Source organism: Periophthalmus magnuspinnatus, chromosome 19 (assembly GCF_009829125.3).
Source record: "Periophthalmus magnuspinnatus isolate fPerMag1 chromosome 19, fPerMag1.2.pri, whole genome shotgun sequence".
Classification (NCBI taxonomy): domain Eukaryota; kingdom Metazoa; phylum Chordata; class Actinopteri; order Gobiiformes; family Gobiidae; genus Periophthalmus; species Periophthalmus magnuspinnatus.
The window spans coordinates 2,648,027-2,718,972 of NC_047144.1; the positions used below are offsets into that span (position 1 = coordinate 2,648,027).

A 70,946-nucleotide genomic window follows, 5' to 3' on the forward strand; every position below is an offset into this window, starting at 1 on the left:
TGTCTGGTCCTGGCTCCTCTTATACCCGGCAGGTGGTCTAGATTGTGCTGATGAGCTGCAGGTGCGCACGGGTGGAGCCAGGGGCTCAGCCCAGCTCCGGCAGGTGAGGGAGGGAAGGAGCAGGATGTAAGGTAAAACATGGAGAGGAAAGTGTGGATCGTGACAACCGGTGCTGATTTTTATGATTAAATGAGATATTTATGACTCAGTTTGTTGAGTAAATGAATTGTTATGAGGCCACTGACTCAAGTTGACATGTCCTTTATCTCGTCATAGAGCTTGGAACGTCAAAAAATGTCTGTTACAAAAAACTGCTGCTTAGCTAGCTGGTTAGCTAACTGTGTGGAGAGATTAAGAACATTTCCACTTGCCCCACGATTATTTGTTTCGTGAATACACAAACTCAGAAAAGTCTTATTCAAGGAGAGAAAGGAAATCAGACCAACTGAGTCTGATCCCAAAGTCTGTATCTGAGATAAATGTTAGCGTAGCCTACACTGTGTTGTTTAGCTAACTGTTAACTGTTCTTCTGTGAGTGTATGTCCCCACAGCTCTCTGCTCCCACGGCTCTATTTCCCACAGCTTTATACTAGAACGGCTCTATATTCCCACGGCTAACACAGCTCGAGTGGGAACATAGAGCCGTGGGAACACAGAGCTGTGAGAATACAGAGCCGTGGGAACATAGAGCCGTACGAACGTAAAGACCCCGTTGGAGATGGACAATAGAGAAACTCCTTTCAATTCAAGTCAATTCGAACAAAACAATAGGTCAATGTAAAAAATAAATAAAAAATATGCCAAAAAAGCAAAGAAGGAAAACATGTGTTTGCTTCTCCACAAACCTGACTCTCATCTGGAGCTGCCTCCTTCTGCTTGTGTCCATGGATCTGACTGACTATTGTTTCTTTGGCTGTAATCTTCCACAGTATGGCATTAATTCTGACTCAGGTCTGGAGAAAGATCCAGTGAGTTACTCCAGACCAGGTTCCAGGCTCAGACCTGGTTCTCTGCTCCTGACAGGTTTAATCCAGAGACACATTTTGAGATGTTTTTGTGCTCCACTGTCTCCCTCTGCTGGAAACTTCTATTTACTGCATGTTTTCCCACAGATCAAATCATTCATCCTTGTGTTGATCAAAGTTTTTTTTTTTTTTTTTATTTATTGCTAAATTAAACCAATTAAAATCTCAAACAGTTTCCCAGTGTCAGACTGAGTCTTGGAGAGGTTAATATCTTCACACAGACACGACTAATCGATCATAGAATCAATGTTATTAATGAGACACGTCATTGGAATCAAAATGAACGTGTTCGATGGACATAGTAAAGCTACCAAGATACCAGGCCAAGATACAGGTCAGATCTGTGGAGAGGCGACCCTGCTTACAGTAAAAATGCATGTTTTTAAATGTATTGTCATAATAAATAAACTCCTCTGTCGTCTAATTGACTTTTTTAATCTATAACTGCCAAAAATTATTATCTAGCTGCAATATTAGTTTTGTGAGTGTTTGATTTTCGATACTTTTGTCGTATTCTTTTCCGCTGTTGTGCTTATAAATCTTTATAATCTAAATAATGGCAGCTTTAAAGTCCAAACACCTTCAGCAAATGTAAAATTGTGTAGTTTTATTTACTGCATTTATATCAGAGTTTATTAATATACAGTAAACTTATAGACAGTGCTATGTCCAGTTGACTTCAAATGTTTTATCGACGCGGCGCTAAAGTCGAGAAAACAATGTGTGACGTCTGATCCAATTTCATCTACCAGTTTTGGTGACATTTAGTCGGATCTGCCAACTTCACGTCTGGCTGAAGGGTCACTGTGCTCCAGGAAGTCCTTTTGTGGAGAATATTTGTGGAATCTGGAAGAGGAATAATCTATTTACCCACAATCGTATTCATTTAAATAAGAAAAAACAACAATATGAAACTAACGCTGGAGTCTGCACCTGACAGGCCGACTGAACGACTCCTTACACACAGGATAAAGAGCGTCTCATGTGACTCTTGGACAAAACCAGCGCCCCCTGGCTTAGATTCTGCATTAAAACAAATAATCAGAGGTCGTGTAACTCGGTTCACATCAATATTACGAACAAACCTCATCTCCAGGCGTCAATCGATCTCGGTCAAACTCAAATAAGCCTCAAGAGTCACATCTACTGTGACTGTTTACATTCCATGGGCCTGCGCCCCCTGGTGGACACGTGTCATTTACCTTCGCTTTATGATACTGTTTCCTCTGTCTCTGTTATTACGTTAACAAGGTTTATTTTGTTAAAGTTATGAAGTAGCTACAATTGAGAAAAAAAATCACCTTGAGCGTAATATATTTGTCTATTGATATTTAAAAGGAAAGACTAAAATATGAACTTTACAATGAGTTTATTTTGATCTCTGTAGGAGTAGATTTAGTTTTGCTCAGAGCAGATCCAGAGTCACTGGGCCCTGACCCTGCAGCAGGTTATTGTCCTGTGGCCTGGATCAGCACCAGCAGAGGTGGAATGTGACCAAGTATAAGAAGTAAAGTATTGTACGCACTTTAAGTTACGTGTACTTTACTTACTTTTAATAGCAGTATCTGTACATTAACGTAAGTAACAAAATCTTTCACCCCTGACCCGTCCCATTGGCACATGTGTAACCTTTCACCAGCCCGTACACAAATAACACAACATGGAGCTGCTCTGCTTTATTCTCTCTGTGACAGACAATAGACACATGTTAATATGTCCTCACATTCTCCAGTCTCTGCAGTCTCCAACATGAGACTCACTTGAACAGAATTATTTTGAATTTAAATGGGTGGTAGTGGGATAAATATCGTTAGAAACAAATGCACCAGTTACTATATTACGTATATTTACTAAAATCAACCCTACCTTTGACATATAATACACACTTGTTAATGTCCTCACTCTGGCTCCTGTAACAAAGAGAAAACACCGGGACATGCGCCTCATTTTCGCGGTAAAAGTATCACGTATCAACACAAGCTAACGGCAAAATTATACTATCCGAATTAAAGTGAAAACATTTAGAATTAGCATTACAAAATACATTAATTACATGTGAAAATATAGTCTAATTAACATGTGTTCTTGTATTGTTGCTAACGGTAAATTCTTTTCATAAAATATATTATTTTCGACTGAAACAGAACTTACCTCTGCTCCAACAGGCGACTGACAGGAAGTGAACCTGCCAAAATAAAACACAAGGAGTAATGCGCACTTCCGTTTTTTCAACATAAAACGTCAACATGATAAAAATTTACATATAAAATCAAAAGAAACATAATACACAAACAGAAAATAATAAAAAGTGCATTTTTAACTCAGTTACACATGTCCAGTTTAATGTGCCCGGTCCTGTCTGTTCTCCTCAGGCCTGGGGTCAGCTCTGGATTCACTCTGACCAAACCACAGGCTCAAAGACGACAACATGTCATGAACTTTATGTAAAACAAAACTGGGATTCATGAGTATTTTTCGTGACTTAAGATCAGAATGAAACTGATCCAGATTCTAAGAAAAAGAAACAGGACCAAGACCAGAGTCCAGACTTCAGCCTGTGCAGAGAAGGACAACCACCACCAGGGGGCAGTAAGTGTCGTACCTGAAACCATCACGGGCCTGTTGTCTGATATAAAACGCATTAGAGACTCCAGGAAGGATTAACATTTGAGAGAAGACTGAAATCTGAACTGATACGATATATTTGTAGACGTCTAAACTACAGTTTTAGCAGCGCAGAATAAAAACAGTGTAGCCTAATTTAACTGGAATATCTGCTGGATATTTTAATATAATTTGTGACCAATATGAATACAAAAAAGTGTATAATTTTATTTCTTGGCTGGCAAATGTAACTGTAACCAAGGACAAAAACATGTCAAAATTACACAACAGTTATGATCAGACAATTAAAGATAAAATAAACACCTTTATTTAGTTAAATGAAGGATTAAACTGAAAGAAAAATGCTTTCCTTTTTCTTAAATTCTGCTTTTTAGATGAGTTTTCAGTGCTGGTGACAGAGGTAGAGGGATTCTGAGCTACTTCCTGTATTTTTCTACTTTTTATCTCGACTTTTTTTCCCCACAAACTGCAATTTAACTGACGTAAAACTATGGTAAATATTCTGTAGCATTTTTATTTTTTTTTTCAGATTTGTGTTGCCAGTTTTAAAGTTGGTTTAAACCTAAAACACCTCTCTCTGATCTGATTGGTCACTGCCTAAACCCCAGCACCTGCAGAACAATCAGCAATCAGTGCAGCTCCAGTGAAGGTCTGTCCATAAACTGAGAAAAACTTGGATGTTTCTCGATCTGCAGGTTTATTTGGGATTTTAACAGCTTTTTTTTTATAACTGCAAGAGCACAGACCACGTCCCAATTCAACAAATGCACTGTTTAAAGTACCGTAAAGTATCCGCCTGACGAAGTGTACTCCTCCGTGTGTAGCCGCCTTCGTGTCAAAATGGAACATGGAGTGTACTTCACCAGCTCTGTGTGCGCTTGTGGAGAATTTGGCCCTGGTGAATAAGTGCCCACTCTCAGGCGTCTGCTCGTCGCTCCCTAAAGACAAAAGAATATTCTTAAATAAGGACGAATATTAAACATTACGACAGCTACTCTAATGTACAAGTGTCAGGGATAATTTCGCTCAACGTTTGGTCAGTTACACAGAGATTAAACACAAATGACCAGGACTTCACTAAGGTCGAGTCGCATCATTCAGATCTTTACTCACATTTTAAAGGTTTCTTGTCGCACTGTTGTAGGTGACGTAAAACAGTACTTACATTTGAACGTGTATTGCGTAGTGTAGTCCATTTCCGTCTCCTTTTTGCGTAGGAACGGTGCAGCAGAAATGGGACAGCGGAAATTGCGTTACTGCCCTTAAATGCACCGTTCGAATGGCGCATTTAAGGGCACTTCGGTGAATTGGGACACGGCTAGAGTTCCTCAAAATGTTCTTGTAACTATACTTTCTTTTTTCTTTTTAGAGCGCAAATCTGAAACCTAGAACCATGGACCAGGACCCAAGACCTGGTCCAGTCCTCAGACCAGCCAGGATCCAAGAGAAACCGCTCAAATCCAGAACTAAACCAGGACTAAGACGGACCAAACTCACCTGGAGGCAACTTTTCAAAATCAGATCACGACAGAAGAACAAAGCATCAATACGGGATTTTTTCTCTACAAAACGCTTCAAATTGGGACAAAAAACTAAAATTCAGCCAAAGAATGGTGGAATTTTTGGAACGTTAAAGGCAAAAGTGAAACCAAAACCTAAACCAGGTCAACTTTTTATAAAGAAAACTGAAGTTACAGTCCAGAAAGTGCCAGAGGAGCCTGCGACAACACAGACTTTTGAACAAAAATCAGTGAAGGAGAATTTTGTGAAACTAAAACCTAAACCCAAGTCTAAATCCAGACTGGACAGTGCAGTCAGATCTGTGATGTGTTTCATAATAATCACAGTCGTGTCTGAGGTGTTATGTTTCTGTTTGATGCAGCTGTACTGGGCCTGTGTTACATAACGAGACACACGAGCCCTTTATCCACAAACATGAGGCTGTCGGTTTGATCCCTGATACTGTGGACTATTGTTGTGTCTTTGAGCAAGAAATCTGAACGTGAAAAGCAACTTGGAGTTTCACATTTTCATGAAACCAACAGTTGTTTGAAAACTAGAAGACCAGACCCCAGACCAGAAACGAGACCAGAGGCAGCACAAGAGACCGGAGATGAGACCAGAGACCAGAATGGATTTGAGTCAATGGACTTTAAAAACACGGAGGAGGTCTGCATCATCTCGTCACATGATTCAGACCAGTGATTTCTTTTATAAAATACATAAAAGCAAAATATTTGGTTTACAATTTATTTATTTTTTAGTAAAATGTTTTGTTCATCCACAAGATTTTTTTTGTCAAAACAGAAAATAAAGGTTTTTGATTGTCCTCGTGTCTGGTCGTGTCCTTTCTCCATTGGCTTGTGTCTAGTGATGGGACGTTCGGCTCCTTTGTGGGATCCGAATCTTTTGGATCCGTTCATGTCAAAGAGCCGTTCAAAAGACCGGCCCTTTCACTATTTATTTCTGCGACTGGTTCGTAGATAAAATGACTTCTCACGTCGGCTTCTGTCACATAGAGAAACAATCGTTCAGAAGAGCCGACTCGTTCATGAACGTCACATCAGTTCTTGTGTCTTTGGGTTCAGCCAACAGAACTTTAATGTCTGTTTTTGTCCAACTTAAACATAAATAAAATAGTTCACACTGTGGACACTGAAAACACATGCTCTGGTTCCACCTGAGGAGGCGCTGAGGTTCAGGAGGTTCAGGTGTGACAACACTTCACCGTGACCTCCTCCACTGTGACCTCCTTCACTGTGACCTCCTTTAGCATGACCTTCAATATGACCTCCTTCTCCATGACCTCCTCCCCGTGACCTTTTCCCCATGACCTCCTTCACCCCAACCTCCTTCATCGTGACCTCCTTCACTATGACCTCCTTCCCCATGACCTCCTTCACTAATATGACCTCCTTCACTATGACCTCCTTCCCCATGACCTCCTTCACTATGACCTCCTTCACTGTGACCTCCTCCACCGTGACCTCCTCCACTGTGACCTCCTCTACTGTGACCTCCTTCACTAATATGACCTCCTTCACTGTGACCTCCTCCACCGTGACCTCCTCCACTGTGACCTCCTCTACTGTGACCTCCTTCACTAATATGACCTCCTTCACTATGACCTCCTTCACTGTGACCACCTTCAATATGACCTCCTTCCCTATGACCTCCTCCCCGTGACCTTTTCCTCCATGACTTCCTTCACCGCAACCTCCTTCCCCATGACCTCCTTCACTACTATGACCTCCTTCACTGTGACCTCCTTCCCTGTGACCTCCTTCATTAATATGACCTCCTTCACCGTGACCTCCTTCATTATGACCTCCTTCACTATGACCTCCTTTCCCGTGACCTCCTTCACTAGGACCTCCTTCCCCGTGACCTCCTTCACTAATATGACCTCCTTCATTATGACCTCCTTCATTATGACCTCCTTCCCCATGACCTCCTTCACTACTATGACCTCCTTCACTGTGACCTCCTTCCCTGTGACCTCCTTTACTAATATGACCTCCTTCACCGTGACCTCCTTCATTAATATGACCTCCTTCACCGTGACCTCCTTCATTATGACCTCCTTCACTATGACCTCCTTTCCCGTGACCTCCTTCACTAGGACCTCCTTCCCCGTGACCTCCTGCACTAATATGACCTCCTTCACTAATATGACCTCCTTCATTATGACCTCCTTCATTATGACCTCCTTCACTATGACCTCCTTCACTATGACCTCTCCCCTGTGACCTCCTCCCCCATGACCTCCTCTCCCGTGGCCTCCTTCCCTCTAATCTCCTCCTTGTGACCCCCTCCCCCGTCACCTCCTTCAGGGGTTGAGTTTGAGGGAGGTGGGGTGCACGTTGCAGATGTCAAACCACTGCTCGTGGATCTGTCTCTGGGGCAGGAGCGAGTTCTTCGGGAGGTGCGGGCGTCTCCTCCGCTCCCTGACGCTCGCCACCTGCCAGAAGGAGGTGTCTTTGAACAGGAACAGTGCATTATGGGAGTAGGAGAAGTACGCCGCGTCCAGGTGAGACTCGGGGTGGTCCCGAGGGTCGAGAGGAGGAAACACGGAGCGCAGGGGTCTGGGGTAACCACGGGCAACGCGACGGGAGTCCACACTGAACGGATACACCTGAGAGACGGAGGGAGGGAGGAGAAAGAGAGGAGAGAGGAGAGAGAGATAGAAGACACAGGGAGAGAGAGGGAGAGAGAGAGAGGGGAAAGGGGGTGAGAACAGAGCGAAGAGAGAGAAAGGGAGCAGAGAGAGGGGGGAGGGAGAGACAGATAAGAGGGATGACGGAGAGGGAGATGTGAAAGGGAAGGGGAAAGAGGGATGGAGGAGAGAGAAGAGAGGAGGGAGAGAGGGATAGAAGACACAGGGAGAGAGAGAGAGAGAGAAAGGGGGATAAAAACAGGAGGGGGAGGGAGAGACAGATGGGGATGACAGAGAGGGAGAGAGCGATGTGAAAACGAAGGAGATAGAGGGAGGAGGGGTAGAGAATAGAGAGAGGAGAGTGGGTGAAAGACCGAAATGAAGGGGGAATGAGAGATGATGAAAGAGAGAGGGAGGAGAAAGAAAGAGAGGAGGGGGAAGAGATAGAAGACACAGGGACAAGAGAGGAGAGAGGAGGGGGAGGGAGAGACAGAGGGGGGATGAGAGAGGGATGATGTGAGGGAGAGGTGAAAGGGGAGGGAGGACAAAGAAAGAGAGGAGGGGGCAGAGGGATAGAAGACACAGGGAGAGAAAGAGGGAGAGGGGAAAGGGGTGAGAAGAAAGAGAAGAGATATAGAGAAATGGAGATAGAAAGAGAGGAGAGGAAGGGAGAGAGAGACGGGGATGACGGAGAAAGGGAAGGGGAGAGAGAAAGAGGAAGGGGTAGAGAACAGAAAGAGGAGAGGGATGACAGAGAGAAAAATGGAGAAGGGATAAGAGATGATGAAGAAGGAGGGAGATGGAGAAGAGGAGAGAAAAGAACACGAACATGAGAGAGTGAGAGGGAGAAAGGGAGAGAAAGAGAGATGAAAGGAAGAGGGGAAGAAAGAGAGAGTGACAGTAGTTAGTTAATAATCCACAAACTGAACTGAACCAACAGTTACAGTCTGAGAAAACATGGAGGAGCAGTCCTGTTGCTCACCAGCGCCCCCTTGAAGAAGTAAATGTTCCCGTCCCTGCGGTCGAACACGGCCGTGTCGATGGGGGACGGGACCCCGGGGAACCCCTCTGAGATGAGCCTGGGGTACGTCACTCCCTCTGGGTCTCTCCTGAAGACCTGGTCCTGGTCTGAGTCGTACCTCCAGAACTGAGAACCTGGAAGAAGTGAGTAAAAGTACAAATACTACAGCAAAGAAATGGTAGTAGTAAAGTAGTAGACACGTTCATACCGTACCTTTAAAGAAGTACACGTGGTCGCTGGTGCGGCTCCACACGTGCACGAAGGCGTCGACCCCGCCCAGAGGCAGCCCCCTCCAGCCGCTCTGCAGAGACACCGGGTCCCCGTACCTCGTTCTGTTGTTGCGGTTCTCGTAGAGCCAGTACCAGCCCTGCCTCATGAAGTACGTGTTGAACCTGATGACCACCTCCCCGAAGGACGTCCTCTCTCGGCGGATCCAGTCAAACACCGTGTTGAAGCGCCCCCTACAGCCACCTGCGGGACGACGGCGCGGGGGGGGGGCATTATTTTAAAGTGAAACTCAACACTGTGTTTATATTTTTAAGGTTTTTACTATTAGAAATTCCACGACAACTGCTAAACTGCGTGTATGGAGGGCGCGAAACTAGGTACATTTTCAGCTTTTCTGGTCCTATATCTGAGTGCGCGCTTCCTCCAATGGCCTCTGCAGTTTCAAGTACTACGTGACATCACACAGGGCTGCCCCGGTTACATCCAGGTGTTTCTGATCACAGACACCTGGCTGCAGGGGCGGAGTTTGAAGCGTGGAGACCTGTTAGACCAGTCACACTGTTCCTTATACCTCCAGACCCCGCCCCTCCCCCCCCCCCCTCACTCTCACCTTTACTCCTCCAGGTACTGTCCAGTTTATCAGCAGTTGAGTCCTATTTTTAAAGTTTAAAATATGTATAATGTTTTTTTAAATGAAATGAAAGACAAAACATAACAGGTTAGACTAAAACATAATTAACGTCATTATATTGATAATTTAACAAAACATCTTTTCTAGTTTTTCCAGTTTTTTCTATAGATATTTTGATCAAGTTCATAATTTTACTTCCTGGTTGGACATGGAGCAACAGTTGGGACATACATAGAGGTAATTTCAACGGTTACCTAGCAACCAGAATATTAACAACAAGGGCCATAACGTGTCTAAATTACACAATAATTATGAGTAGACTTATACAAATATAGACAATGGCTGAGTTGCTGGAGGGACTATGTCTCTCTGGCCTGGGAACGTCTTGGTATCCCACTGGAGGAGCTGGAGGACGTGTCTGGGGTGAGGGAAGTTTGGGAGTCCCTGCTTAGACTGCTGCCCCCGCGACCCGGCCCCGGATAAGTGGAAGAAAATGGATGGATGGCTTAGTTGTGTTAAATGAAGGTGTAAACTGTCAGAAAAATGTCTTCCTTGTGCATAAATTGTATGACGCATTTTGGAGTTTTCCGTGTTGATATTTTTTTAGAACTTACTGCTACTTCTGTTCATTTTCGTACTTTTCCTCACAACTTTTTTTCCACAAACAGGCACTTAACTGGAGGCTGTATTCTAAACCCGTTCTTCTTACCGTACAGGTCCTGGATGGCTTTACGGTCCATCCAGTCGACCTCGAAGCTGGACTCGTGAGGCAGGTAACTGGGCTGCATGATGGAGCCGGGTCTGTGGATGTGAGGGAGCCCGAGAACATGGCCGATCTCGTGCACCGCCACCTGCAGGTCAGACAGATGTGGTTTTATTCACTACAGAAACAGCTAAACTTTGGCCTGAACCTTGTCCAAGTGCTGTCACCTTGAGCAGACTGATGCCTTTTCCCGCGTTGGGTCCAGTGAAATGTTCGTCGTCGTCAAAATGGATGTCTCCTAAAAACCAGGCGTGAGCGAACTCTCTGCCCGAGCCGTCGAAACGCTGCTTACAGCCCAAGTGTCGTCCTGTACGGTAACAATAGCACACTGTAAATATAACTGCATAGAAACACTCTTAAACAATATTACAGACACTTAAATATGCACCGTGTAACTTTTCTTGTGAACAGTCTGACATCTGGTTGTCTCCAAAGGGATGTTTTGTTAAATCAGACCAATTCTGCAATTCTTTTAACCATATTGGAGTGCTTCGCCTGGCTCCACCCCTCATCTGGCCCCTCCCTCCTCTCGTCACCTGGCTCCTTCCTCCTATCCCTCACCTGGCCCCTCCCCTCGTCCTCTCACCTGGTCCCTCCCTCGTCCTCTCACCTGGTCCCTCCCTCCTCCTCTCACCTGGTCCCTCCCTCGTCCTCCCACCTGGCCCCTCCCTCGTCCTCTCACTTGGCCCCTCCTTCGTCCTCTCACCTGGCTCCTCCCCTAGTCCTCTCACCTGGACCCTCCCTCCTCCCCCACACCTGGTCCCTCCCTCGTCGTCTCACCTGGCCCCTCCCTCGTCCTCTCACCTGGCCCCTCCCTCGTCCTCTCACCTGGTCCCTCCCTCGTCCTCTCACCTGGTCCCTCCCTCCTCCTCTCACCTGGTCCCTCCCTCGTCCTCCCACCTGGCCCCTCCCTCGTCCTCTCACTTGGCCCCTCCCTCGTCCTCTCACCTGGCTCCTCCCCTAGTCCTCTCACCTGGACCCTCCCTCCTCCCCCACACCTGGTCCCTCCCTCGTCGTCTCACCTGGCCCCTCCCTCGTCCTCTCACCTGGCCCCTCCCTCGTCCTCTCACCTGGCCCCTCCCTCCTCCCCCTCACCTGGCCCCTCCCCTCGTCCTCTCACCTGGTCCCTCCCTCGTCCTCTCACCTGGTCCCTCCCTCGTCCTCTCACCTGGTCCCTCCCTCGTCCTCTCACCTGGCCCCTCCCTCGTCCTCTCACCTTGCCCCTCCCCTCGTCCTCTCACCTGGCCCCTCCCTCCTCCTCCTCACCTGGTCCCTCCCTCATCCTCTTACGTGGCCCCTCCTTCCTCCCCTCTCACCTGGCCCCCTCCCTCCTCCCGTCACCTGGCCCCTTCCTCCTCCCCCTCACCTGGCCCCTCCCTCGTCCTCTCACCTGGCCCCTCCCTCCTCCTCCTCACCTGGTCCCTCCCTCATCCTCTTACGTGGCCCCTCCTTCCTCCCCTCTCACCTGGCCCCCTCCCTCCTCCCGTCACCTGGCCCCTTCCTCCTCCCCCTCACCTGGCCTCTCCCTCCATCTCTCACCTGCCCACTCCTTCCTCCCCCTCACCTGGCCCCTCCCTTCTCCCCTCACCTGGCCAAACTAAGTACGAATGGTAGCTTTAATGCCAATGCAATAACATCTCCATGGAGACAAGCAGGTGACGAGCATTTAAGGATTAATTAACAATAAATTAGGGCATTAATAAACTATTTGCTCATTATGAATCAAGTCTTTGTTCATGCTTCATTAAGTCTAATTAAAGCGTCGTTGCCCTCACCCGTCCCGAACCCGAGCCGGATGTCGACCTCCTCCAGCGGCGATGCAGTGTCCTCGATGAACTCCAGGGGGCAGACTTCGCTCCACATCCTGAAGGCGAGTCTGAACACGTACCTCTGCTCCTCCACCGAGAGCTGACTGCTGTAGCCCTCGCCGATCAGCCGCCATCTTAGGACTGTCTTCGAAAACGCCATGTAACCCACGCCCACGTCTCTCCCGCTGCGACGCCGTTTGGACACCGCAGTCGCAAGATGGCGCTTCCTCCGACGAACTGCAGGGTTTCGACCAGTTTCTGTCACTTCAGAACTGGTTTGGTCCATGTTTTTGTCCGTCGTGTTGTTGGGACTTGGGTCAAAATCGATGGTAGAATTTTGGTTTGTTTTATTTAGAAAGTTTTCAAAATCTAAATCGTTTACAGTCACATTTTTCTTTGACATTTTATCACTACTTTGCTGCAGATTTTCTATAGAAGTGTCATGGTCAACGGGGTCAAAATTGTTGCCAAAATTTGAAACGTTTCCAAAACTCAAACTGTCCATAGTAGAATTTGTAGTTTTAATCGCTATTTCAGTATTTTTTTGGAGCATGTTTTCTGCATTAGCGTCATCGAAAACCGAGCCAAAACTTGTGGTAAAATCTGTAATATTTTGTTGCATAATTTCTGTAGTGGCGTCATTGTCAATTTTGTCCGAATTTGTAGTGGAATTAAAATCGGTTTCGCTGAAAAAGTACATTTTAATAGCGTCTTCTTTCTCTGCACCGTTTAGACGAAGGCGTTCTTTCGTAGAGTTGTCGGCAAATCGGTCAAAATTAGAGGTAGAATTTTGATTTGTTTCATTTAAAGAGTCTTGAAAATTTAAATTGCCAAAAGTAGAATTTATAGTTTCGAGGGCGATTGTGTTGGTTCTATTTTGGCGAATGGCGACTGGTTTTGTGTCATTGGCAACTGGGTCAAAAAATGTTGAAGAATCGTGGAGGTTTGTTCCATTTCCACTTTTCATTTCAACTATAGGATTTTTCTGAGCTTTATTTGAACTATTTTGGTGCATAATTTCAGTCATTTTGCCTGTGGTAGAATTAAAATTGGTTTCATTGAACAAGTTTGAAAAATTTAAATAGTTTAGAGCAGATTTTTTCTTTGTTCCGTTGCCAGTTTGACCAGTTTCAATAGACGTGTTGTGTGTATTTTGTTGCTGGGTGTCATTGTTATTTGAGTCAAAATTGGCTGTAGAATTTTGGTTTGTTTCATTCACAAAGTTTGGAACATTTAAATGGTCAAAAGTAGAATTTTTAGTTTTGAGGGCGCTTTTGTCAGGCGTATTTTCTATTGCAGTATAATTTGGGTTAAGATTGTTGGCAAAATTTGAATCATTTCTAAAATTTAAACTGTCCATACTGAAATTTTTAGCTTTTCTATCTGTACTATTTTGTAGCACATTTTCTACAACACTGTCATAAGAAATTGGGTCAAAACTGGAGGCAGAATTTGTTTCATTAGAAAACTTTGTCAAATTTAAACTGCCAATACCAAAATTTTGCTTAAGCTCAAAGACTTTTTTATCTGGACTATTTTGGCGAATCATTTCACTCGTTGTGTCATTAGAAACTGGATCAAATTTGGTGGTAGAATTTAAAATATTTTCATTTAAAAAGTTGATTTCTGGATGTAGATATTCTGTTTTGTTTTGTTGTGTGTTTTTAGCAGGAGTGTCGGTCATGAATGGGTTAAATTTATTGGAAGAATTTGAGTTTGTCTCATTGAAAATCAAGATCTGATTTGAAAAGTTATTAAATTTTAAATCCGCATTGGTAGTATAATTTTCTGTAGACTGCGTGAACTTTGTATTATTCAAATTTAGGTTAAAATTTCTGGTGGATTTCAAATTGCTGTGGTGTGTGTTGTTAAAATTTAGCAAAAAATCTACAGAAGAATTATGAGTTGGATCAAAACTTTTGTTGAGATTTCCAATTTTAGAATTTTGTATTAGCGAAATTTCAACGTGTTTGACAATTTCCGTTTCCATGACCGTCTTGTCAGTCCTATTATCTTGCGAAAAGTTTGAAATTGGGTTGAAATTGCTGGTAAAATTCAAGTTTGTTTCATTAAAATTTTCCATATGTCCAAAAGTTATGTTTAAATGTTCATAGTCTGACATTTTGCTGTGATTCTTTGGAGTTTTTTCCTTGATTTCAGCGTCCGTCACATTCCCAACACGGTCAAAACTGGTCAAATTCAATATAGTTTCATTTTCAAAATCGTAAAAATCGCTACCACCAAAATAATATGTGGTTTCATTCTCAAAAGTTGTGTTAAAATTGTCAATATTTGTAGTTTCAGTCACTATTCTGCCAGTTCTGTTTTCCAGGGAAGAACAGTTTGTGATTGGGTCAAAATGGTTGGACATTTTTGAATTTGTTTCATTTAAAAAGTTATCAAAAGTGTTATTTATGTTGTTAAAAATTGGGGAAGAGTTTCTCAAATTTGTAATATCTGAAGTTTCAATCATAATTTTACCAGTGTGATTATCAAAATGAGTCTGGTTTGCGACAGGGTCAAAGTTGTCGGTAAATTTTGAGCGTCTTTGCAAATCATCTCCTGAAGAAAAACTTGAACTGGTCTCAAAAACGTTGCCCAAATTTTCGACTCCAAAACTTTCCATTTCAGAATTTGTAACTTCAGAGGAGTTACTTGCACTGTTTTCAAAATTCTTGTCCAAATGTTCAACTTTTTCAAGATTCTGAATAGGCCTATCTGAATTTTCAGTCTCGTAATTTTCTGTATCTTCTTCAGGATATGTTGCGATCTCAGCTTCTATGTCCGGTACTCCACATCTGGGCTGGTTCATCGCCTTTTTCGTTGCTTCATCAAAAACTCCGGTCACGGGAAGTCCGGACAGCCTCTGGAAGTCTCTGAGCGCAGTGATGAATTGTGGGTCGTGTAGTTTTTGGTCGTTTTGGAGGTTAGCGTCTCGTGAGCGCGGCGTAGCGAAGCCCTCCTCGATGTTTAACTCGCTAAACTCTAAAAATGAAAAGTCTGGTTCATCTGGTTCTTCGTGGAGGAACTCCTCCCAGTTCACCGGCTTCAGGAACCCATATTTGGACAGGAACAGCTAAGGAACAAAATATGATGACAATTTAATTTATTTTTGTAAAGAAATCAAACCAAACCACAAAAGCAGTCGATTCTCATGGTTTAAGTTACCAAATCAAACAGTAGCACCAAATAATATCAGTGTGTGGCAATTTTTCTAATAAAATCATTTGTTTTAATAATTTTATTTTTAAGCCCTAGATGGAGTTACATCAGAAACAACAGAAATGGACTGCGGTGTCCCACAGGGTACAATACTCGGGCCGTTACTGTTTTTTTTTTTTTTTTTATTCTTATAACTGTTCTACCTTTACATATAAGCCAAGGCACTACTCTGCTTATTCCCTGACTGTCTAGTTTATTGGTGGTTTCCAGATTGTAGAATGAGATCATCCCATACGTCCAGATGGGGGCGCAAGAGCCAGTTTTCCCAATAGATTACACTGTACTTTGCCATGAAATATCCAAAAGGTAAATTCACAGATGTTGAACCTGATCATTTCAATTAGTGACTAGACCAGGGGTGAGCAAACTTTTTGACCCACGGACCACAATGGGTTCTAAAATTTGACAAAGGGGCCGGGCCAGGATATATATGTATATACAGTATTACATTACAGATTTTGCTGTGTCTTCGTCAATCGCACAATCTCTTTTGTCACAGTTCTACGTGACAAACAGATTTTTTTCAAACTTGCCCTGACTCTCCAGACACAAAACACCTGCAGTCTCCACCGTGCATTCTTTTAAAAAATCGCCTTCGGAAAAAGGCTTGCTAGCTTTTGCTAATTTGAATGCCGGCAAAAACTTGCCTTGGTACTTGACTCTTGAATCCCTTTTTGCCGGTGAAAAAAATGTTGTCGAGTTTGTAAATTGGCTGCCAACCTCTGAGCCGTAGCTGCTTCTTGTCACTCACCTCTGCAGTATGGGGGTCTGTGATTGGTTCTTGTCACTCACCTCTGCAGTATGGGGGTCTGTGATTGGTTCTTGTCACTCACCTCTGCAGTGTGGGGGTCTGTGATTGGCTGGGCTTGGTGCTGGTTTAAACTCTGCAGATCCGAGTGATCCCTCTGATGGAAAAGTCTCTCAGCATCTGAACTAATGCTCGTCCACAAAATCAGAAACGTCAAAAACACAAAATAACATGATCTCCGCTGGATAAAAGTCAGCATCGTGGCTTCGGTTTAACTCTTTGTCTTTAAGAAATGCAGTTTGTGAGGTCCCATAAGAGTTATATAGAAAAGCACAAGCCCCTCCCACTTCCAGGTGTGACCCCGCCCACTTCCAGGTGTGATTTTGAATGTCATTCTAAACACCTGGGTGTGAAGAGACGAGCTTTGTATGTTTTTACTGTCGGCAGGTGGCACTACATTGTGTTAAACGTGATGCTCGGGTCATTGGTTTTGAATGGATGGTTGAAGTTCTCTGCAAAGACAGATACCACGTTTAAAAAGTCAACAAATGGCACTATAATGCTGTGGTGGAGGCCCTACGGTTGTCCAAAAATATATTCCAAGACACCAATCGATACTGAAACTAGCATAGAGATACTGCTAGATACTCAAGAGGTTTGCACTGACATCAACACATTGTCAAATCCCAAAGTTTAAAGGATTTTGAGGTGGAACTCGCTGTGTAACTATTTTTTTTCACAGCTTCAGAAAGTGGTGACATTATTCAACCCCAAAGACATGGCTGTTGTCATATTAATCTTGTGTCTTAAAGTCCTTTTTACAAGTTTGTGGAGCCGATCTCAAACTAATAATGAGAAAGTTCAACGTTTGTGGGTCAGAAGTTTGGAGATTTCTTTCAAAAAACGTTAATCTCCCATTGACTAAGATAAATACTCAATACTAAAATGGGATTTAACAGTAAGAGTAGTTTGTATTAATGCCACTTGTTGTTTTATTCATGATATAACAACATTCCAGAACATTTTACATTCAAGTCCACAATAGTTCTTTCATCGCTTATTTCACACAGTTGAACGACTTTACACCAGATACAATATTTATATGGAACTCATTCTTTACAAACAAAAACACAACACGCACGTTCAGAGCAATAACTTACCATATATAAAATAAATCACATTTATATCTCAGACTTGTACATTTAACATATTCAACAGGACGAGAGTTTAAAGTATAGACCCTTCCAGGACGGACGTGTTTAGAATATCTGAACACAGCCTGGTACTGATAGTGACGTTCTATCCCATTCAATTTAATAAAAGAACAGCAAAATACAAACATGAATTTTAACGTTTGTAGACAACTCTGATAAAAGGTTGTTGTTTATATTAAATAAAGTTCACTGATGTCTGCAGGATGTCTGTGTGGAGCTTCATGGAATATAAAAAAATGTAATTGTCAAAAGTCAAAGCTGTGGCCTGCTGGATTTTGGTGCGGTTGTAACATTCATTTTAAGCTAAATTAATTACGTGATAGTTAGCCGTTATGCTAATTTTGGCGCTAATGGCTACATCAATACATTTTGGTTTTGTAGCGCGTCTTTGGTGTTACTCAGAGCGGTCGAGTGGTCGTTAGTCGCCAAACAGCCCTGGTTTTTCATAGATTGTGATGTTTGGAGGCTAATGCTAACTCTCCCATTGAAAATGCACTGGAGCTAATGGACAGAAGGATACGAGCTTTTAAAATACATGTGTTCAGTTTATAAACACTGAAAGGGTCGGTAGGTCACTGTAGTAAAGAGTAGGTCACTGTAGTAAAGAGTAGGTCACTGCAGTAAAGCGTACATAACTGTAGTAAAGAGTAGGTCACTGCAGTAAAGAGTAGGTCACTGTAGTAAAGAGTAGGTCACTGCAGTAAAGAGTAGGTCACTGTAGTAAAGCGTAGGTCACTGCAGTAAAGAGTAGGTCACTGTAGTAAAGAGTAGGTCACTGTAGTAAAGCGTAGGTCACTGCAGTAAAGAGTAGGTCACTGTAGTAAAGCGTAGGTAACTGCTGTAAAACGTACATAACTGTAGTAAAGAGTAGGTCACTGCAGTAAAGTGTAGGTCACTGCAGTAAAGAGTAGGTCACTGCAGTAAAGAGTAGGTCACTGTAGTAAAGCGTAGGTAACTGCTGTAAAACGTACATAACTGTAGTAAAGAGTAGGTCACTGTAGTAAAGTGTAGGTCACTGTAGTAAAGAGTAGGTCACTGCAGTAAAGAGTAGGTCACTGTAGTAAAGCGTAGGTAACTGCTGTAAAACGTACATAACTGTAGTAAAGAGTAGGTCACTGCAGTAAAGTGTAGGTCACTGCAGTAAAGAGTAGGTCACTGTAGTAAAGTGTAGGTCACTGTAGTAAAGAGTAGGTAACTGCAGTAAAGAGTAGGTCACTGCAGTAAAGAGTAGGTCACTGTAGTAAAGTGTAGGTCACTGTAGTAAAGAGTAGGTCACTGCAGTAAAGAGTAGGTCACTGTAGTAAAGAGTAGGTCACTGTAGTAAAGTGTAGGTCGCTGCAGTAAAGAGTAGGTCGCTGCAGTAAAGAGTAGGTCGCTGCAGTAAAGAGTAGGTCACTGCAGTAAAGCGTAGGTCACTGCAGTAAAGAGTAGGTCACTGCAGTAAAGCATAGGTAACTGCAGTAAAGCGTAGGTCACTGCAGTAAAGAGTAGGTCACTGCAGTAAAGAGTAGGTCACTTTAGTAAAGCGTAGGTCACTTTAGTAAAGCGTAGGTAACTGCAGTAAAACGTACATAACTGTAGTAAAGCGTAAATCACTGCAGTAAACTATTTGTCACTGCAGTAAACTATTTGTCACTGCAGTAGAGTATTAGTTACTGCAGTAGAGTATTAGTTACTGCAGTACTCTGTGGATGGCGGCGCTCAGATGCTCCGCTGTAGGTTTCACAGCCACAGCGTTCACAGTGAGACCCTCCGCTCTCATCGCCTCCTCTGTGGTCGGACCGATCGCGGCGAACTGAAACGAACAAAAACTGTTGGAAACGTATACAGAGCATGGACGGAAAGACTAAACCTGGCCCTGCACGGCTCTGAGCTCGGGCTAAGAGCGTGAATGAGTCGCACTTTGATGTGGGCGAGCTGGTCTCCTGATAACCTCCGCACCACCTCCAGACAGAACTTCACTCCAGAGGGACTGAAGAACGCCACACTCGCAGGAACGCCCTGGAAACACATTCAAATACGACTTTAACAATCAATACTTCAGGGAAATGAGTTTATTTTTTACAAAGCATCTGGAATGGATCATTATTTTATATTTTGGACATTTTAAATCACAGAAATATACACTACAGAATGTTTTTATCTTTATATTGAAATATAATAATAATAATAATAGAGATAAATAAAAGCTTGATAGATTTACTAAACTTTAAACTTTACCTGCTCAGTGAAATAATTCCTGAGGTTTTTCTCCAGATCTGGATGTTCAGCTGTTTGATAAACTGTTAGAGTCTCCAGAGGGACTCCTGCAAACACAAGACAAACACACTTATTCATTCATCCATCTACTCATTTATAGAGATTATTTTTGTTTATTTGACAAATGTATCTTACCGTTTTCTTTCAAAGCTGTGGGCAGGACCTCTCTCTTGATCGAACCACATGGAAAAAACAAAGGAGGGATGTTTTTGTCTTCCCCTAAAATGAAATTTCAGTTGGTAAATCTTAAGGTTTGGATGAAAAATCAAAAATATTAAAACATCTCACTTTCAATGATGAGTTTTGAGAGGACGTCTGCTGTTCCGGTGTCTTCTCCCAGAGGATTCAAGCCCAGATTTTCAACTGCGAGAAGAAGAAATGCTTTTTATAAAGATTTTCTGGTGAATATACACTGCCTGGCCAAAAAAAAAGTCGCTACCTGGATTTAACTAAGCAAATATGTTGGGGTTACTGCAGTTGGTCCGGTCTAGGTTCAGCATCAGTCTGTGCTCAAAGAATGAGGTCAGCTGACACCTGAATATACTGAATGACCAGGTTATTCCATCAATGGATTTTTGGGCATATTCCAAGATGACAATGCCAGGATTAATCGGGCTCAAATAGTGACAGAGTGGATCAGGAGCATGAGACGTCATTTTCACACATGGATCGTCCACCACAGAGTCCAGACCTTAACCCCATTGAGAATCTTTGGGATGAGCTGGAGAAGCTTTGAGCAGCGTCAGACTCGACCATCATCAATGCAAGAGGTGAAAAAGTAATGCAACACTGGATGGAAATAAATCTTGTGACGTTGCAGAAGCGAAATCGAAACAATGCCACAATGAAGCTAAAGGCGGAACAACCAAATATTAGAGTGTGTGACCTTTTTTTTTTTTTTGGCCAGGCACCTTTCAAAACACCCAAAGAACTTTACAGGGCATTATTCATTCACTCCACAATCGGTGATGGTAAATTCAAATTGTAGTCACAGCTGCTCTGGGGCAGACTCATGGAAGTGAGGCTGCCAATCTGCCGCTCTGGCCGCCCTCACCGCACACCACTTTCTTAATAGAGGTGTGGGTGAAGTTCCTTGCGGTCTCATCCAAGTTCTAACCAGACCAAGTCCTGCTTTGCTTCTGAGACTTGAGGAGATCGGACTGTGACAAGCAGCAGGGCCACATGAAGCCAGTTTATCCTGAGGACTCAAATGTTCAGCTTTAAAATATAAAGTTTATTGTTTTATAATAAGGAAATATGTGTATGAAGACTTGCTCACATTTCTGATACATTTTACAGTCCATTCACTTTTGGTTGACTTGAATTAACAAAGACTTTTCTGATGAATAGCAAAAATATAATCCACCATTTTCTCAACATCTCCCACTCCTCCTTCAAATGTTCAACAGTTTATAGTCGATCCGTGTTGTTTTTTTACGGAGGCGACACAGGTAGAACTTTGTAACTGCAGCGACACCAAACTGTGACTCGTGTCGAGCTCATTTCCTAAAAAACTGAACGAGTAAAAACAGAGAAGACGTTTGACGAGTCACTGAGAGCTGCAGGTGCCGTCGACACACTTACATCAATAAAACAATAAACGCTTTGAAGGAGTTTCGTCACGTTCTGAAACACTGACGATCAAACTCGATCCAAAAGGAAACGCCTCAGTGCTCAATAGTAAACATTTGATGAAACAGGAGAACAAAATGACTCTTACCTAAAGCAGCTGTTGCTTTTCCAACGACATAAACAGACTTGGAGTTCCACTTTTCCTTCACAGAGGCCTCCCATTCTGTAGACACAGCAAGAATATTGACCCTTGTTGTCGTTAAACTGTAAGATTTTGATTTTAAATTCCATACACGTGAACCATTTGTGTCCCCAGACAGAAGGCAAACATGTTCAGATAGACCTTTTACTTAGAACAATTATAACGCTGATTTATTCTTAATTATGGAAGACATTGGACATTGTGGCTGTGACGTATTTTCTAGCAGTGCAGCGCTACATCAAACTGGTATCTTGATTTACTAACGCTAAGGTAAATAACACGTGCCACCAAAGAAGGGCAAATGTATGGACCGGCAGCGTGGGCGGATTACAAGGACGCCACGCGGATTAGAAGAGGATCCTCCTTACAGACACACATATACACATCGGAAGACACTATAAAAACTGTCACATGCACATCTCAAGACTTTTTCTTATCCTTTCCTGAGAGTCTGTTGTTTCATTGTTCACTTTACCTGTGTGGAACTCCTTAAAACCCTTCTGATTTTATATTTCAGACTCTTGGTCCTCTTTGACGCTTACACCAGAATGGTCCATTTATTTACGCTATAATTTGGTGTTTTGGTTCAAGACGATTATCCAATCAGAAAGCAGAATGAGCCTCACATGACTCTCTCAGTTGGGTTTAAATCTAAAATGCGTCTCTCTGAACTGATTGGTCACTGCTTAAACCCCAGCACCTGCAGAACAATCATGAGTCAGTGCTAGTGCAGCCTCTGCAGCTCAGGGAGTGAGTTCTGGAGGTTCTGAACATGAGGCCTGTCCATGAACTGAGATAAGACACTTGGATGTGTCTGGATCTGCAGGTCAAGGCTCTGGACACAGGGTCAGATGTGATTGTAATACATTTTTAAAACAGTCAGAGTGCAGGATACATACAGTTCCTTTAAGGTCTTAGAATTTCAGCTTGCACAGACACAACTGCATAACTAAAACACTCATTATATATTCACAGTCGAGATGTTGTCACCTTGTTTCCTCTCGTCCACGCACATCCTCACGGCCTCCACTGCTCTGGGGCTGGTGAAGATCAGACCGCCATGTTTTTCAGGCTGGAAAATCTACCGCAAAAATCAGAAACTTTTAATATTTAACATTTTATTCTATGTACTCAAAAGTCAAACTCTCACCTTATCTGAAAGTGTGTTTAGTGAGACAAATTTAAAGGAGAGCACTGGGATGAGCGTAGCTTTGAGTCCATGTGCCGCCAGCTCCTGTAAAAACAACAGGATAAATGAACGTAAATGTATGTTATAGTAATGACAAACAATTCCACCAGTCCATGAGTTTTAAAGTGATGTTAATTGCTATGACAACAGTGTTAACTATCTATGTGGTCAAAAGTACTCAAAATGGTGCCTAAGCTAAAACTCCTCAACCTCACTCACTCTTCAACTCATTCTTACTTTTAAACAAATGCTTTTTGCTATAATGTTTTATATTAATTTCAAGATGTAGCATTTATTTAGCAACAGCAATAACATCCCGTATCTTGAGCGTCTCTTGTCCCTGGGTTTAAAGAAGACCTACTCTCGAATCCTACGCTTATCACTGATTAAGAAAGTAAAATTGGAGAATGAAGTAAGTACATCACAGTGGACGTGTACTCGGTGAAAATGGAGATTGTTCTGCAAAATGGCGTTTTGAAAATGAGCGATTAAAGATTGCTCAAACATGAATCACTTCAAATACAACTTCAGGTGAGTAAATGGTGAAGGAAACGACTATAACATGGTTAAAAGCTCTGTAAATTTGACTTTGCATAATAGGTTTGCTTTAAAAATAATGAAAAGTTAAAACTGTCACCATAGCAATTAACAATTCAAAACAAAATATTACATCTTTTGAATGGTCAACAGCCCTCAAAATGGCACCATGTAACAGGAAGCTGAACCTGAAACCCTGAATAACCCTGTGTGTCAGATGCCCCCCCATCCTCCCTATATCCTTGTATCGTTAGACTGAGACGGGGGCAGAATGTGAAATGTCTCTAGTTAAACAGTGGATGTTGTGGTGCGGTTGGAGAAACACAGCAGCAGAATGAAGCTTGTCACTGATAGAAATGAATCAATGTAAACAAAAAACAAAAAAAATCTTACCTTTATGTAGGGATCTGGCCCTGATTCTCCATCCCTTGGCTCTTTGAGAAGCAGGACATTCATCTCCACGAAGCCTTCAATGAACTACCTTTATAATAAACAAAAAAACAAGAGAATATCAGCTGTGTGACCAAAACTGTGAGAGCTGGATTTGCTAATGGGTGTGAATTTCTGCAAAAACTACACCCTTTTACACTATCACATGTTAGGTGCTGATAACAGAGCTGTTGTGTCACTGCCTTAAAGCAAAATGCATTAATTTAATCATAAAATAACTCGTATAAACACTGCAAAAGCGGTTGTAACGTTTAATAAACAAAGTGGTGCTGTTTTTGTTGACATTAGCTGCGATACAAATGTGAACTGACAGGCTAGCTTAGTTTTAGCATGAATTAAGCCATAAATGTGCATGTGAAATTAAGTTAGCAATGATATACCCGTTATTTATCAAACGCTGTTGGTGTAAAGTGTTAAAAATAATCAGAAAATATAACAAAATGCAAAGTTAAGTACCTCAAACGCATCCTACAGCTGACTTCATGGATGGGTTTAGCTAACTAAGAGGAAAAGGGGAGACCCAAGTGCTAACAATGTCAAATCCATCTTTTTAAGGTTCAAACAACTAAAAATTACTATTTACACGTTTATTTTAGTCTTATATAACGTTTAAACTCTGATATAGTGGGAATATATATTTAATTTTAAAGTTATTTGTATCTACAAGTTCAAATTCACCTATTTTTACAGAATGGTATGGTCTGGTTAGCTAACTCCCACTGGCCGACATTCTGGCTCTGAGGTTGTCATGGAAAAGTGTCTCTTCCTTTATACGGATCCAAAATGGCGGCCACAGTAGCGCAGTTTCCCCATTCGCTCAACACGACGTCTTTTCTCCGCCCACTCCTTTCCACGCGTGTTTGGAGCAGGAGCAGACAGCATGGCCTCTTCAGCCAAGAGGAGAGCGGTGGGTTTGGGTGAAAATCCCGAGGAAAGGGACCACAGCTCGGATGAAGAGTCCGAGGAGGATGGGGACTCTGAAGAGGAGGATAGTGAGGATTCAGAAGAGGAGATAAACGAGGTAAAAGAGCTAAGGACTGGGCTATGCTAAACTAGCTGCGGCTAAATCAGCTGTCTGCTAATAACAACTCATGTACTACTGCTACTGCTACTACTAGTACTACTACTACTACTACTATTACTACTACTACTGCTACTACTATTATTACTACTACTACTACTACCACTGCTACTACTGCTGCTTTTAATCTTTAATTATTATGAGTGTTGATTTTAAATGTTTGTATATTTGTATCTCTTTTTTAAATTGTTCTTCTATGTAAAGTGCCTTTGAGTATATTGAAAAGCGCTATATAAATAAAATGTATTATTATTATTATTATTATTATTATTACTATTATTACTACTACTACTACTGCAGCAGCTGCTACTACTACTATTACTACTACTACATCGAATCTGTGTTTGTCATATGAAATGTGCTATACAAGTCATTACTACTATTATTACTACTAGTGATACTACTACCACTACAACTACTAAATGTATTTGTCATACATGTATTTATTATTGCAGTAGCACACACCTGTTGTATTAAATGTGCTATATGAATCATTAGTGCTACTGATACTACTACTTAAACTATATCCACTACTATAACCGCTACTGTACCAGTTACTACTACAACTTGTATTACTACTTTTAATAGATTTGCATAGACATTTTAAAGGTTGTTTATGGTCTCTTCCACCTTGTGATGTCATCAAGTGGAAGTTTTCAAGTTCACTTTTACCTTTAGTTCAGTAGAGATTGAAAATTCCAGGGCTGAACTCCTCCAAATGATTCTAGTGAAGGTGTGTGGAGTTTAAAATCACAGTGGAGCACTTCCTGTATTACCACATGATGACATCACAAGGTGGAACAGAGTGTTTTCCGTCTGAGAATATAACTCACAGCTCCAGGTCTGTTTGTGATGAGGAAACAACATTATAACAGATCAGAAAACACCATAACTTGAGCCCTTTAATGGTAACTTTTCTGGAGGAGGCTGATGTCTATATGGGGTTGTTATCGCTTTACCCAAAATGTTCCACAATATCGCATTAAACTTATCTGTGTTGCAGTTATTTAACGCAGTTGTTTTTTGGTTATCAAGAAATCCCTATAAACATGTATTCTGACTGTCTGAGGGGAGGTGCCTGTCCACAGATCTGGCTTGTAACTTGCTCGTAGATAAGTTTAATGACTTACTAATATCTCAGGCAAAGAAATCCACCTCTCCATGGCGACGGACAAACCGACTTTACACCAGAAAAGTTGCATAGTGCACTTTTAAATCAACTTATTATGACAAGATGCTGATAAAACATAGATTTGGGGTTAACTAACTGACTAATTCAAAGTTTGTATCGGCAAATGCATTTTATGAATTTAAAATACGCATTCATTCCTCTCTTTTTGTTTTTCCAGGAGGTCGTAGTGGACTTTGAAGCTCACAGTATCACACACAATGATTTCAACGGGATAAAGAAGCTGCTACAACAGGTGGAACACAGGATGACACAAACTTTACGATTTCACTTTTCTTAGTCTTCAATTCTTTTTCACAGACCAGTGTGTCGTCCGTGTAATCCCCCGGTCGTCCAGGTCTGATCCATAGCGAAACAACGCAGCTTCTGGTCAGATCACTGCTGGACACTGCCTTATATCTGTCTGGAGGGAGGAGCTAACTACACTGAAACTGTAAACAGCCATTGTCTCCAGTTTCAGCCTTAAAGACCCTATTCAACCTTTAATGGCCCTCCTATTGTTCTCTTTTGTTTTTTTGTTTGCTTTGGGTCTGAGGATGGAATAATACCCTAACAAAAAGAAACAAAAGAGAACAATAGGAGAACCATTAAAGGTTGAATGGAGTCGTTAAGGCTGAAACTGGAGACAATAGTTGTTTAGTTTCAGTGTTTCCTCCCTTCAGACAGATATAAGGCAAACTACTCTGAAACTGTAAACCGCTATTGTCTCCAGTTTCAGCCTTAACGACTCTATTCAACCTTTAATGGTCCTCCTATTGTTCTCTTTTGTTTCTTTTTGATAGGCTATGATTCCATCCTCAGACCCAAAGCAAACAAAAAGAACAATAGGAGGGCCATTAAAGGTTGAATAGGGTCGTTAAGGTTGAAACTCTAGGTGGCTTGGACGAGCAGCCAAACGTCTTCACTCCTACAACTTTTTGTCCAGTTGACAGATTTAAACTTTAGTCCAGCGTGTCATTTAGACCTTCACATGTTTCCGGTCGTGTGATGTTACAGCGACGTGTCTTGTTGCTGATTTACACAGATTTTGACACAGTTTTCCTCCCTGGGAATAGCGCCCTCTGCTGTCCGACTTCTCCAGGACAGCAGCCCAGGTACGTGACAGTTGATAGGCCCCCTCGTCCCTGTTCACTGTCCTGTGGCTCGTTTCCAGATCCCAATGTCCTCAGGCAGGAGAACTGACCCAAAATCTGTGCAAATCGGCCGTAGAACACGTCACTGGAACGTCACATGACCCTTCTGATCCAAATGATGTCGAGGTGCAAACAGCGCACCGGTCTGTTAAAAAGAAGCGTCATTTCGAAATAGCACTGGGCGACCAAACTGAACGTCTCTGTAGTTTCCTTAATTTCATGTGCGTCTGTTTCCTGACAGCTGTTTTTAAAAGCTCGTGTAAACACATCAGACCTGACTGACATCATCATTCAACAGAACCACATCGGAAGTGTCATCAGGGTAAGTCGCAAGTGCAAGGGGCATTTGACTGTTTTTCTTTGGAACAGGTTATGTTAAAGTTCTGCTTTTTTTTTTCTTGGTAATGTCAACACTTTCTGAAATTGTTGTGAAGTGATTTGACTTTTATTTATTTAAACTGACAGATGAAGATGTAGGACTTTGCTCCAGTGTTTGTTTCATGTGGATTGGCCCATTAATCACAGAGATATTAACCGTAAACCGGGTCCACACATCTCCATCTTACAGTTACACAGAGAACTCTCCATCTCATGTTAAACTATATTTTATTGATTAAAGAGGGGAATCACTCGGTGGTGTTTAAAAAAATACACCAAAAAAAAAAAGGTTTTCATATGTGCACATTCAAAAACAGAAATATTTTTGTGTGTTTTGCAGCAAGCCGAGGTGCCGGAGGACAGCGACGACGAGGATCCTGATGAAGTGTTTGGGTTTATCTCCATGATAAACCTCACAGAGAGAAAGGTACAGACGCCACAGAGTTTAGACTCAGAGTTTAGGCTCAGAGTTTAGGCTCAGAGTTTAGGCTCAGAGTTTAGGCTCAGAGTTTAGGCTCAGAGTTTAGGCTCAGAGTTTAGGCTCAGAGTTTAGGCTCAGAGTTTAGGCTCAGAGTTTAGGCTCAGAGTTTAGGCTCAGAGTTTAGGCTCAGAGTTTAGGCTCAGAGTTTAGGCTCAGAGTTTAGGCTCAGAGTTTAGGCTCAGAGTTTAGACTCAGAGCAGAGGAGTTAAAAAGTTTATATTAACTTTATATCTTCACTATTTGAATGACTAAGATCTTGGACTTTAATTTAAAATATTCAGTTTGTATCACTGTTTGCAAAAGAGTCTAGTCCTGAAACGAGGGATTATTTAGAGGGATTATTATATTAGTTTAGAACCAGGTCCGAAACAGGTCTAAACCAGGTCTGAACCAGGTCTAAACCAGGTCTGAACCAGGTCTGAACCAGGTCTAAACCAGGTCTAAACCAGGTCTAAACCAGGTCTAAACCAGGTCTAAACCAGGTCTAAACCAGGTCTGAACCAGGTCTAAACCAGACCCAAACCAGGTCTGTTGAGCGTCTTGTTGTTTTGTGGTTCAGGGCGTGCAGTGCGTGGAGGAGCTGAAGGAGCTGGTGTTGGGGCAGTGTCAGACGAGCAGCAGTGAGGCCGACTGTGAGCGGCTGGAGAAGGTGCTCTCTGACCCGGGGAAATCTGTGGGGCTCCTGCTGAGCGAGAGATTCATCAACGTCCCTCCACAGATCGCACTGCCTCTACACAAACAGCTGCAGTGAGTACATTTGAACGCACCCACACACACACAAACACACACACACACACTGCCGCTTCCTCGTATATTTAAAGAGGACGTATTACGCAAAGCCAGTATTGTTTTTCCTTTATATTATAATTTTTTTTGCTCATCATATATTAAAAATAAAACTGAAAACACTTTAGATGTCATCCATGCATGTTTGAGTAATTTAGCGATCTCTCCTGGGCCGTAAGAGTCTGTACAAGGCTCCGCCCACTATCCTACATCACCCAAACCTCCCGCACGACAATTCTCCATAAATATACAAAGACATGATTTAAAAAATATACTATAACTTCACAAACCTGGTGTGATGTGCAGTAGTTTCATTAGCAGGATGTATGTGGATAAAGATGTGATGGTGCTCTGAAGGGGGAGTGACTTAGCACGGGGAGCAAAGGGATGAGAGACTCAGATCATCAAAAACGAAATGTTAATACGTTGTTTTGGGGCGAATTTAGCATTTTCAAAACAATAAAAGGAAACATGGTGATCTAAAGATGGTGCGTTAGCCGTTAAGTACCCGTTTTTAACCCGATTTTGCTGCTTTGTTGGGTTTTTTTCCAGAGAGGAGATCGCAGAGGCCGAGCGCACAAACAAACCCAGTGGCCGCTGTCACTACTGCCTCATGATCAGTAAAACCTGTAAAGAAACGTCTAAAAACATCTCCAGATCTGGACCTAGAGCGCCCCCTAAAGACGAGATCATGTTTGTGAACGCGGAGGAGGAGTTCTTCTACGAGGTCAGTGCTTTACGTCCGCTGCGTTTACGCCGCTACGTCACACGCCCCGGATACTCTGCCGCTGATGTCGTTCCCCGGGGGTGTGATGCTAACTGTTGGCACTGCTCTGTCTGACGCTCTGTTACACAAGTTAGACTTTAATCTGATCTGAATTTTAGCACAATCTGACCATAAAGAACTGAGTTAGCTGGAACTACAACCAAGTCCCTCTCGCATAACATTACAGCCACAAGCTAGCTAGCGTTAGCAAACAGTTTTTCAGTTAGCCACCGTTTTTATTAAACTCCTAAACAGGTCGTAATGATCACAGACGCCTGAAAATGTGTTGCTTAAATCCATTTTCTATATCTTTTTGAGTTTTCAGACGATCTTGAAACTTTTTTGTCCGTGCAAATGTGTTAATTCTGTCTCCATGGTAACCGCTGAGCTTTGCACCATAGACATACACGTAAAACGGGTGTTCTACGTGCATTTCTCCCAGCGTGAGGTCACTGCAAAGCATCAGTTGTCTGTCAGATTTAATTTCATTCAAAAATTTGGTTTAAAAAAAATGCAGTCTCTCATTCGTCCAGCAGGGGTCTCACTCATAAATATAATATTCACATTAACAATTCACTTTTTTCCATTTAACTTCCACCTTCTTTTGCTCTTTCAACGTACTTTAAGACTGTTTTTTTTTTTTTTTTTTAATCAAGATGTGTTTATTGTTTTCAAATGATTAAATACAATCGAAAACTAATAGAACAAGAACTAATAAAAGAAAAAGAACAAAGTGTAAAACAAAGCCCTCAAAATTTCACCGCCCGGTCAAATATTTACTCCAGGTTCTGTATTTATGCTGCAGCCTGTTCTTTTTAAAGAGCCGGGTACAAATTCTCAAACGCACTGATATTTTGTTAATTTATTTTGTGAATGAAAATCTATTTATTTCTAGCTTTAGACAGGACGTGACGTTCTGTAACAGCTGTGAGTGTGAAGGAGGTTAGCGTTCTTCCACCTGAATAAAATAACTCTGCGTGACATAAGTAATGAAAAAGCTAAAGAATTTTTTGGGGGGGGCACTAAAATGTAAATAATCCTTTAAAAACACCCAAAAAAAAACAAAAAAAGGGGCAATACAGAGTTTGGTTCCACCCTAAAATTCAATATCTGGGACAGAGTGTTAAAAATGTTCCCAGACTATTTTAAACATCTGAAAAGTTCATCATTCTGTTTGGTAATATATAAGAAAATACGATTCAATGTTGAAAGTCGCATTCTGTTGTCTAAAGAGAGTTTTAAAAAATTATTATTGTGGTATTTGAATCTGTATCGAGTATCGTCCTGGTTTATTTCTGGTCTAGATCAGGTTTAGTTCCAGTTTTGATGCGGTGTGTCCAAACCTCAGTCGATTATTTCGTCGTTTTGCGTTTTAAAGTTCCTATATTACGCTAAATTGACTCGTGTGAGCTTTAAACCGTGCGGTAATGTTTCTCCAACAAAAACAGACCTGGAGTTGTGTTTGTTTCATTCACACGTTTGACTAATCCTGCGTTATTCCTCTGTCTACGTCTCCAAAGATCAAAACGCTCTGTTCCACCTTGTGATGTCATCAAGTGGTGGTTTTCGGCGACGTTTAGTTCAGTAAAAGACGGGAAATTCCAGGTCTGAAATGATCCAAATGATTCTAGTGAAGGTGTGTGGAGTTTACAAACACAGTGGAGCACTTCCTGTATCGCCACACGATGACATCACAAGGTGGAACAGAGCGTTTTCTCTCTGGGGGTTTGTGTGTTAAACAAAACTCCAGGTCTGTTTTTGAAGAGGAAACATTAGAACAGTGTAATATGATCCTTTCACATAATAAATCAGAATAATAAACCCGTCTCTCGCGTGTTCGCAGCACGCCGTCCTGAAGTTCCACTACTCCGTGGAGGAGGAGGCCGACTCGTGTCTGAGCGGCCGCTGGTCCTTCGACGACGTTCCCATGAAACCGTTCAGGACGGTGATGCTGCTGCCGAGCGACAAGTTCCCGGCGATCATGGACAAGCTGAAGGAGTACCTCACCGTGTGACGCAGTAAAGGACTGAACGAACACCAGGGCCGCAACGAACATCACTTTGTTTATCCTTAAGTTTGATTCTTTCGATTAATTGATTTGTTTAGATTGTGAAACGCCTATAAATATGAGATTTTTAATAAATTTGACCCATATGAAGCTTGTATTCCATTACTAAAATAGGTTGATGATTATCTCAGTTATTGATTAGTGGCTGTTAATTGATCGACTTGTTTCAGCTTTAACAAAAACACACATTTACTGTATTTTGGACGTCAGAGGAACGTTTATTTTATTTGTATTTATGCACAGGTTTCAGCTTGTGATTCTAGGCACCATTTTGAGGACTTTTACCTATTCAAAAGATATATTTTGTTTTGAATTGTTAACTGCTATAGCAATACATTTTTCAACATGGACCAGATTAATCCTTCTGAACCCACTGAGACTCCCCAAAAGGTTAAAGGTTAAAATAAAAGTCATAAAATTAAATCTGTCTGGATGAAGAGAAGATAAACCTGTGTTTGTGCCACGATGGGGAAGTTACAATGTGACTGTTTCCTGAATGCAGCTCTAAGCAAAAACCTCCACTTATTAAAAGCACATTATTTTCACAATGTGGTCCACAGTTTGATGCAGTTCTGACAGTGGACAGCAGGGGGCAGCGTGCGTCAGTGCAGTGACGTGAACATGAGGCGTAATATTAGGCCTAATCTCACACAGAACTGAACATTTTAGGCTCTACAAAAGGCTGTCCCGCTCCTGTGTCCACGCGGATGTCTCTGAGCTCGTGCTCCAGATGTGTCCCTGCAGCAAACAAACTGCGCCCCCTGTCGGTGCCGCGCGGAGCTGTGGGAGGAGCCGTGTCTTATAAAAAGCGCTTTTTGTCCCAAACGAAAACAGTCTCAGCTCAGAGCGACCAGAGAGAGCACTGCCGCAGAGACGCCGCTGACGCACGGGACAAACGCACGGGACAAACGGACAGTGACGTCGTGTCGTAACAAGGACGTAACGGAGAGACGTGACTCTGCAGAGACCTCCACCAAAACAACAGCGCACCTCTGGACCAGGCTGAACCGGGGCTTCGAGCAAAATGCCGTTTTCCGTTAACGGCATCCTCTGCGCGCTCGTGCCGCTGCTGCTGTGGCGCGCGGAGCAGCGCGTGGAGGCGTGCAGCTGCGCGCCCGTGCACCCGCAACAGGCTTTCTGCAACGCAGACGTAGGTGAGTCCTGTTTACAGCCCGTTCACCGAGCTCCAGACCAGCGGCGCCACGGCGGGGCCCCTGTCCGCCTCTGGGCTCCTGTCCCTGGGCTCCTGTCCCCGGGTCCCTGTCCTCGGGCCCTTGTCCCCGGGCTCAGGAGGCACAGAGCTGTGCTGATGCTCAGGCCCTGCTCTTGTGTCATGTCTGCTCCATTTGGCTGCGTTTATTTGTTTACAGAGGCTCAGTGTCGCGTCACAGAGACACTAAGATCAGAACAAGGACATGGGCCTCAGGCTGGAGCCGGATCATCTGATCAGCTCCAGAGCAGACCCAGATCAGACCCAGAACAGACCCAGATCAGACCCAGATCAGACCCAGATCAGACCCAGAGCAGACCCCACTGTGGCATCAGACCAGCATGAGGCACGGCCCTGGTCTGAGCTTTTAACTGAAGCTGAAGCAGAAGTGTCCAGGTGTTTACATAACCTCACATGTCCTCAGCTTCACACATCTCACCCCAGACATCTCACCCCAGACATCTCACCCCAGACATCTCACCCCAGACATCTCACCCCAGACATCTCACCCCAGACATCTCACCCCAGACATCTCACACTTGTGCAAAGTTTGTCTCGGTCATTCTGTCATCACTGTTCAGTTTGTCGCTGTTGTGTCATTGGACACTTCACTCACCTTCTCTCTGTCTACACTGTGGCGTATGAGGCTGGAGGAGCAGATTGGGCAGCCACGCCTCCCTCGGTGGCCCCGGGGCAGCTGTGGCTGCAGTTCAGACCAGAGAGTGGTGTTTGGAGGTCACATTTTTGGCGTGGCGCAGAGAGGAGGAAAGTATGTCAGAGAAGGAGCAGCCGATCCAAAAATGTGAAGTATTTGTCTCCTGGTCCTCAGCTGTGTGTGAACCGGAGTCGCAGGAATGTGGGGTTTTCCTGGACTAGACTGTAGACTCTCTGCATTTATGGAACGTTACAACGAAATAATCAAAACATAGGAATTCGATATGTAAAAAATGAAAGCACTGACACCAGGGTAGGTAGAGTTTATTGCCTCGGTTGGAAATGGGTCCTCTGCATCTGCATTTGACCCACGTCTGCAGTTGAGGAGCCAGGATCTTGGTCGGTGTCTCTCTGGAGGATTATCGTGCGTGTTTTAAGTTAAATGGTGGAGTGACTAGACACAGGGAGAACGTTCAAACTAAAGACTCCTCCTCCTGACTTGGCAATCAAACCCGAGACCTGCTCGTCGTAGCTTTAAACAGCCCATTTAAGGCTATTTTCTGTTTTAACGTGGTTTCCTCATCAAAAACAGACCTGGAGTTGTGTTTTTTCGTGTGTAGTTAGGCTTCTCTCAAACTGAAAACGCTCTGTTCCACCTCGTGATGTCATCGAATGGTGATACAGGAAGTGCTCCGCTGTGTTTTTAAGCTCCGTACACCTTCTCTAGAATCATTTGGATCATTTCAGACCTGGAATTGTTCGATCTCTACTGAACTAAAGGCCAGGGGTGGTGGTAAACTTGAAAACTACCACTTCGTGACATCACAAGGTGGAACAGAGCAACTCCAGGTGTGTTTTGGAGGAGGTAACAGCATTAGAACATGGCTAAAAGATCAAGAAAGTCAATTTTGTGTAATGTAGGACCTTTTAAACTGTGCATTTTGAGAGACGTGGTGAGAATAGTTGACTCAGAGCCCAGTATGTGACTGTGGGCAGCTCTTTGTCCCCTGTGTAGAAGGTCAAAGGTCTCGTTTGATTCTGGTGTCGGGCTGGTTGCCACGTGACCTGTGACCTGTGACCTGGGCAATGCCAAAGGACAGTCTGAGCAAACCTGTTCGAGCGCCGACAACTGGACCGGTGACACACGCCCGTCTCATTGTTCTGGTTTGGTTTGGTCCTATTTTGAGTCCTATTGTAGTTTGGGGCTTGGTCACTTTCTAGTCCTGGTCTAGTCTTGGTTTAGCTCCAGGTTTAGTCCCAGTTTAGTCACAATTTTGATGTGATGATTGTGTAACTTTGACGTTTCATAATATTAAACTTGTATTTTCTGTTTTTTGAGCTGTTCTGTTGTTACTAAACACATATTTTTGACCTTACGCTGTTTGTGTTTAAAGGATTATATTTTCAGTTTCTGCTTGATATCGGGTATCGGCAGATGCTTAAAGCCAAAGTATCGTCATCGGTATCGGGACGGAAAAACCTAGATCGATGCATCCCTACGTAAAACGCCATATTGTGCCATTTACTGCTTAAAATAATGTGGAAAAGAGTCAGATTTGTGATGAGGAGATGCCATAGCCTGTGTATATATAAATGGACATGGCTAACCTGCTAGCGGCTACGTTCACGACTTGCCATTTTGGTCTTAAATGTTCGTATTTAACCCGCTCTACGTGATCCTGAGGTTTTTATGTCGCTATTTTGTCCGTATTTCAAGATATGAACATCAATAACGGACGAATCAGGCGCCTTATTTCCTCGAGTTCACTCCCGTTAGCGTTAGCAACAGGTTTGACAGATTGACAGCGTTGCTAAGCGCTTACTCCGTGCTAAACCAGTGGTGTGGTTGTGAAGGGACGTTTCCTTCAAAAGCCTCGCTCCGGATTGGCTCTTTGGTCGCTATGATACTCGCGGTTGTAAATCCAAATATGTAACTCGGCTTTAAATTAGCCGCTATAAGTGCTAGCCGTGACGTCACACTCACTCAGTCCACTTGTTTACGACGTCTATGGTGGAGGCCGATGGAGATTGAGGCTAATTGCTACCGTTAAGTTCTAGAGTAGACTTAAACTGTCTTGTTTTGGGGCGTTTTTTAGAAGTTTTCGGTCTAGACTGGCACGTTTTATCTTTTACGCTGTGATAAATGAAACTGTCCTACGTATTTTTGCTTTTTAGGACTGAACGATTTGAGAAAACCTTTTGAACAAGTATTACAATTTTAGATTTGCAGTTTGTTTTAATAATGGGATTCGGTTCAAAGTTCACAGTTTAAACACAACAACCAGAAGAACTGACAAACTAACGCAAGAGTCACATTTCAGAACATGTTTGTACAGATCTAAACTACAGGGTTAGACGTTTTATTACAGAATAAACCCCCCCAGGAGACGCGGGGAGGGCATCTGACGCACGGGGAGATGTTGTTATTGTTGTTGTTTGTGGAGGAAAGTCTTTGCTAACTGCGTCCTTTTCAGATTGCGTGTTCGGTTGCGTTGCGATGGACCTTGCAGCCGTCGCGGTGCAATGGGCCGGGCTGTAGGTGTCCCGTCCCGTTCAAACCACAGTCCAGTCCGGAGTCACTGACCGCGCTCGCAAAACATCCCCTGTGGGTTTAAAAATAAAAACTCTTTGATGAATATGACAAGAGGGACTTCCCCAAAGCTCTGCCCCAACGCCCGAAGCCACCGCCGCTGCAATAACGACTGCGACGCAACCTGAAAGTCCCGGGTTACACAATGTTCACGCTGTTCTTGTTCCTATGGATGACCACCTGATGATGTCACAAGGTGCTGAGAGTGTGTTAAGCTCTGGAGGCTAAACCAGGACTGAACGTGGACTAAACCAGGGCTATGCCAAGTCTAACCCAGGATTAACTAGATCCAAGGCTAAACCAGGATGAATAAAAAAAGAAAAATAGCAAGGACTAAACCAGAAATGAACTAGTACTGAACCAGGACTAAGTAAAAACTAGGTCTATTTCAAGACTAAACAGCCAAAAAAAAAGTCCTCACACTTTTAACTACTATTGGACTTGGACTACAGGGCTAAACCAGGACTATACCAGGACTATACCAGGACTAAACCGGGACTAAACCAGAACTAAACATGGACTAAACTGGGGTTAAACAGGGCTAACCAGGACTAAACCAGGACTAAAAAACGGCTAAACCAGGGCTAAACTGGAGTTAAACCAGGGCTAACCAGGACTAAAGCAGAACTAAACTTGGTCTAAACCAGGAAATAACAAGGACTGAATCAGGACTAAACCAGAGAGACTTAACCAGGTCTAAACCAGGACTATACCAGGACTTAAACTGGGGTTAACCAGGGCTAACCAGGACTAAACCAAGACTAAACTAGGACCAAAAAAGGGCTAAACCGGGACTAAACCAAGACTAAACCAGGACTAAAAAAGGGCTAAACCAGGGCTAAACTGGAGTTAAACCAGGGCTAACCAGGACTAAACCAAGACTAAACCAGGACTAAAGCAGAACTAAACTTGGTCTAAACCAGGAAATAACAAGGTCTGAATCAGGACTAAACCAGAGAGACTTAACCAGGTCTAAACCAGAACTGATTAAACCAGCACCACAGGACCAGACTAACCCAGGACTAAATCAAGACTAAACCAGAACCCGGACTAAACCAGGACTAAGCTGGTTGTAACACAATAAAGTGACCTGGGTGAATTGTACCAGTAAAGATTCACATTCTGTTACAAAACTGCACATTAGATTCAATTTAAGTTTATGTAAAATAACTTGAGCCGACCAAAGTGCTTCACATGAAAGTCAACAAAAAACGAAAACACAGAGGAAAAGAACAATAAAACCCCAATATATCCTGCCTAACTAGTATTAAATGCCAGGGAGAAGAGGTGCGTTTTCAGTCTAGTCTTAAACTGTGTTAAAGTCTGAGAGGATCTGACAGGCAGAGGGCGCTGTTCTGTAGTCTGGGCCATAGCCTGTTTATATAAATGGACATAGCTAACCTGCTAGCCACTGCGGTTCAAACAGCTGGCTCCAATTCACTTTCTATTGAAAAACTATGGCTGCTCTCTCTGAAACCGCTGCTGTCGGACTCGTCGCTTTCGTCTTAAAATGTTCGTATTAACCCGCTCTACGTGATCCTTTATTTCACTATTTTGTCTGTTATTAATGTTCATATCTTGATTTACAGACACATCAGTCCCCTTTTCTCTCCGAGTTCGCAAAAAGATAGTGTTAGCAACAGCCTCGCTCCTGATTGGCTCTTTGGTTGCTATGATACTCGCAGTCGGATTTCCAAATATGGGCTCTGGGTGGAGTACCGGACCCACAGAGCGCACACGTTGAAACAAACTCCTAACGTTTCTTCAGAGATGTTTGTTCTTGTGACAGTTGTTCGTCATAACTCTTAAAACTGTTGTGAAACTTTGCACCTTCCAGAAGCGTCAAACTGGGACCTGAACCAAACCAGATCCACTTAAATCTGAAAGCCGGACTGTGATTTTGGTTTAGTCCTGGTTTAGTCCTGGTTTAGTCCTGGTTTCACACCGAGGTCCGCTCCTGTCATTTTGGTCTCACTCAAACCGGAGCTGGAGCGAGATGAAAGATTCACAAAACACAACAACACATTAAATCCAAACCACGTAAACAGGAGCTTTGAGTCCAAACGATAAAACCGTTAAAACACAAGATTTCACCAAGTACTTTTCTGCGTCCAGGACTAGACCAGGACTAGTCCCGCTTTAGTCCTGGTCTACTCCTGATTCAATCCTGTTTGGGCCTAGTTTAGTCCAGGTTCAGTCCTGTTTGGTCCTGGTTCAGTCCTGCTTCAGTCCTGGTTCGGTCCTGGTTTGGTCCCGGTTTGGTCCTGGTTCAGTCCTGGTTCAGTCCTGCTTCAGTCCTGCTTCAGTCCTGCTTCAGTCCTGCTTCGGTCCCGGTTTGGTCCTGGTTCAGTCCCGGTTTGGTCCTGGTTCAGTCCCAGTTTAGTCCCGGTTCAGTCCCGGTTTGGTCCTGGTTCAGTCCCAGTTTAGTCCCGGTTCAGTCCTGGTTTGGTCCTGCTTCAGTCCTGCTTCGGTCCTGCTTCGGTCCCGGTTTGGTCCTGGTTCAGTCCCGGTTTAGTCCCGGTTTAGTCCTGTTCGGTCCTGGTTCGGTCCTGGTTCAGTCCTGGTTTAGTCCTGGTTTAGTCCTGGTTCAGTCCTGGTTCAGTCCTGGTTCAGTCCTGGTTCAGTCCTGGTTCAGTCCTGGTTCAGTCCTGGTTTAGTCCTGGTTCAGTCCTGGTTCAGTCCTGGTTCAGTCCTGGTTTAGTCCTGGTTCAGTCCCGGTTCAGTCCCGGTTCAGTCCCGGTTCAGTCCTGGTTTCGTCTGCTTTTCGAGTTCAGAGTCTCAGTTTTGATGTGGTCTTCATAATCGTGTTCATACTCGTTCTGTTTAGTCTTGATCTGGTTTAATCGTTTGATCCTGGTTCAGTCTTGATTTAGTTTGTGATTCAGTCTGGATTCACCTCCGTGTCGTTTAATCATGATTTTGTTGCGGTTTGACCTGGAGCCTGTGTCATACTGGTTTGTTCTGGTCTAGTCTTGGCTTAATCCTGGATCAGTCCCGGCTTAGTCTCGGTTTAGTTCTGACTTAGTCCTGGTTCAGTCATGGCTTAATTCTGGTCTAGTCCTGGTCTAGTTCTGGTCCAGTCCTGGCCCAGTCATGGCCTAGTCCTGGTCTAGTCTTAGTTTAGTCCTGGTCTAGTCTCAGTTTAGTCCTGACCTAGTCTTGGTCTAGTCCTGGTTTAGTCCTGGCTTAGACCTGGTTTAGTCCTGCCCTAGTCCTGCCCTAGTCCTGCCCTAGTCCTGCCCTAGTCCTGGCCTAGTCCTGGTTTAGTCCTGGTCCAGTCCTGGTCCAGTCCTGGTCCAGTCCTGGTCTAGTTCTGGTTTAGTCCTGGTTTATTCCTGGTCCAGTCACACGGGGCCGCACACCTGTCCATCACACACACCCGAAAAACACCTGCCCGTTTCCATGGAGACGTCGTTGCTTCGCCAGTAATGTCCCACCGTTTTGCATTAAACTTGTCCATCTCCATGCAGCGAGCCGGACACAGACGAGCTTCAGGTCAAATTGGCCAAGCTACGGGTCAAATCTACGGGGAGGCGAATCATCTGCACGGGGGACGAGCGCTCGAAAAGTTCCGTAGTGCGGCTTTTTCTTCAGTAAACAGATATTGACGGATGTGTAGCTGTAAATGCGTGTGTGATTACAGGGGGCAGCGTGGTGGAAAAGCTGACATCATGAGTCTGAGTCATTTTTCTGTCAAAGTCATTACCCCCAGAAGTCTGCCCCAAGTCTGCGGGACGGGGGGGGGGGGATGTGGGTCACCCTTTGGTTACGGGGGTGGGTGCGTGGGCGGTGTACGATGACGCAATGCTGGATTTATTTACCGTCTCCGCAGGGACATGTGTCTTCTCCGTTTGTCAGTGTCTCCGGTTTAAACCGCGAGGAGCCGTGGACCGGGTCTGAGGCAGGGCCGCGGTCAGGAGTACCTCGCTGGAGGATTAACGCGGATGTTTTTTACGCTGAAAACCACAGTAAACTCACCCAAGACGCGGGGAGAACGCGCAAACTCGACTAAAACCAACGTGAATTGTACATTTTAAAGCCACAGTACGTCCAGTTTTAGCCAAAAAAAGACACAAATAAAAGCTTTTTTCTTTGTCATTTTGGTTCTGTGTGTATTGAAAAACACACATGTGGGCTTGCATCTCCACAAACCCGACTCTTACTTGCCCTGGTGGAGGTTTGTGTGGTTTTAACGTGCTGTCTCCATGGAGTCAGGCCACGTCCAGAAAAAAAAAAAGTTGTATTTTATACCTTTTTAATTTAAACTATGTAACATTTTCTAGTTTTCGGAGGTATTACTTTGTCTGGAATGTCCCACAGTGCGCGTATCTCCATGGAGACGAGCAGATCAGCCCAAATTACATGTCAGGTTTGCTTTTCTCTGTAACAATGCAGTTTTCTTCATTCATAGTTGCAAGTTTGAAGTTGTTTGATTGAAGTAAAACCTGCCGTGCGTTTAGTCGGATGCGTCCAGAGGAGGTTTTGGACGTGTGCAGACGAGAGCTGAAGTACTTCCTGTTGTTCTCTTGTGTAGTCTGCCTCCTCCACACCTCGTCGAGTCTAAACTACAGCATCATTACGGCGCGGAGACGTAAACAAACTCTGCCTCCGGTGTGAAGTTTGCATGTTCTGCCTGTGCGTGGATGGATTTCCTCTGGTTTCTCTCATAAAACTTCAAAACGGGCACAATAATCCTCTAACTAGGTACAGAGCAGGTCACGCTAATGCTAATGCTAATGCTAACCAGGGCTGTCAAAAGTATAGAAAATCAGATATGGATCGAGACTAAAACTAGTATCGAAACTACCGGTAGATCCTCGTTTTTCACAGGTATCGATACTAAAAAAAGTCAAATTCTCAGGACAGAAATGAACCGTTCCTGAATATGTTTATGATTTTGAGCTGTAACTTTCACAAGTTTAAGACACATAGACTTGGACCACATGGACTTAGCCCATGGACCACAGGGATTACACAGATGACGTGCTAACCTAACGCTAACCTGTGTGTAACTCTGCGTCTCTGGGTAAAGAGGAAGCAGAGATTTGTCCAAACGGTGAAGAGGATCTTATGAAATACCTGATTTTTTTTCCACTGTAAACACCGCAAGGAGGAAGGAAACGTTGATATTTTGCACGTACCGTATTTTCCAGGGCTATAAATCGCTCTTTTTTCATAGTTTGTCCAGGGTGCGACTTAGAATAATTTCACATATAAGTCGCGTCTGAGTATAAGTATATAATTTTACATCTTTGTTATTGTCGTAGTTGTTCAGAAGCGACACCGAGGATGAAGAATTAAATGGATTTAGTGATTTGGAGTGAGATTAACTGTTAATATCTTGCGTTAACAAACCAGACACGTGTTCAGTTCTGTCTGTGCTTCATGTCGCTGGATAAATATAAATGTGTTAGCGTTAGCGTGATGCACTGATATTCAGCCTGTTGTTCTACATTTTATTGTTTTTATTATAACTTGCCTTTTAAAGATAAAATGTCTGTTCTTGGTTTTGGGTTTTGTTAAATACATTTGCGACTTATATATGTTTTTTCTTCATTATTACGCGTTTTTTTGCTGGTACGACTTATACTCCAGAGCGATTTATAGTCCGGAAAATACGGTAGTCATTTAATTTTCCTACATCTTGCAGATTTAGTTTGTCTCATTTTTGAAAACACCCAATTATTATTATTTTTTTGCATTATTTTCCTTCACATTCACTTCAAATTATAAATCAGATGTTACGTTACTTTTTACTTTAGTAGTTTCCGCTCTTGGACCACTACGTTGCACTTCTACTTGAGTAATACTGTTTTGAAGTAGCAGTACTTTTACTTTCAGTTCACTTTTGGCTGTTTTACCACCTCGTATGTCAAGCTAACGCCAAATAGTGAGCTTAGCATTCACCTACGAACCAGAAGGTCACCGGTTCAGACCCCTCTTCACACATTATTGTTGAAAACGTAACCAAAACACCACCTTTTTTTTTTCCTCCAGTCACATTAATATGACTAATTGTGACAGGAAGGGCATCTGACTTAACATCTGCCATCACCGTGCGACACCTTCTCCATCTGGGCCACTCGTGAACAGTCAAATTCTTTCTGTGTGAGTGAATGCGTTAAGTGACTACATCATGCCGCTGCTATGTTCAGGGACCTATGCAGCGTGGAAAATCTGAGCGTTACGTAAAATCATAATAAAATGAGTCGTAAACAGGAGCGGCGGACTCCCCCGGGCCCCGGTTTACAGTCCTCATTCCAACTGCTCCAGAGTTACTCCCCACGGCTCCACAAATGTAGGGCAAGAGAAGAAGAAGAGGCGTTTTTCTGCTGAATAAAGACACGGAGGATTCAAGTATGTGAGGCTCGTTTTGAGAAGAAAGAGTGTTGTCGCGATTGTTACGACCCAGAAAAAAAACTAAATGAGAAGGAAAAATGGTAAAATAAAGACGTATTGTATTTTCTGGAGTATAAGTCGCACTGGAGTATAAAATGGAGCCAAAAAATGCATAATAATGAAGAAAAATGTACATATTTTACATATAAATCGCATCTGAGGATAAGTCGCACCAGCCATAAAATGCATAATAATGAAGAAAAATACACATATTTTACATATAAATCGCATCTGAGTATAAGTCACATGAGCCAAAAAATGAATAATATTGAAGAAAAATAAACAAATTCAACATATAAATTGCACCAGAGTATAAGTCGCACTGGAGTATAAGTCGCACCAGCCAAAAACTGCATAATAATGAAGAAAAATAAATACATTTAACATATACTCCAGTGCGACTTATACTCTGGTGCAATTTATAAGTTGCACCAGCCAAAAAATGAATAATAATGAAGAAAAAAAAACTTATTTCACATATAAATCGCATCTGAGTATAAGTCACATCCAACAACTATGAAAAAATTGCGACTTATATTCCAGAAAATACTGTAATTTAATGAACAGGGTTGTAAAAGGGCAAAGTAAGAAAAGTGGACTAGAACATTTACGTAAATAAAAAAAAACTAAATAACCTAAACTAAGAAACCAAAAATGGCACGACTAACAAATAACAATAAGTTTTGTGTCTTAAAAAAACTGGTCATGTGGCCTATTAAAACAGAGTGACAAAAAAACAAAGGGACACATAACACGAAAACAAACCACAAAACAAAACACGAGTCACAGCCGACAAACAGAATTGAGTGACGAAATAAAAAGACACAAAACTTACAGAATGGCATGAAGTTGTCCCTCACTATATCACGGTTCACCTTTCATGGTCTCGTGCTTTTTTTTTCTTTTTTTTTTTTTTTTTTTTTACAGCGTACGATCGTGCATTGTTTTCTGCGTCCGTCCACTTCGAGAGAGTTTAAACGAGAGAGAAATGTGAGAAAATGTTAACGCCTGTGTGAGAAAAGTGTATAAAGTGTGTGGTGAGGGGGTTTTACAGCCAGAAACTTGGAGAATAATTGCAAAAAAATGAAGCTGATACTTGGCGGATTTCGACTATTGCGGGTTATTTTTAGAAAGTAGGAGGACAGGAGAGGAGAAAGAGGGAGGACGAGGTAAAAGAATGGGGAGGGGAAGAGAGGAAAGAGAAAAGAGAGAGTGGTCCATGGGCGAATACTAGTCTGTGTGTCTTATACTTGTGAAAGATACAGCTCAACATCATTATAAACCTTCAGGAAAGGCTCATTTTTGTCCTGTGAATGTGACTTTTTTCGTATCGACACTTGCGAATAATGAGGATCTAGTTTCGATACCAGTTTTCGTATATGCGTTACATTTTATTTTTGATACTACACTACGTTAAATGCATCTAGGAGCATAAACATTTGAGCGAAAAGGAAAAATAGCCCTTGGTTTGGTCCTGATAATAGATTCCTTTGTCATTATCACACGTAATAATTAAAGCCGTTTTCTCACTTGCGCTAATAAAATTAAATGACAGTGAAAATGTGACAAGTTTGAGGAAAAAATTGCAGGTTTATTCAAATAATTGGCCAGTTATCAAGGTGTTTTATACTCGGAAAGGTTCGTTTCTGTCCTGTGAATGCGACTTTTTAGTATCGATACCTGCGAACAACGCGTTTCTAGTTTCAGTATCGCTTCAGTATCTGATTTTCGATACTTTTGCAGTAGCGACGGTTGCGTCTGGGTCGAGAGAAGGGTCAGGAGACGGGAGTTTTCGCCGTCTCCAGTCTCCTGCTGTCCGTGTAATAGTAACAAATAAACCCAAACTTCCAAACTTAGCTGTGCAACGCTCTATAATGAGATAATGGGGCTCTTCCGTGCTAAACTGGGCCTAATTGGGCTATTACGGCGTCTGACTTATTATGTTTATTTGTCTGTAAAATAAAACATCGCTTTATTTATGTTTTTGTACTTTACACTGTGTTCTTTCCCTCTTTTTTTACGATCTGAGCTGGACCGTAAACAAAAGTACATCTTAGTCATGAAGCAGCACGTGTAGCGCATGTCGTCTTTAAAGCGGAGGGTCTGCCACCTGCTCGTTTCCATGGCGATGTTGTTGTTTTTGTTTTTTTTACGTAAAATGTTTCGCGTCAAAGCCCCCATATTCCGCAAAATAGACTCACGTGAGCGTTAAGCCGTGTTTATAATGTTGTTGCCGCCTCAAAAACAGACCCGGAGTTGTGTTTTGTTTGATTCACGTGTGTTTTATTGTCAGTCTGTCGACATCGCCAAAGCTCAAAATGCTCCGTTCCACCTTGTGATGTCACGAAGTGGTAGTTAACAGCTACTTTTAATGTTTTGTTCAGTGGTGATTGACGATTTCAGGGTTGAAATCATCCAAGTGATTCTAGTGAAGGTGCATGGAGTTTACAAACACAATGGAGCACTTCCTGTATTCCTTCCTGTACCACATGATGACATCACAAGGTGGAACAGAGTGTTTTCGGTTTGAGAGAAGAAGAACTCAGCCTAAATCTGCAGGGTTTGTGTGATAAACATGTAAAAAAAAAAAAAAACACACAACTCCAGGTCTGTTTGTGATGACGAAACAACATTAGAACATCGATCAGAAAATTGCGCAATACGGGCCCCTTAAACTCCATGGAGACGAGCGAGTTACACATCAGATCTGAGGAAAGGCAAGCCCACTCACTGTACCAATGCACTGTACCAACCAGAAAAGTTACATAATGCACGTTTAAGTATTTGTAAATGATGTCGTCTGAATCAGCTTTTGGGTTCATTGTTGTTCATATATTTTTGTTTATTTTCCAGTGATCCGTGCGAAGGTGGTGGGAGAGAAAGAGGTGGATTCTGGGAACGACATTTACGGAAATCCCATCAAGAGGATCCGCTATGAAGTCAAACAGATCAAGGTGGGGATTCGATATTAACATGTTTACGTAATAAGGCTGTATTCAGGTCATAGAAGACGATGATGTCATTGTTTCAGACGGGGGGGCGGGGCTATGGGAAATTCACTGTTTTGGAAAGAAATATACGAACTTATGATCCGCAAATGTTTGGGTTGAATAATGGCACCACTTTCTGAAGTTATTTTGAAGAAAGAAAAAAAAATCTATCCATCCATTTTCTTCTATTTATCCGGAGGTGAGTCGTAGGTATGTAGATTGTTCGGTAAATCGAGAGCCTTTTGGGAAAAAAAACATTTTTAAAAATCACTGTTTATTTATTTTACTCTGACAGAGAAGATGTTGAACTTTACATCAGTTTTTGTTTCACTTATACTCGAGTGCGACTTATACTCCGGTGCGACTTATACTCCAGTGTGACTTATACTCCAGTGTGACTTATACTCGAGTGTGACTTATACTCCGGTGTGACTTATACTCCAGTGTGACTTATACTCCAGTGTGACTTATACTCGAGTGTGACTTATACTCCAGTGTGACTTATACTCCAGTGTGACTTATACTCGAGTGTGACTTATACTCCAGTGTGACTTATACTCCAGTGTGACTTATACTCGAGTGTGACTTATACTCCAGTGTGACTTATACTCCAGTGTGACTTATACTCCAATGTGATTTATACTCCAGTGCGACTTATACTCCAGTGCGACTTATACTCCAGTGTGACTTATACTCCGGTACGACTTATACTCCTGTGCGACTTATACTCCAATGTGACTTATACTCGAGTGTGACTTATACTCCAGTGCGACTTATACTCCAGTGCGATTTATACTCCGGAAAGTATGGTACATAAATATTAATCATAAACCAGGTCAACACATCTGCGACTTCAAACTAAAGGGATTATATAATATTGAGGTCACATGATCACGTTGTTTTTTACCGTTGTGTTTCGCAGATGTTCAAAGGTCCGTCTCAGGACATCGAGGCGGTGTTCACGGCTCCGGTCTCCGCCGTTTGTGGGGTCACTCTGGACGCCAGCGGGAAGAAGGAGTACCTCATATCGGGTAAGGAACACCCAACTCAACAAAGTGCTAACTAAATGCTAACTGGAGGCACTGCTCGGTCTGAAAATCTGTGACTCAAATTAGACGTTAGTGTGAGCTTTGTTTTAACACCATCTGACCAGAAAGAACTGACGTAGCTGATTTGTGCTGTTAAACAAATCCCTCTCAAATAACTTTACAGTCACACGCTAGCTAGCATTAGCATTAGCCAACGTGTTTTTAGTTAGCCGCTCTCACCTTTTATGTTGAAAATCACACTCCTAAACACTCAGATTGATCACCGGCTCCTGAAAATGTGCTTTTTTAAAAAATCTATTTTGTGTTTTTTCTTGAGTTTTCAGGTGCTTGTTTTTTTTTTGGCTAATGTGTGCACTGCGTCACCATGGCAACCGCTGAACATTCCTCCATAGACTTAAATGCAGTATCAATGGACCCTTTAAAAACTGTGTAAACAAAAAACGTTCCAAATTCCGTAATGGAGGCAGCCGAAGGGCAAAAGTGAAGTGAGACGTGATGTGATTTCAATGTGAAAAGTGAGATTAGCCTCAGAATATCACGGAATATGACAAATCCAGGAGGAGTTTGAGAAATTAAAACCGCTCAGACACATGTGAGCGACGTCCGAGCCCGACACACCTGCAGTTTTATGTTAGTTTAGTTTAGCTTATGTAACAGACGATAAAGACTAACACTTACCATTGTTGACAAAGGAAAGATCCTGATTTTTAGGTTTTATTGGGCAGAAATGTTAATCCCACAGTAGTTTTTCACCTCATCTACAGATCTTTGTCACATTTCACCATAAAGAATACAGTTTGTGAAGCTCAAATACAACTTTGAGGCTTTAAAACTGCCTTTTTTTTTTACACTTTTTATTAACAGAAGCAAATTTAACTGACATTTGTACACTGTAGATCAAACTTTGTTGTTTATTTTTTGTTGTACAGAACTTTAACTAACAACAGATCAAAATGCTAATGGTTTAATCATTGAAAATATATTACGTCTTCTTCATTTCGTCTCCACTTCTGCCTCCAGTCTGCAACGTTCTGATGACGTTAGATTTTAAATTCTGACATCACAACGTTCTATAGGACCATAATATTTCATACAGACGGGGGTTACGTAAAACGAATATTGTTCAAATGCAGATTTTTGTTGTAATGCGTCAAGTTCAAGGGTCCAGTCGTTAATAAAAATGATCAGGTTCAACATTTGTACGTTTACCTTTTGAATATTTAATGCTAAAGTGCTGCGTTTCATCAAAGTCTGGCATCACCACATTATAGACTCTGAAAACCGCCGGTCGATACTTGGCTGTGACATCACACCGGTGGTCTGCATGCATGTCTACGGTGGAATGTTCAGCGGTGATGTTCACGGTGACATCACATACGCATTCGCAAACACTGCTTAGGCGTGTGGTGCGTGTATAAAAGTCAGACAGGGCGGAGCCTACAGTTAGCGTCACACTCCCAGGGATGACATCAGCCGCAGAGTATCAATAGATTTTTAAACGGTGAGATCAGACTGAATCACGCGCGGAAAAATGCTAATTTCAGCCCTCGTTTGGGGTGTCACCGCGCCAAGGATAACGGATAATGTCTAAAGATAATTTTGTTGTGATGCCATTTCTTTGGCGCTCGTGACAATGACAATAAAGACAGATTTTTAGCTAGTTTCTCTCACCTTTTTCTTGCAAATCAAACTCATAAACAGTCATTAATCACAGTCTCATGAAAATGTAAAGTTTAAATCTATTTTGTGTTTTTTTTTCATGAGTTTTTAGACTTTTTTTTTTTTTTTTAGCTCTGTGCACTGAGTCACCATGGTAACTGCTGAAAATCCTTCCGTAGACATACATGCACTATCAGCAGAACCTTTTTTAAAGCATCACAAATACCATAATGGAGGGAGCTGAAGGCGAAAGTGACATGGGACAAGCGATGAATAGTGATTTCAGTGTGAATTTCAATGGGATTAACCTAAAAAAATATCACAAAATTTGACAAATCCAGGAAGTTTGGCAAATGAAAAGCGCTCAGACGCATGCGAGCGACGTCCGAGCCTGGTTTAGACACATTTACTATTGTGTTTTACGGTATTAGTTTATTTAACAGGAGGTAACGGCGAACACTTAATGATTTTTTGACAAAGGAAAGATCCTGATTTTTAGGTTTACCCTTAGATTTTATATATAAATGGAGCTAGAGCTAACCTGCTAGCCGCCATGCTCGAAATCGGACGTGAGCATGGGCGCGCGTCCGGCTCCATCGACATCGCCGATCTCTCTGCCGTGTTTGGGCGTCACCGGGGCCAAGGCTAATGGATCATGGCCAAGGGTAATTTTGTTGTGATGTAAATTTTGTTGGTACAGTAAATCCTTAAATCTAACTTAGCGTTGCCCAAACACACACACACACACACACACACACACAGCTAATCAGACGGCTCCATGGTATTGATGTTTTGTAGTGACGTCGTGCTGGCAGGGTTCTACGTGCATGTCTGTGACTCAATTTCAGCAGTTACCATGGCGACGCGATGCACACATATAACATCTCATCAAAAAAAAAAAAAAACACAAAATGGATTTAAACAGTAACGTTACAAACCAGGATTTTCTCTTTTGTTCATTCGATAAAACCACGACACGATCAGGAAGATTAGCTCCCGTAAAGTATCAAAATCCTGGACTTTTTTAGAAGAACACCATTTGTCAAATAAAGTTAATTTCTCCAGAGTAAACTCAATATATGTACGGCTTGGGGCTTTTCTGTGTTTTCTACATTTTCGCCTCTGGTTCTAACTCGTAGACGCGTAAAATGGCACTTTGGACTGCGCCATAACTCAGTAGTTATTTCTGCGCTTCCTCTCACTGAAAATCTGAGGTTTGCTGTACATTTTAATTTGCAACAGGAGGCGCCAAACATCACGAATTACCCAAATTAAAGCCGTCGCAGTTCGTTCAAAAGCTGCGAAATACGAACCGACTTCACTCTCTGGGAATGTAGGAACAGGAGGAATGTATTCATGAATGTTTGTAATGAGGCTCCTGAAAATACATGGTCCTGTTTAGGTGTTTGATTTTCAACAAAAAGGTCAGCGACAATAACTAAAAAACAGCACAGGTCAAGCTGAGACCGGTGCAGCTTTTGTCCGACGGCGGCGAGTATTTCGTATGATTAAAAGCTACGCCAGGAGCTCGGACCGCACGCCATGCAGTCCGGTGTTGCCTGCGGAGGTGCGGTTATTTTTGTAGGGCCTCACAGGCGTCACAGCTCGTGCGAGGCGTAAGTTAAAACAAAGCCTCGATTTAAGTATTGGCTTCAGACAGAGCAGTGCCTCCAGTTAGCGCCACACCCCCTGGAAACGCTGATACGACCTCCACATGATGACAAAGAAAAAAGATTATCATTTAAAGAGGCGGTATTAGGAAAAATCTGACTTTTTGGAGCTTTGTCCCATGTTTTAATGCTGTTTTTTTCATCTAAAAGGATTCTAAAAGGATCCACGCATGTTTGAGTCACCCAGGCGCTGTTCGAACCCTCCTTATGGTTAGCAGTATCGGCGTGTACAAGGCTCCGCCCACAAGTCTACATCACTCATGCTCCGATGTGAAAATCCTCCATAAATATACAAAAAACATGATTAAAAAAAAAAAACTGCGCACTACGACTTCACAAACCTGATGTGAAGTAGTTTCATTATCGGGATGCAGCTGATTGTGTTGTGATGGCGCTCTGAAGGGGGAGTGACTCAGCGCGGAGAGTGTTGTGTTTATGTTCCTCTGAGCTGATGACAAAGTGTGAGTAACGCTGCGGACTCAGTGTCATCCGTCTGTGTGTAAATCCCCCTCGGTTAAACTCTGCTCTATGGGATCGACTCACGACAGCAACTGCTCTGGTTTTCATGTTGTTTAAGGATTTTTTTTTTTTTTGTGAATTGTAAAAATATTGATTTAAAAAACGACTTAAAGAAACGGCTCCTTTTGATTTTCTGTTCGGAGCTGCAGAACTGACAGATCCGACTCTTCACAGCTGCATTTCACTGGAACAAGCAGCAGATTTTTAGTTTAGTTACTTGTTTTATTGTCGAAAGATGACCCAGACTCTGATGAATAAATGCAAGAAAATACAGAGCTGTGGGTGGAGATGGGGGGTAGGTGAAAATGGAAATTTTCAGCGAACGCGTATGAATGAAAAACTGACTCTTGTGAGGTTTAAGTCATGGTCTAATGCTCAAAAACAGATCTGGACACGTGTTTTCATTCACACACGTTTGAGTCACACTTTATTATTAGTCTGTCTACGTCTCCAAAGCTCAAAATGCTCTGTCCCACCTTGTGATGTCATGAAGTGGTAGTTTTCAAAATAACAGCTCCTTTTACCTTCAGTTCGGGAGAGATTCCACAGCTGGAATTACCCAAAAGATTCTAGTGAAGGTGTGTGGAGTTTAAAAACACAGTGGAGCACTTCCTGTATCGCCACACGATGACATCACAAGGTGGAACAGAGTGTTTTCAGTTTGAGAGAAGAACTCAGGTTTGTGAGTTAAACATGTGTGAATGAAACAAAACACAACTCCAGGTCTGTTTGTGATGAGGAAATATTATAACAGATCAGAAGACAGTGTAACATGGGCTCTTTAAATGACCTTTGAATGACCTTTGAATGACCTTTGAATGACCTGTCCGTGTCTGCTCCTCCCTCAGGTAAAGCAGAGTCCGCGGGCAGCATGCACATCACCCTCTGTGACTACATCCAACCCTGGGACTCCCTCAGCACCACCCAGAAGAAGAGCCTCAGCCAACGCTACCAGATGGGCTGTGACTGCAAGGTAAGAGAGGATGCATAAGACAGGAAGAGCAGAGGAAGATGCAGAGGAGGAGGAGGAGGAGAAGAGGGGGGAGAACAGGAGCAGAGGAAGAATGGGGGGGGGGCATTAGAGGAGGAGGAGGATGCAGAGAAGGAGAGGAGGACTGGAGGGGATTGGGATAAGAGGAGGAGGAGAGTGGGAGTAGAGGAAGAAAGGAGGGGGAGAAGAGGAGAGTATCAGATGGAGAAGAGGATGCACAGACGATGCAGAGGATGATCGGGTGATGCAGAAGATGATCAGGTGATGCAGAGGATGTTCAGACAATGCAGAGGATGGTCAGATGATCATGTGATGCAGAGGATGGTCAGGTGATGCAGAGGATGGTCAGGTGATGCAGAGGATGGTCAGGTGATGCAGAGGATGGTCAGACGATGCAGAGGATGTTCAGACGATGCAGAGGATGTTCAGACGATGCAGAGGATGTTCAGATGATGCAGAGGATGTTCAGACGATGCAGAGGATGTTCAGACGATCATGTGATTCAGAGGATGTAGAGGATGTTCAGACGATCATGTGATTCAGAGGATGCAGAGGATGTTCAGACGATCATGTGATGCAGAGGATGTTCAGATGATCAGGTGATGCAGAGGATGTTCAGGTGATGCAGAGGTTGTTCAGATGATGCAGAGGTTGTTCAGATGATGCAGAGGTTGTTCAGATGATGCAGAGGATGGTCAGATGATCAGATGATGCAGAGGATGGTCAGATGATCAGACGATGCAGAGGATGGTCAGACGATGCAGAGGATGATCAGACGATGCAGAGGATGTTCAGACGATGCAGAGGATGTTCAGGTGATGCAGAGGATGTTCAGGTGATGCAGAGGATGTTCAGATGATGCAGAGGTTGTTCAGATGATGCAGAGGATGGTCAGATGATCAGACGATGCAGAGGATGGTCAGATGATCAGACGATGCAGAGGATGATCAGATGATGCAGAGGTTGTTCAGATGATGCAGAGGATGTCTCTCTTTCAGATCGTGCGCTGTCCCTCTCTTCCCTGTGAGATCTCGGCTCCTGAGGAATGCCTCTGGACAGACTTGATGATTGAGAAGCAGGTTTACGGTCGCCAGGCCAACCACTACGCCTGCGTCAAACGCGTCGACGGATCCTGTTCCTGGTACAGAGGAGTGGCCCCGCCCAAGAAGGACTTCCTGGACGCCGAGGACCCCTAGAGGCCACAGCACCGCACTGCAAGCCCGCACACATCCACACAGATACTCATAAAGCAAAGTCCCACATACAAAATGGAGGTTTCTGAGCGTTTAACCCAATAAATAAATAAATAAATATTGTTTTGTAGGTTGTTTTCACGTGACTCTGTAAATACTGGGCCTGTCCACACGAAACAAAAATTATAAAGTGGGTGGAATTTTATCTGAAAAGACTTTAAACCATGACGAGTTTGTGGATCCAATCCCAAACAAATAAGAATGAGAAGGTTCAACATTTGTGGATCAGAAGTTTGGATATTTATTTCAAAAACCGCGAATCTCCCGTAGCGTTATATATATAAGCCCCTCCCCCAAATCTGAAACTTATGACATCATCAAATTCTCCAAACGTGAACACAACCTATCCCCCCTCCCTCGTTTTGAAGCGAAAAGTATTGGAGTTTTTTCTCAGACAGATCAAAGTGACCTCATGAGACGCAGACGGGTCGCGTGATGTCACTTCCTCCTGAGGCTGGCGTCAGGTGGACTTTTATTTTGAAAAGAACAAAGCACTTCCTGCCCCTGAAAGCTCTTAGCTCCGAACTCCATATTAACCCTAACTATCATTAACCGTTCACTATTTAATCGAAACTGTGGCGATTACTTTACTTAGCTAGGCCTAATGCTAATGCTAACGGTACAGCTAACAGCAAAAACAGCAGCTGCAGCAAACGTCGTTAACCCGATTTGACGTACACGGATAAAACCCATTTTGTTTTATTTTTCTGTTCAATTAACGGGTGAAGTTGTGTTTATAATTTTTTTTTTTTACTTTTTATTAACAATTAGAATTATTTTACCTAAAGGTGCACTGCGTAACTTTTCATGCTGGCGCGCCTCCTGCTCGTCTCCGTGGAGCTGTTATTACATTGCCTGTAATATTCCGCACTATGGCATTACACACAAAATATACTCAAAAATACACGGACAAAAACGGGGGGGAAAAAAGTTTATTCTTTCTGCGCGTGGACTCGCCTCTCCACAGATCCGACCTGTATCTTGACCTGGCATCACCTGCTTGTCTCTGTGGAGATACAGTTAATGCCATACTGGGGTATATCCCAGTCGAACCAATCATCAATCTCCGTAGAAACAAGCAGGCGGCACACTGTACGACAGAAAAAGTTCCGCAGTGCAGCTTTAAGTTCTCTGTCCATTGCCGTAGCTGTACAGAAATCTGCATATACTTCAGTTGTTTTTGTTATTTTCAGCTTTAGAAAAACTAGATTTGCACTTTCGAAGGACACACCCAGACTCTGAGTGATAACGCTTCATAATTAGCCTATAGCGAAACTAGCTAATTTCCGCTTTTTAAACTGAAATGAAAGAAACTGCTTTGTGTCGATACTGATGATTGTAAATGATATATTCTTGTTATTCTCGCAGACTTAAATATTGAGAAATCGCTTCAGTGTTTCTACGTTTGAAATTACTCACCGCTAAACCGCCGTCCTTTGTGCTGTTTTTACGCTTTTTCCGGTAGAGGTTATGCGCTGACATCATTTTACACCGAAAAACGCCCCAAAACATTCGGACTAACTGACAAAAAAGAGACAAAAATGTGTTTCTTTGCTTTTTTTTTTAGCTAATTTTTCTCCATGGAGCTATTTTTTTGTTTGTTTTTTTTCAGCTCAAATGCTTATCTATTATCACTGACTGGGCAGAGCTTGGCTAGCTTGTTAGCTAACGATAGCAGGAGGTAAAGGACACTAGCTAGCTCCATAACAATTAACATCTTCAACACGCAGACTCATAAACATCAGATTTAATAAAAGAAAGTTTCAGTTCTGTGTCTGATCCAAAGCCGATATCAGCGAATGTAAGTGCAGCCTGCCCCGCGGTTTAGCTAACGGCTAACTAGCGTTCTACTGTTGACTTGATTTGAAGTACTCAATTCAGTTAAGTAAAAGTACAGATACAGAGGTAAAAACGTACTCAAGTTCCATCCTCAGACCCAAAGCAAACAAAAGAAACAAAGGGGAACAATAGTAGGGCCATTAAAGGCTGAGTAGGGCCATTAAAGGCTGAAACTGGAGACAGTAGGTTTTTACAGTTTCAGTGTAGTTGGCCTCTTTCAGATTTAAACTTTGTCTATTGCTACTCAAGTAAAAGTATCACATAAATAAAAAGTATTAAAAGTATTAAAGTTCACGGTTAAAAATGTACTTTAAGAGTAAAAAGTGACAAACTAACAACATGTGTGAAATACGTTTAAAGTGTAAATGTAGAGATATTGATTGAAAATTACACATATTTTGGTCAACAGCAGAAACACGACTCAACGTCTTAATTTTTCGTATTTATTTTTGTTGAAACTTGAACTCAAAAACACGAACACGGTAAAAAAAAACCAAAAAAACTCCTCAAATCGGATGAAAAGTACTTTTTACTTTTCAGTCCAGTTCAAAAATGTAATGGAGTAGAAAGTACAGATACTGCACTCACATGTACTGCAGTAAAAGTAAGAAGTACCCACTGTAAAATGTACTAAAGTTGAATTTTTAGGTATCTGTACTTTACTTAAGTGCAGTACTTTAAATAGTGGTGGAACGAAAGTAAAAGTAGTAGAGTCTGGAACAAAGTAAATATTTAGCAGAGTTGTAGACTTTTATATTTGTTATTAAACTTAAATTAAAGCAGCTTTTTCACATTTTTTATTTGCTTTTATAAAAAAATAAGTCATTACTCACCATTGGCCGTCGTATAAAGCTGCGCCTCTTTTCCGAATGTTGTGATGTCATCTGCATAACCTCTACGCGTACAATAAAATAACAAAACGAGTATTATTTAAAGGATTTTGATTTTTTTTCATCATTTTTTCGTGTGTTTTTGACGTTAGCTTAGCGTCGGGTGGCTCTTGCGCTGGGAAACCGTAAGAGTCGAACTGCTTTTTGTTACAGATGGAAAAATGTGGGGACGATTGTGCATGTTTAAAAATGTGTAAAGTTTAAAAAAAAAAACATCAAATAATCAATATTATCAATAAAACCAAATGTTTCAAACAGGAAGTGTGTCTGTTTGTTTTTTTTTGCGTCCTGTAGACTAAAGAAATGCGACATCACCCGTAGTGTTGGTGTTAAGTCAAATGAAGCTCATCGAGGTTAGCGGTTAGAGCGAGTATCATAGCAACCAAAGAGCCAATCAGGAGCGAGAGTGTTGAAAGTAACACCCACACCACTGGTAACTTTGGAGCACTGCAAACTGTTTTATTACTTTTAAAAACATATTATGAAAGGGCAAATACCAATCTGCAATCTTGGCCTCATCTGGGAGTGTGACGTCATATTTTAGAATTTGAAAAAAAACGCAGACTGAAGACAATTTAACTGTAATTATTATGAAATATATTATTTCATATTATTATGAAATAATTAATATGAAATATTTAGCTAACATCTGCAGGTATCCTTGTCTTTTGCTAACATTTGCTAACACCTGCGGGTATCCATGGGTTTCAGAATGATAAACAGCTATGACCATTGCCATGGCAACTAACAGCTCAAAATGAAATATTACATCTTTTGAAAGGTCAGCCGTCCTCAACATGGCATCATCTAACAGGGCACTGAAACCCATGAAGAGAGACCAATGGTGAAGAGGAGACAGAGAGGTGGAGGAGGCTGGTGGTTCTGCTGCTGCGGTCCACATGGAGCTGAGGAGGAAATGATTGGTTGCGAGGCAAAATAATCAATTCATTTTATTTTTGTAACGCCCAAAATCACAACAGTTGTCTCGAAGGGCGTTCATGTTTTGGTTGATGGGGGAAACCGGAGTACCCGGAGGAAACCCATCCAGACACAGGGAGAAACATGAAAAACTCCACACAGAAAGGCCTGGGCGACCCGGGGATCGAACCAAACCTTCTGCTGTGAGACATGAGCCACTCAGCCACCGAGATATACACACAAAAACACAACAACAGGAAAAATCAGACACAACAAGAAAAATCTGCCAGGCGAGGAGAAGGAGAACCGGGCGAGGAGAAGGAGAGCTGGGCGAGGAGGAGAGGGAGGCGGGTGGAGGAGGGCCAGGCGGGGAGGAGGGGAGGGTCCAGCTGTCATCGGGGCATCTGAAAGAGTTAGGACAGGGGGACAGGGGACAACATGTGAATAGCATTGCTGATGAGAAAATAGGACAAAGCAGAGGATAGTGCTCAGGTTGCCATACTTCCCCCAGCTAGTTACTCCTACTGCAGCCTGTCTTATCTTATCAGGCTGTGATTGGGTGATGCCTTAATACCTTTCAAGAATCAACATTTTTATAGCATATTTGTATAACTAAACCAAAATAATCAAAACTAAATGAAATATTTTAAATACATTTTGTTCCAGATCATGTTGTAAACTGCAGTTTTTCTTTTACAGTTTCAATAATTTCCTGTGATCACTCCCCAGTCCGTACAGCAGAGGTCAGTATTCACACTCTAAACCCCGACACAAACCTCACGTTTCCTTTCACACCGCACCAAAAATACGCCACTTAAAATAAAAGCTCCAGTTTCCATAGTAACCCGGCGACAGATAATGGCACAAATGTTTTTAATCAGCAAAATTTCAAACTATAAGACTACAAACTACATATTGTTAAAACTTGAGCCTTAAAAAGTTGAAAAAGGTTCAGTTTTAGTCAAGTTTTAGTCCTGTTTAGTCTTTAAAGATGCACCACGTAACTTTTCTGTTTGAGTCTCACTCTGACTGTCGCTGTTGCTTGTCTCTATGGTGATTTTATTGGTTTGCCTGGAACGTTCCACACTATCACATTTAGCTCATCTCTCTGCATGGACAGAAGCACGCAACGGCAGCCAAGTTACAGGTCAGATCTGTGGAGAGGCGAGCCCACACACACAGTAAGAATGTGTTTTTTAATCATCTTTAAATTCTGAAAATGTTTGACGAGTAAGCGCGGGAATTATCCATCCATCTTCTTCCTCTAATCCGGGGCCGGGTCGCGGGGGCAGCAGTCTAAAAGCAGGGACTCCCAGACTTCCCTCACCCCAGACATGTCCTCCAGCTCCTCCGGTGGGACCCCAAGTCGTTCCCAGACCAGCCAAGAAACACAGTCCCTCGCAGGAATTATTTACCGTATTTTCGGGAGTCGCATGGGTCAAAAATTGCATAATAATGAAGAAAAAAACGCACCTGAGTATGAGTCGCATCCCCGGCCAAGATATGAAAAAAAGTGTAACTTATAGTCCAGAAAATACAGTATTTATTAGTTCAATTAAGTGTTATATTTTGCTTTTGTTAGTGTTTCACAGCTCCTACATGTGTCTCTGCATTTGACCCACTCTTCAGGGTCTCTGGGTTAAACATGTTAAACACACATAGACTAGAACATTTAATGTGCAAAATCACGTTTTACTGTCTAAAGAAAGAGTGTTTTTTATTATCGATGTGGTATCAGAATCGGTATTGAGTATTTTGTCTATTTCTTATCAAAATTGAGTATCGTGACAGCACTAGTGCCAGGATCAGAGCCTGAAGACAGAACAGAACGAACAGAACATCCAGAACATCCAGAACATCCAGAACACTGCTCCTCGGGTCAGGACTAGAACCAGGAAGTACTTCACACATGGACCATGGAGCAGCACCACAGAACATCTCCCACATGAACCATCTCACATGAGGAGGACTAAACTAGGACTAAACTAGGACTAAACTAGGACTAAACTAGGACTAAACTAGGACTAAACCAGGGCTAAACTAGGGCTAAACCAGGACTAAACCAGGACTAAACCAGGACTAAACCAGGACTAAACCAGGACTGAACCAGGGCTAAACCAGGACTGAACCAGGGCTGAACCAGGGCTGAACCAGGACTAAACCAGGACTAAACCAGGACTAAACCAGGACTAAACCAGGTCTAAACCAAGACTAAACCAGGACTAAACCAGGGCTAATCTAGGACTAAACCGGGACTAAACCAGGGCTAAACCAAGACTAAACCAAGACTAAACCAGGACTAAACCAGGACTGAACCAGGACTAAACCAGGGCTAATCTAGGACTAAACCGGGACTAAACCAGGGCTAAACCAAGACTAAACCAAGACTAAACCAGGACTAAACCAGGACTAAACCAGGGCTAAACCAGGACTAAACCAGGACTAAACCAGGACTAAACCAGGTCTAAACCAAGACTAAACCAGGACTAAACCAGGGCTAATCTAGGACTAAACCGGGACTAAACCAGGGCTAAACCAAGACTAAACCAAGACTAAACCAGGACTAAACCAGGACTAAACCAGGACTAAACCAGGGCTAATCTAGGACTAAACCGGGACTAAACCAGGGCTAAACCAAGACTAAACCAAGACTAAACCAGGACTAAACCAGGACTAAACCAGGACTAAACCAGGACTAAACCAGGACTAAACCAGGACTAAACCAGGACTAAACCAGGACTAAACCGGGACATTCTGATTTATTGTATTGTGATTTTAATGTTTCTTATTCTGTAAAGCTCTTTGTACAGCACAATTCATACACAAAGTAATTCAAATAAACTCACCTCAGCGGAGGATTATCTCAATAACCCACCCAGACACAGGCAGAACATGCAAACTCCACACAATCCAGGGACCTTCATACTGTGAGGTACTCAGTTACATTTACTTACATAACTTTTTAAAGAACTTGTACTTTTCAGAGTACTTTTCTGGCTGCATGCTTTTACTCCTACTTGAGTCATGTTTTTATTAAAGTAGCAGTACTTTTACTCGAGTAAAAGTTGCGGTTCCTCTTCTCTCTGTGAGTTTTATGTAACGATATGAAATGAAATTATAAATCAGATCTTATGTCCCGACAGTTACTCTTTAGTTTACTCTTAGTTGGCCACTACTTTGTACTTGAGTAATAATATTTTAAAGTAACGTTACCTTTACTCGAATACAATTTTTGCCTACTCGGTAAAATAGTTCATACAAATCACATTTTCCAGCCCTACGATGCATGACTTTCCATTTTTAATCCATAATTTTCACAGTGAAGCCATTAAAGAAAAAAAGAAAAGAAAATTCCAGCAGCAGAAATAGTTCAAAAGGCACAGAATAAAGATTAGAAAAAAAAAAAAAACAGAAAAAAAACCCACAAAAATGACAAAATTATGAAAAATGTGGTGTAGTTGTGAGATTTTCCTGAGGTGGTTTAGTGTTTGGTTTCGGACAAAAAAAAAAATAATAAAAAATAGAGGAAAGTTGACCAAAGACTTGCACCTCTCTGTAGCCACACCTGCCCTGGGACGGACTGATGGATGTGAGACTCAATCTGTGACAGCGGCGCCCCCAAAACCAATGGCAACGGCGACGGTAACGACTGTACGAACTTGTAACAGAAAACCACAAAAAAAACACAAAAAACAAACTAATATCCAGGGCTGTAGCTACAAATTCTGGGGTCTGGGTGAAAATCGTCTTAGGGGGCCCCGCATTTCATATAATCTAACAAAAAAAAAAAAAACATATTACACTTAACACTGTTTTTTATATGTTTTTACGCACAACAAAATACACAGTGTCCGAAATATTTCCTCGTTTTTGTTTAGTATTTGAATTCTACGATGGGACAGTGACGTCGTTTCAGTTTTGACAGATTAAATTTGGTGTCTCCAGTTCGTCTTCTATCGCTATTTCTCCAAACTGTAACCTTTTAATTTAATTTTACGCACAGAAAAACAAACCGGAGACGTGTTTGTTTCCGCGTCCGTCTACTCGACTTCTAAGATCACCGAGCGAATACCGAATCCGGACTTTTCCCCGAAGAATCGACTCCACAAACGACTCCTCTGCTATTTGAAAACTTCCCCGGAGCGTTTCATTTATCGACGCTTATTTCCTGCTTTACCTCCCTCTTTCTTTCTTTCTTTCTTTCTTTATTTAGCGGGATGCAGCCGATTATATTGCGATTGCTCTCCACTCTAAGTCACCCCCCCTTCAGAGCGCTAAGGGAGGGGAGACTTATAAAACTTTAACGTTAATAGATGCGTTAATTAAGGCGAATTTAGCATTTTTAAAACAATAAAAGGAAACGTGGTGATATAAATGTGATGTGTTACAGTTAATACCCCACATACAAGTAAATACCTCCTCTGTAATACCCCCTGGAAGTAAAATACCCCTTGAAAATCCCGTAGAAGTAAAATACCCCCTTCAATACCCTATAGAAGTAAAATACCTCTTTGGACATTGTAATTAAGAATAAACAGGATTAAAATGATCAGTAAAAACCATAGTTGATCTTAACTCGTTTACGTCGTGTGTGTCGTTCCACAAACTCTGCGTCTTTAGAGTGAAACTGTTTGGCAGGGCTAAAGGAACAGAACCGCAGCCACGTGTCCGCCAGTCTGCCCCAGGACAGCTGTGGCACTGAAGAGGGACTTTCCGTGATTTAATGTATTAATTCACCTTTTTTTTTTTTTTTTTATCGTAAAGCCTGTACAATGTAGATTTGGTTCATGATTCCTCAACTACAGACGATTTCAACTGTGATTCTTCAGAAAATTGAAAAAAACAACAACATTTAAATCCGTTAGTTCATTGATTTAAAAAAAACAACAAAAAAACAAATTGTAACCTCTATTTTTAGCACCATAATCGATGACAAAGGTTCAGTCCTGACGTGGTCCCAGGTTTAAGTCCCGGGTTTTAGTCCAGGTTTAGTCCGGTCTTAAAGTCCTTTGTTGAAGTAAACGTATTTGATGCTTTCTCCGTATTTGGACACGATGTATTCTCTGAGCTCCGGCTCCAGTTTGGACACGGCCATAGAACTGAAAATAAAACACGAAAAGAAACGATTATTACTGTGAAGAGTGAAGCTAGAACCAAACCAGGACTAAACCAGGTCTAAACCAGGTCTAAACCAGGTCTAAACCAGGTCTAAACCAGGTCTAAACCAGGTCTAAACCAGGACTAAACCAGGTCTAAACCAGGTCTAAACCAGGACTAAACCAGGACTAAACCAGGACTAAACCAGGTCTAAACCAGGTCTAAACCAGGTCTAAACCAGGTCTAAACCAGGACTAAACCAGGTCTAAACCAGGACTAAACCAGGTCTAAACCAGGTCTAAACCAGGACTAAACCAGGACTAAACCAGGACTAAACCAGGTCTAAACCAGGATTGAACTAGAACTAAAACAGGACTGAACCAGGTCCAAACCAGGACTGAACCAGGACTGGACTAGGACTGAACTAGAACTAAAACAGGACTGAACCAGGTCCAAACCAGGACTGAACTAGGACTAAACCAGGTCTAAACCAGGACTGAACTAGAACTAAAACAGGACTGAACCAGGTCTAAACCAGGACTAAACCAGGTCTAAACCAGGACTAAACCAGGTCTAAACCAGGTCTAAACCAGGTCTAAACCAGGACTAAACCAGGTCTAAACCAGGTCTAAACCAGGTCTGAACCAGGTCTAAACCAGGTCTAAACCAGGACTGAACCAGGTCTAAACCAGGACTGGACTAGGACTGAACTAGAACTAAACCAGGACTGAACTAGGACTAAACCAGGACTAAACCAGGTCTAAACCAGGTTTAAACCAGGTCTAAACCAGGTCTGAACCAGATCTAAACCAGGTCTAAACCAGGTCTAAACCAGGACTGAACCAGGTCTAAACCAGGACTGGACTAGGACTGAACTAGAACTAAACCAGGACTGAACTAGGACTAAACCAGGACTGAACTAGGACTAAACCAGGACTAAACCAGGTCTAAACCAGGTTTAAACCAGGTCTAAACCAGGTCTAAACTAGAATTAAAACAAGACTGAACCAGGTCTAAACTAGAATTAAAACAAGACTGAACCAGGTCTAAACCAGGTCTAAACCAGGTCTAAACCAGGACTGAACTAGAACTAAAACAGGACTGAACCAGGTCTAAACCAGGACTAAACCAGGTCTAAACCAGGACTAAACCAGGTCTAAACCAGGACTAAACCAGGTCTAAACCAGGTCTAAACCAGGACTAAACCAGGACTAAACCAGGACTAAACCAGGTCTAAACCAGGTCTAAACCAGGTCTAAACCAGGTCTAAACCAGGTCTAAACCAGGTCTAAACCAGGACTAAACCAGGTCTAAACCAGGTCTAAACCAGGACTAAACCAGGACTAAACCAGGACTAAACCAGGTCTAAACCAGGTCTAAACCAGGTCTAAACCAGGTCTAAACCAGGACTAAACCAGGTCTAAACCAGGTCTAAACCAGGTCTGAACCAGGTCTAAACCAGGTCTAAACCAGGACTGAACCAGGTCTAAACCAGGACTGGACTAGGACTGAACCAGAACTAAACCAGGACTGAACTAGGACTAAACCAGGACTAAACCAGGACTAAACCAGGTCTAAACCAGGTTTAAACCAGGTCTAAACCAGGTCTAAACCAGGTCTAAACCAGGTCTGAACCAGATCTAAACCAGGTCTAAACCAGGACTGAACCAGGTCTAAACCAGGACTGGACTAGGACTGAACTAGAACTAAACCAGGACTGAACTAGGACTAAACCAGGACTGGACTAGGACTAAACCAGGACTGAACCAGGTCTGAACCAGGTCCAAACCAGGACTAAACCAGGACTGAACCAGGACTGAACCAGGACTGAACTAGAACTAAACCAGGACTAAACCAGGTCTAAACCAAGACTAAACCGGGTCTAAACTAGAAACTAAACCGGATCTAAACCAGGACTAAACCGGGTCTAAACCAGGTCTAAACCAGGTCTAAACCAGGTCTAAACCGGGTCTAAACCGGGTCTAAACCGGGTCTAAACCGGGTCTAAACTAGGACTAAACCAGGACTGAACCAGGTCTAAACCAGGACTGAACCAGGTCTGAACCAGGTCCAAACCAGGTCCAAACCAGGACTAAACCAGGACTGAACTAGAACTAAACCAGGACTAAACCAGGTCTAAACCAAGACTAAACCGTGTCTAAACTAGAAACTAAACCGGGTCTAAACCAGGTCTAAACCAGGTCTAAACCGGGTCTAAACCGGGTCTAAACCGGGTCTAAACCGGGTCTAAACCGGGTCTAAACTAGGACTAAAACCAGGACTAAACTAAAACTAAACTAGGCCTAAACCTCCCAGTGACACTAAATGGACTAAACCAGGACTAAACCAGGTCTAAACCAGGACTAAACCAGGTCTAAACCAGGTCTAAACCAGGTCTAAACCAGGTCTAATCTAAACACTACAGGATTTCTGAGTGAAAAACTGAACAAGGATCCAAAGTCGGGGAGAAATCGTGTCCTAAATTTAACAGATGATCTCAGTAAATCTGAACATTACCATTGTTGAGGGAAGATGGAGCAGGCAGCAGGGACCATGAAGATTAAACTGTCAAGAAAAACAAATTCATGCTTCATTTGTTTATTTCAACACACGACCAGGCAAACGTTTGGACACAACAATTTTTTTTTTTTTTTATCATGTTCTACAGTTTAAAATATTATGACCCAACGGTGGATCAAATGTATTTAAGAAGGACACAGGAAAACAAAGGTAAGAGTTCAAAACGGTTTAGTATTTTTGTAAATTCTGTCTTTAAAGCTGGTTTAAAAAAAAAAAAAAAATTCTGGGAAAAAACATGACAAAAAAGTAGGAAATTAAGAAACACAGGGGAAATTTAAAAAAAAAAAATGTAAAAAAAAGTGCCTGAAACTAAAAATGTTAAATACAAACAAAATGCAGGATGTGTGGGATTATGTAGAAAAGAAAAAAAGCGACAGAACCCAACTATTAAAAGAAAAAAAAAAAAATCTGGGAAAAAGCGTGACAGAAAAGTGGGAAATTAAGAAACACAGGGGAAATTTTTTTTTTTTTAAATTTAAAAAAGTGCCTGAAACTAAAAATGTTAAATACAAACAAAATGCAGGATGTGTGGGATTATGTAGAAAAGAAAAAAAGTGACAGAACCCAACTCTTAAAAGAAAAAATATATATAAAAATCACATTAAAATCCTCAAAGTCTCCTCTCTTTTCTGTTCAGAGCTGTAAACCTTTGTCTTCTCTCCATAAGTTTCATAAAGGTTCAAAGCAAAGAGTGAAGGATTTTTAAAAAGAAAAATCTAAAACAACTTTTGATTTACGTTGAGTTTATCTTTTGTTTATTATGTTCCATGTGTGTCATTAGTTTTGACGCTTCAGTGAGAAATTACAATATAAATAAAGATGAAAAATACACGATAAAGCATCCAAACCTTTGACCCGTCGTGTAACAAATACGTTTAAAAGTGTAAATACGATACTCACAACACGCCCACCATCATGACCTGGATCGGGCCGTGAAGAAACGTGATTTTCTGTGGACAACAACAAATTAAAATTAAAAAACACACACTACATTTTAATTCACGTTTAAAGATGAGGCTCAACTCACCTGCATGAATTTGAACTTTTCCATCCTCTGCATTATAATGGGCATAATAACTACAGGAAAGTGTGAACATGTTAAAAATAAATGGACTAACGAGACGGCGAATGTGTTTAAATGTTTGTTTTTCGTACTCATTCCTGGAGCCGCCATCGTGATTCGAGAGATCACCACCTGCGTGATTCCTTTAACTGCAGCTTTCTGAAAATAAAATAATCACACGTTGTCGATAAAAGTGAGTGTCTGTCAGTGTGGACTTTGTTTTATGTAATAGACTCTGTCCGAATGTCTCCCCCAGCCCCTAACCCCTCGTTCACTTCACAGCCTCGCACTCTTCAGCAGACTCCAGCGCACGGATCGGACGAAATACGATAATATGATACGATAATATGTCAAATGTGATATCGTTTTAATACAATGTTTAGATGTTAGTTCTGGTGTTGTTTCACTGCTCTGATAGAGGGCCCCCTTGTGGACATTGTTAGCGTCTGCGTCTGTTCTGAGTCGAGGATGGTTCTTCACCGTCAGTCCTCGTCGTGGCTCGTGAGCAGTGGATCTACATCCGGATGATGCCGAACATTTATATCCTCCACTGAAGAAGGTGAAGTCTGATGTGTGGAATTATTATGGTTTTCAAAAACAAGAACAAACAACATGAGCCACCGATCTGCTGAGTCGATGGAAAAAAAAGTCATGGCTCCGAGGACAAACACCAGCGGCTTCCGCGAGCGACTTCCGCGAGCGACTTCCGCGAGCAACTTCCGCGAGCAACTTCCGCGAGCAACTTCCACGCACATTTGCGACACAAACATCCTGCATCATTTGACAAACTTGAGCTGAAAATCTCCATCGCAAGTAACGCATCATGTGAAATAAACTATTGACTGTAGTTTGTGTTAGTTTGGATTTGTTTGATCTGTGTTTGTGTCGATTTTGCTATCGCTAGGTTAGCACTAGCTAAATAGCATTTTGCACAGCTCATGGCTGATTGGCTCACTGCGTCTGGGTCATGTGACTCTGGCGTGTGGGTGAAAAAAGTCTAAAGGCTAAAACTTAATTTCTGTTTTAAACAATGATCAGATTCGACTCTGGACAACGGCTCGAGCTGAAGTAAACGATTTTATTCATAATCAGGACCAACACTGTGATAATCTGTCCGTTTCATTCAGTCGTGTTGTGTTTAGTTAAAGACCTGCTGCAGTGCATTGTGGGCTACACTGACCGGACGAGTGACCACTGATGTCCCCTACTTTTCAAGATGCATTGTGGGAAATTTTGAGTGCACTATTTTTTCACTCACTGGACATTCAGACACAAGTAAAAATGAAGTGTTCCTACAGGGGGCAGTATTTAGGGGTCAGTGTGGACATTTGGACTCTCACTTCTGTTTTATAGACGGTCTTTTCTGTTGTAGACTCTGTTTTTTGTCATAAACTGGTGGATGTTGTGGTTAAACTGACCTTTGACGCTCCCAGTTTGTTTCCGTTCTCGTCTGTGACTGCGATGCCGTTCAGGACCTCCCTGAAAACACAAACATTTTATTTAACATTTTATCACGGCTCAACTTTTTTTTTTTTTAGCATAGTTCAGCCGTTTCTTGTGTTTTTTTAGGCATGAAAATTTGCCTGTATAAAAAGTGTTAGTTTATATTTAATTATCTTTCCGTGTTCTTAGTTTACTTTTTCTTTTCTTTTCGTGTTCTCTTAGTTTATATTTCCGTTTCTTTCCGTGTTCTTAGTTTATATTTCATTTTCTTTCCGTGTTCTTAGTTTATATTTCCGTTTCTTTCCGTGTTCTTAGTTTATATTTCATTTTCTTTCCGTGTTCTTAGTTTATATTTCTGTATCTTTCCGTGTTCTTACTGCTGCCTCATCATGGGGATGTTCACACAGTTGGCGGCGGCTACAGCGGCGAACGGGACCCAGCGAGCGACGAGGGGAGGAGCTTTCTGAAAAAAAACACAGAGAGAAACATTTAACTTATGAACATTTACGCACTAAACAGGAACATGCCGAGTAAAATCAACACTTCAAACCAGATTTACAGGTAAAAGATGAAGAGTTTTCACCACAGGGTTTGTCGTACGACGCTGGGATTATTTCTTTTATTCAATTACCAAAGTGCAAATGGAGGTTTGAGGAGCAGCAGAACCTCGTACACTGTCGTTTCAGGCGCCTTTTATCCCGTCCCAATAACTGGATTAAACTATTGTTAATTAAAAAGGGGTGTTTTAAAATAACATTTGCTCTTTAAAACTCTTAAACCTCCATAAAACCAAATAAACCCATAAATCAAATAAACTTTATACCTACATTACACACAAAAACCCTAAAAACAAACACCAAATACAAGTAAAACCCATGAACTCTTTAAAATACCCCACATGCCTCCCCTAAACATCCCCCGCCCCTTGGTTCTGCCCCGGAACCTTTTTAACTGAGCTCGTTTCCCTGGGGACCTCTTTGACGACCGGACACAGAGACACGGGAGGGAAGTTAAACGTTCATAAAACACAATTTCACTAAAAACACGATAAACTGCAGCGCACACAAACACTTCTTAAACAGTATTGCACTAATATTGCACATTTCAGATTTAATTATTAGCCGTTAGTGTTAAATTTGTTTTTCTTTTCCCTTCAGGACACGCAGCTTCGATTAAAAATGCCACTGTGCCTCCAGATCTAAAACTGGGTAAAAGAACAGACAAATTAAATAAACGCTGTAAAATCCTGTGTGTGCAACTGTTTTTTTTAAAAGTGTAAATAATGTTCAAAGTGCTGTGTCATTTAAAGTGCATTTAGTGAAAGGTGCTGTTACTTTGGTGATAAATAAATAGTTTCTGGTCCTTTTCTGAACCAGATAATTACAGTAACTTTGACAGTTTTCTGATAGTGACCCCTTCTGGACGAATGAGGGATTACAGATTATAAACAGATTAACCCTTGTGTCGTCCTGGGGTAATTTATGACCCCAAAAAATAACTCGCTCACAACAGAACTCGCTCATTTCTTCATCAAACAGGCTGAAAATTGTGCCACTTGTTCACTTGTTTGGATGATTTCTATCAAAAATGAAAGTGAAAAAAATGTTGATTGTATAATAAGAACTGTCTGGAAAACAAGTTACGTTAAAGTTCAATTTGATGCCAATTTGTTTCTCTTATAACTCAGATCAACTTAATTTCCACCGCTGTACTCGACAAACACAGGACAGTGACGGAAATTAAGAGTTACAGGAGATTTTGAGATCCAAAAATGCACAATCTTTACTAAATAAATAAAAGTATAAATAAATAAAAATAAATAAAAGTACAAATAAATAAAAATTAATAAAAGTATAAATAAATAAAATTATAAATAAATAAAAGTATAAATAAATGAAAATAAATAAAAGTATACATAAATAAATAAAAATAAATAAAAGTATAAATAAATAAATAAATAAAAATAAATAAATACAAATAAATACATAAATCTGTTAAAATAAGTATGTTATTTTATGGCTGAGTTATAAGAGCCCAGAGGAACTTCAGCGTAACTCGACTGGGAGGAACACGACAGTTAAAACAGGGAAATACAAGACTGAAACCCGTAAATAGACACGTACGGGAGACACGTTGCAAGTGACGTTTATGTGATAAGTTGTATAAATAAATAAAAACCCACAAGAACTAAAGAAAAGTAATGTTTTTTTTGTCATTTAAAATTGTGCTTTCCAAACGTTGCATTTTAAAAACACGGCCCAAGTGGAAAAGTACAGAGTGAGTGAAGCTGAGGACGTGAACCTCGTACCTTGGTGTAGAGGTTGAGTCCGACGGCTGTGGCCAGAGCGGTGCTGGTGGCCGTGACATAAGCCACTCCGATCTGTCTGAAGACAACACGGGTCAAATGAGGCGTTTAAAAGAGCCACTACGGAACTTTTCTGAGTGGAGGGTCCATCGTGTTTGTCCCCACTGAGATGTTATTATTAGTTTGTGTAGAATGTTCCACAGTATGGCATTTAATTTGTTCTGTATGAAAGTAAGACATGACACCACCAGGCCAAGTTACAGCTCAGATCTGTGGAGAGGCAGTTTCTGGAGTATTTTGACAAACAGGTGAATATGCAAGTACTCTTTATTTATTTTGTATTTATTTAATTTATTTAGTATTTATGTATTAATTTTATTATGTACATATTATTATTATTATTATTTTACTATTTTTATTATTATTATTTTTATTATTATTATTTTTACTATTTTTATTATTATTACTATTTTTTACTATTATTATTATTTATTTATTTTAATTTTTTTTACTTGACCCATTAAAAACTTTAATAAAAAGATCATTAAAAAAAAAAAAAACTCCACTGAGACAAGCAGATGGCATAACCTTCACCAGAAAAGTTACATAGTGCAGCTTTAAACACACATGACAAAAAACACAATAAAAACCCGACAAAACGAGGCGTGACGGCGTCTTACTTCGGAGTGATGGGAGACGCTGCGTTTCTGTTCGTGTAATTCACCAAAGCGTTAAACGACTGATTCACCCACTGCCAGAAAACCACAGCAGGAACCGTCCTGAAAATAAAATCACAAAATGACTCAAACGTGCATGTTCTCCCCGTGTCGCTGTGGCTCCTCCCCGCAGTGAGGAGGTTGTGGCAGAGTGGTTAGCCCGCACTCACCTGTAGAACTGCAGCATGAAGCCGGTGATGGCCATTCCTCCGGGCACCTGGAACGACATCCGACCAATCAGGTTCATCCTGTCGCCCGTGTCCGGGTGAAACGCAGAGTCGTACAGTTTTTTAGCGTAAAAAAGCTGCTCCTCTGTCGTCCCGGGAGGAAGTGACCCGGCCCTGAGAAACACGAGGAAGAAGAGACACTCGGGTAACGGCGAGAAACGACATGTTTGGGGATAAAATACAAATGAATCAATAATTTTAATGGTACAAAATAAACATTAAAACGTAGGAGCATTAATTATAACAGGTACAATTAATTTAACAGATTTTTGTTTTTCTTTTCTATTGATTTAAAATGAAACGTAAAATTTATAACAATTTTTAATAATATTTGAAAAATCCTGTATAAAAAAAAAGAGTCATTTAAAACAGTTATTTTTTTTATTTTTTTCCAAATAAAATTGATTTGTAATTTTAATTTACAAATACAAATACAAATTCTAGATTATTTTCAAATTAAAGCCATAGTACGTCACTTTTTTGCCCAAAAATAGACTAAAAAAAGCACTTATTTTCATTCTGGATTAATTTATTGCACTGAAAAACATGCATCCGTACAGTGAGTGGGCTCGCATCTCCACAAACCTGACTCTTATTTAGCCTTATTATTAGTCTTATTTAGTCTGCTCGTTTCCATGGCAATGTAGTTCCTTTGGTTATAATCTTTTACATTATGATATAAAACAAACGTATCTCCATGAAGAATTTAGAAGTATGTTTTTAACTTTCTGTTTCCATGGAAAGTTCCGCACTGTCCCTTTAAACCAGGGGCGTCAAACTCATTTTCACCGAGGGCCACGTCAACAAAATGGCCGCTCTCAAATTGACCAGATGTAACTGTAAGATAAATGTCACTACGTTTTAATCTTGTTAATTAATGTTTCTATATTTATTACTCAGTCAAGTTACAAATATTGCGTATGGATTTGCATAGACATGAAAAAATGGCTGATTAACTGTGTATCTCCTGATAAACTGACATTTTAAGACAGTCACACCTTTTAATTTACTTTGTCGGGGACCACATAAAATGACATGGCGGGCCGAATTTTGCCCACGGGCCTTGAGTTTGACGCATGTGCTTTAAACATTTAACCAAATCGTAAAATCAGTTGACAGCTAAACCGTCCAATCACAGGCGCAGACCTCACCTGCAGCTCTGGACCAGCGCCTTGGCCTCGTCCAGCCGGGCGTCGGGCAGGAGGGCGGTGCGAGGGTCCGTGACGTTAAAGAAGTGCTTCAAACGCCCCATAAACGTCGACTGGTCCCACCGAGGGGCGTCTATGTCCAACGAGCTCGCCGCCATCCTGGATCCGTTTATGGCGGCGGAGGAGGGGAGACGGAGGAGGCTC

The 70,946-nt window shown here is 42.0% G+C and overlaps 4 protein-coding genes across 6 annotated transcripts in view; 2 read left to right on the forward strand and 2 right to left on the reverse strand.

Moving 5' to 3' along the window:
* Positions 1-7,479: 7,479 nt before the first annotated feature.
* On the reverse strand, positions 7,480-24,147 carry LOC117386994 (matrix metallopeptidase-21). Its single transcript, XM_033984384.2, has 18 exons — positions 24,107-24,147; positions 23,594-23,681; positions 22,625-22,708; positions 22,465-22,555; positions 21,421-21,495; positions 19,989-20,063; positions 19,836-19,919; positions 19,662-19,747; positions 19,344-19,442; positions 19,118-19,236; positions 16,313-16,418; positions 15,023-15,333; positions 12,225-12,577; positions 10,617-10,756; positions 10,396-10,537; positions 9,041-9,298; positions 8,789-8,961; positions 7,480-7,785 (listed from the first exon to the last, which is right to left on the reverse strand). Exons 2-18 carry the CDS (start codon positions 23,654-23,656, stop codon positions 7,480-7,482), a joined length of 2,565 nt encoding a protein of 854 aa, XP_033840275.2. The 5' UTR covers positions 23,657-23,681; positions 24,107-24,147.
* Positions 24,148-24,485: 338 nt separating this feature from the next.
* On the forward strand, positions 24,486-31,634 carry bccip (BRCA2 and CDKN1A interacting protein). The gene is made up of 7 exons (XM_033984379.2): positions 24,486-24,671; positions 26,081-26,155; positions 27,295-27,375; positions 27,772-27,858; positions 28,472-28,659; positions 29,251-29,425; positions 31,308-31,634. The coding sequence occupies exons 1-7, from the start codon at positions 24,531-24,533 to the stop codon at positions 31,476-31,478; spliced, it is 918 nt and encodes a 305-aa protein (XP_033840270.1). The 5' UTR covers positions 24,486-24,530; the 3' UTR covers positions 31,479-31,634.
* A 682-nt stretch (positions 31,635-32,316) lies between these two features.
* Positions 32,317-55,506, forward strand: timp2a (TIMP metallopeptidase inhibitor 2a). The gene is made up of 5 exons (XM_033984386.2): positions 32,317-32,686; positions 45,239-45,339; positions 46,298-46,406; positions 51,121-51,245; positions 52,262-55,506. The coding sequence occupies exons 1-5, from the start codon at positions 32,557-32,559 to the stop codon at positions 52,457-52,459; spliced, it is 663 nt and encodes a 220-aa protein (XP_033840277.1). The 5' UTR covers positions 32,317-32,556; the 3' UTR covers positions 52,460-55,506.
* A 4,114-nt stretch (positions 55,507-59,620) lies between these two features.
* The window catches only part of sfxn2 (sideroflexin 2), a 19,799-nt gene continuing 8,473 nt past the window's right edge, over positions 59,621-70,946 (reverse strand). For 2 of the 3 annotated variants that reach the window (XM_033984377.2, XM_055229756.1), the window contains exons 2-12: positions 70,746-70,946; positions 69,538-69,708; positions 69,332-69,430; positions 68,655-68,730; positions 66,724-66,809; positions 66,322-66,382; positions 64,996-65,062; positions 64,868-64,917; positions 64,741-64,790; positions 63,778-63,825; positions 60,754-61,262 (exon numbers count right to left, since the gene is read on the reverse strand). The exon at positions 70,746-70,946 is cut by the window's right edge and continues 7 nt beyond it. In XM_033984377.2, the coding sequence (XP_033840268.1) occupies positions 61,163-61,262; positions 63,778-63,825; positions 64,741-64,790; positions 64,868-64,917; positions 64,996-65,062; positions 66,322-66,382; positions 66,724-66,809; positions 68,655-68,730; positions 69,332-69,430; positions 69,538-69,708; positions 70,746-70,900 (963 nt within the window). In that variant the 5' untranslated portion in view covers positions 70,901-70,946 and the 3' untranslated portion in view covers positions 60,754-61,162. Of the gene's footprint in view, positions 61,263-63,777; positions 63,826-64,740; positions 64,791-64,867; positions 64,918-64,995; positions 65,063-66,321; positions 66,383-66,723; positions 66,810-68,654; positions 68,731-69,331; positions 69,431-69,537; positions 69,709-70,745 lie in introns of all 3 variants that reach the window. The other variant, XM_055229755.1, reaches the window with a different exon arrangement.

Bases quoted from the DNA above. Each gene is read 5' to 3' on its own strand.
- LOC117386994 (XM_033984384.2), bottom strand. From the start codon at position 23,656: ATGAATGTCCTGCTTCTCAAAGAGCCAAGGGATGGAGAATCAGGGCCA. The intron at 22,709-23,593 runs GTAAGATTTTTT...TTGTTTTTACAG, and splicing joins GGCCAGATCCCTACATAAAG to GAGCTGGCGGCACATGGACT. The intron at 19,237-19,343 runs GTGCGACTCATT...TGTTCGTTTCAG, and splicing joins ACCAGCTCGCCCACATCAAA to TTCGCCGCGATCGGTCCGAC.
- bccip (XM_033984379.2), top strand. From the start codon at position 24,531: ATGGCCTCTTCAGCCAAGAGGAGAGCGGTGGGTTTGGGTGAAAATCCC. The intron at 26,156-27,294 runs GTGGAACACAGG...GTTTCCTGACAG, and splicing joins TAAAGAAGCTGCTACAACAG to CTGTTTTTAAAAGCTCGTGT. The intron at 27,859-28,471 runs GTACAGACGCCA...TTTGTGGTTCAG, and splicing joins TAAACCTCACAGAGAGAAAG to GGCGTGCAGTGCGTGGAGGA.
- timp2a (XM_033984386.2), top strand. From the start codon at position 32,557: ATGCCGTTTTCCGTTAACGGCATCCTCTGCGCGCTCGTGCCGCTGCTG. The intron at 32,687-45,238 runs GTGAGTCCTGTT...TTTATTTTCCAG, and splicing joins TTTCTGCAACGCAGACGTAG to TGATCCGTGCGAAGGTGGTG. The intron at 46,407-51,120 runs GTAAGGAACACC...CTCCTCCCTCAG, and splicing joins GAAGGAGTACCTCATATCGG to GTAAAGCAGAGTCCGCGGGC.